The 72,089-nt window shown below is 44.2% G+C and overlaps 2 protein-coding genes across 2 annotated transcripts; both read left to right on the top strand.

Moving 5' to 3' along the window:
- Window positions 1–6,165: 6,165 nt before the first annotated feature.
- ppm1h (protein phosphatase, Mg2+/Mn2+ dependent, 1H) lies at window positions 6,166–57,389 on the top strand. The gene is made up of 11 exons (XM_080760893.1): window positions 6,166–6,789; window positions 29,282–29,453; window positions 30,627–30,743; window positions 31,613–31,879; window positions 37,951–38,063; window positions 38,204–38,288; window positions 38,720–38,838; window positions 44,419–44,482; window positions 46,478–46,585; window positions 55,286–55,437; window positions 57,110–57,389. The coding sequence occupies exons 1-11, from the start codon at window positions 6,539–6,541 to the stop codon at window positions 57,294–57,296; spliced, it is 1,635 nt and encodes a 544-aa protein (XP_080617019.1). The 5' UTR covers window positions 6,166–6,538; the 3' UTR covers window positions 57,297–57,389.
- Window positions 15,409–17,511, top strand: LOC308313845 (solute carrier family 15 member 2-like; the record flags this gene model as incomplete). The annotated part of the gene is made up of 1 exon (XM_080761173.1): window positions 15,409–17,511. The coding sequence occupies one exon, from the start codon at window positions 15,409–15,411 to the stop codon at window positions 17,509–17,511; it is 2,103 nt and encodes a 700-aa protein (XP_080617299.1).
- Window positions 57,390–72,089: the final 14,700 nt, after the last annotated feature.

Consider the following 72,089-nt stretch of genomic DNA (forward strand, 5'->3'; position numbering starts at 1 on the left):
ACTAAATGAAGTTTTATTCCAAAGACTATGACTAAACTAAAATAGAATGGAATTTTTGATGGCAAAAACATGGTGTCAGCCTAGCCCCGCAAGCAGAACCCGAATGTAGTAAAGTTTCTGATATTTTGTTTACTTTACTGCATTGGGTCCTGCTTCAAGTGGGGCTGTCGCCAGTTACGCACAAACAAATACAATGTAAACACGGCATGAGACGGACTTCTGCGCGCTTTTACCATGGTTATTCATGTATTGACTTACGAATGTGCGAACTATAAGTACCTTACATACCATACCGACACATCTCCTGTGTCGCGGAAGCCGTTAAGTATTTTTAATCCATGATTGATTAAAAATGTCGCTTCTTCCTACCTTGTTTATTGACACCTCATTGTACCGCCTATCTGGCTAGCTAGTGGTGCTATAGCTATGACGGAGCAGATCAAAGGCAGGGACGTAGCCGCAAAGCCAACCGCACATCGGGAGGCGGTACAATAAACGGTAAATAAACAAGAAGAAATCAAAGCGACATTTTTAATCAAACATGGATTAAAAATACTTAACGGCTTCCGCGACACAGGAGATTTTATCAGAGGTATGTAAGGTACTTATAGTTCGCACATCCGTAATCAAACACAATACAAAGCGCGGTAATAGCGAGCAGATCGAAGAAAGGTTGAGTTTTTTATATCCGCGTTCCAACAATCGCATTGGAAAATCTTAGCATGACCAGGGACCCTACGGGTCAGCCCGGTTCGGTTCGGATTGGGCTGACCCAGGGGGTTCCGAGAGGGGCTAGTGTCAGCCTACCCCCAATTGTCTGCACAGAGAAGGGAGTGAGTGGGGAGAGGGGAGGTGTGGTGTGTGGACTAGAGCGGCATCTAGTGCCTGAATGTTGTCTATATAGTTAGTTCTGAATTGTAGGCTACGCACTCTTAAGTTTATGCATCATTTGCCATGCATGCCTATTGGTATTATGTTTGCTTGATTAAAATATGTTTGCACTGGTCAGACAGAGGCCAACAAACCTCTAGCTTCAACTTGAAAGAAAAGTAAAACTGTTTACAAAACCACAACAGTGAGAACAACAACAACCACACATGCACACACACACACACACACACACACACAGCAAAAGATTTCATCGCAAAATAAATAATGCTCAGTGGTTACTATAGCCATATTGTGATGTGACAACAATGCAGCAACAGCGAGAACACAATCAGAAAGCAGCAACAGACGCAAAGAAAAACAGATAGCACAGCAAACATGCAATAGAAGCAAAAAAACTGATATATGTTGACCATAATCCATACCATGAGATGTCTTCTACTTCTTCAGTCGTGTAAATGATGGCCAGTGAGTGTCAAACGTTGGATCCCACGGGATTTAACTCCTTCTAGAGAACCATTTCTCTTGGTCGGGGCCGGGGGTTCCAAAAGTGTTCAGGCCGTGTGTGCCTCCCCAAAATAGCCTAATCACATTTGCAAAATAAATCTACCTTGTGCAGGGGGGAGGGTGCACATCCTTTAGATTGTATCGCGCATATATTGTGGAAGTTAAGGAAATTAGACGAACAAACGGAGTGGGGATCGAAGCTTCTGATCTTTTACTTCCAAACATTTGCATCAAGAAACAAACAAACACAGGTGCAGTAATCTCCATTCTGAGGTGAGACCATGGTGAGACACCGCCATCTAGTGGCCACAGCCGCCACACCACCACACAGGTGTACCTATTACATTTTACGCTTTTATTGGACAGTAATAATAATACCAAGATTGAGCATGTAACTTTGTTCAAGTGAGAAGGTGTAAATGTGAAACTAGGCTAAATATTATAGGCTAGTAAATGTGATTATCGCTATATTGTTTTATTTAACAATGTGTCCCTTCTTTTAAACATCCTCACACTTGTGTACACCAGAAATCTACAGTAGGTATTAGGTATACTGTAAGATGGCAATAAATAGGTTAGGGGGGGGGGAAGCTTCAATAGGGTTTATACCATATTAGACTGTAAAAAAAAAATAGGGTTTGTACTAGGTGGTAAATTGGTCTGTCGATAAACTGTACCGATCAGTTTCCACTAGGTGGCAGAAGAGTCTTTTTTATGACAGGTTGTATGCATACAGTATAGAAACTAGTAAGTCCTTGACGGTGTTCTAGGGTCAGGGGACCCCCAGGGGTCCCTGACAGTGTTCTAGGGTCAGGGGACCCCCAGGGGTCCTTGACAGTGTTCCGGAGGGTCTCCAGCAAATAAATGGGGATCAATTTAACCACATTATACTTCAAAGACATTATAACATTGCCAGCTCGTATTAATGTGACATGCTACGAGTTTGTAGATCAGCTATTTTTGAAACATTTGTACATTTAAAATCATGACAACTTCTATATGTATATATATATATATATATATATATATACACACACACACACACACACACCCAGTGACCTCTCTCCCCCTCTCCCCTAGCCATATGCCAGGCTATACTGCAAACAATACCGTTCCACAGATTAGGCTTTGCATTCTCTCTCTCTCTCACACACACACACACACACACACGCACGTGCACACACCACACACACACACACACACACACACACACACACACACACACACACACACACACACACACACCTCCATGGGATTATCCCTTTGTAGCAATTAAGCGTGGCACTGAGATGTGTTGGTGGCAGTCTGCTTATATGTTGATCTCTGAGTCAGACTTCAGATGACTTAGCAGTGGACCTTCCTTGGACTGTACCCATTCTGCAATCTGTTAATGACATGTTCAATCAATCAATCAATCAATCAATCAATCAATCAATCCATCCACCGAGTAGAGAGATCGGTCATCAACCAATCCTGGCCATGCAACACCAACTTTAGTTTAGTTAACTTTAGTGTATTTGAAACAATTTGAGGGTATCATGAAGTTCAGGACTTATTTTCACAATGGAAAATATATTGTTTATTCATTGTACATGGCTTATGTTATGTATCCTACTTGTTATTATGTGTAAAAGGACTTTTATACAGTAGGATAGATAACATAAGCCATGTACAATGAATAAACAATATATTATTTTACACATAACAAGTAGGATAGATAACATAAGCCATGTACAATGAATAAACAATATATTATTTTACACATAACAAGTAGGATAGATAAACATAAGCCGTGTACAATGAATAAACAATATATTACACTCCTGAATGAATTTGATGGGAATGCAGTGATCAGTGAACTAAAGGAACCTACAGCACTGAAGAATCCTGAGTGTGTACAAGTGGGGGCCAAACAAACAGTCCATTTGTATTTGTTTCCATCTCACGGTGTAGCAACGAGAGGCGGAAAGATAAAAACAGAAAATAACACGCTGGCAGGGTAAACCACAACAGATAGATCCCTACAGCGCTGATGGACCAAAGCTAAGAATCAAATTTGCTATATTGTTGCATTCAACACATCAATCAATTCTCGTTAGTGTTACAGTATGTCAGCAGTAATTATGTGTTCATGAACAGGACAATTATTAAAAGTACAGTAAGTGATATTTGCTTTGTAAATAAATCACACCCGTGTGAACTGAGGGGCGCTCTTATCATTATATATCATCATACATCATCATGAACAACTGAATTTATGTGATTGGTTAGCCGATTTTCTCGTCTACATATGACGTACATTTTCCCTTCATTGCCAATGGAATTTAATGTTTATGTTGTCAAAACATTACGTCATATTTGACGTACATTTGATCTAATTTCTCCTTTTGTTGTCAATGGGAAATATTGAGACGCGTGGGGACAAAAGCTGTATATAGGAGGGGATAGGGCCCCTCAAAAACAAATGACAGTGACCTACGCCTGTCTGTACGTACGTGAGTATGTCTGTAATCCACGTAACTCGGGAACCGTTCGCCCCACCGACTTCAAATTCGACACACGCGTTCCACACCCCCGCAGGGAGTGCAGTGCCGGTGTCGAGTCGGTCGGACCCACGGTTGTCCAGAACCGCCACAAAAGGCCTCTGCCCTCTGGACAGGGCCTGACACAGAACTCCATATTTAGGAATAAAGGGACACACAGAGAAACAGATCCAGAAATCTCCATATATGGACATAAAATGGACACAGACAGATGGGTGGAGCAGGTACTCCGACACGGGTACAATGGGTATTGCATAGCCGGGTGGAGCATGGATTTCCAACTTCGTTACAGACTCGGTACTCTACAGCCGGGCACTGGTCTAGTTTTGAATAATTCAGCGATAAGGTTTCTAATTTCACTTTTAGTTAATAGGCCTAACTATAATAATGAGCATAATTAGCATAATTTACCTAGTCCATAACTTAGTGGGTATTATGCTTTGGGTATTGAGTTTCTCCAAAGGTGGTGTTAGGTCATTCAATACCTATTCAGTATACAGTACTCATATTTCCAGCATGACCAGCTGTTTTGCTGACCTTTTGTTGTTCAGGATAACCCTGTAACACCCAACGTTGCAATAATACAACATATTATTTGAATTAAGCAATTAATTAATTATTTGTTTTCCTGTTCTTTTTTCACCTAAACGTCATCATTGACGTTCATTGCAATGCCATTGGGCATGATATTTGCATATAAATACCCCCCACAGAGGCTGAAATTCACACAAAATAAAAATCTCAATTTTCTGAATTATCCTTGAGGGGGCAGCACTTTCCATGTAAGAAGAGAAGCTCACCACCATTACTGACTGGTCTGTAATTAGGACAATGGAGCTGCACTTTGATTAATTATTGATCGAACATAGATGCCAATTTGGCATCTGCCCTGTGTTTGGAGTTGGGCTTTAATGCTGTGGCTGCATGTTTGAAATGGAGACACTGTTGTTTATAATGGCTTTCCACGGAGCATGTCTGACTCAAGGCCTATTCATCCAGTTTCAGGTGATGAGGTGAGTACAGGTCAAAGTACAGGTAAAAAATATCTCTCTATCTCTGTTTAAAAGTACAGGTAAAAATCTAATGTTACCTCAACAACACAACGGTTTTACAGGGCAACTTGTCTGGACATTTTGGGGCGACTTCGCCGGGCTTTGGGGCGACCGCCTTTTCTAAAGTATTATTATTTTATTTTATTTTGGAATGTGTTTTTCTATCTCTGAAGTTGAAGGCAATAGTTCCCAAACTTCCCATGCATTCATTCAATAATCCATTGATCCATAATACAGCCATTCATCTTCTCGGGTGCCCTGCACTCTGTTTTGCTGCCCAGTATTAGAAGGTGCCCACTCTGTTTGTTTTGCTGCCCAGTATTAGAAGGTGCCCACTCAGTTTTGCTGCCCAGTATTAGAAGGTGTCCACTCTTCCGAGGTCGCTGGAGTTTTGAGGTGCCCAATGCTTTGGTTCCATTTATACAGCCGACTAACCAAAACAATAGGCCCTGCGGGGGATAGAGTATGATTTGCACTCTGTCCGTCTGTCCGTCCTTCTGCGTATAGGCTACCAGGCAGCTAATCTCTTGATCTGTGTACACAACTTTGTAGGCGCACTTCCTAGTTGGTAATATATGCAGTGCAAGATAAGCTCTCTGCAAAGTAAACTGACCGCGTGTTTGTGGTAGGCCTGTACGGTCCGTGCACTTTGCCCAAGATACAGCGTGTAGGCTCGACTCATCTTTCCCTGCAGGATCATCAACGCACTTTGATCCGAAAGTCAGTCAGCACCTCACATCAGCAGCAGCAGCAGTGTGTGTGTGTGTGTGTGTGTGTGTGTGTGTGTGTGAGACGTGTGTGTGTGTGTGTGTGTGTGTGTGTGTGTGTGTGTGTGTGTGCGTGTGCGTGTTCACTATAGGCTACTATAGTATAGTTAGTAGTGAATGCATGAATGAGTCAATGAGTCATTCACTTAGTCAAGATCGGCTTTCGGCGCAACACGTACCGTCCTACGACGAAGCAGGGCATAGCCATAAATAAGCTGCTCTCACACGCACACACACGCACGCACGCACGCACCCCCCCCCTGCCCCCCTCCCCACACGCACACACACACACACACACACACACACACACACACGGACCAACCAACCGGTTCAGTCGTCACATGACTCAGCTCCGTGTTGACATTTGTTTCCGCATTTCTGCCTCCAGTTCCATCCATAGCTGGTTCTATGAATGTCTCCCCAGGACTGGAGGAACTATAACTGAATGAATTACGGCCGCGACAGTGTTGTTGTTGTCTTTCGTCAAGCAGGACAAGAAGAAGAATTGGAAGACGATCGCAGCAGCAGCAGACGCCGCGGCTCTCCTCCTCCTCCTCGTCCTCCTCCTCCGCACGGCAAAACGACGATCATCACCATCACGGTTCACGGAGGAGCACCTTCTCCTTCATCGGGAGAAGGAGGAGGAGGAGAAGGAGGAGGCTGACGGAGAAGAAGAGGAGGTGGTGGAGGACGGGGACTCTCACTCACGCTGCGGCAGGGAGGACGGACCACCACCAGCAGCAGCAGCAGCACCAGAACTTGGACCTGGACCACCACCCACATGCTGACGCGGGTGAAATCGGCCGTGGCCAGCTTCATGGGCGGCATGATGACCGGGGGCGGCGGCCCCGGGGGCCCCGGCGGAGGGGACGGACACATCGGCTCGGACCTGCCGCTCAAGTTCCCCTACACCCGGCCGGACTTCCTGGGTCTGTCGCCGGACGAGATCGAGTGCTCCGCGGACCACGTCGCGCGACCCATCCTCATCCTGAAGGAGACCCGGAGGCTGCCGTGGAGCACCGGCTACGCAGAGTGAGTTTTTTTTGTCATGTTTATTATGATCGATCATCCATCCATGATCCATGATCCACCCAAACAACCATCCACGTCTGTCTGTCACTCTGGACCACTCCATCATCATTATGCATTATTTGTGCGCCTACTTGATTGATATAAAGGATGTCAAACAGGTTGAAATATATGGTCTTCATACACGTAAATGGTACACTAACACTACCTGCTTATTACGGTAATATTACCTGATTATTATTATTATTGATGACGATGTTAATGATGTTAATCATCATCATCATCATCATCAACCTTTTTAATTTCAAGGACCTAGGCGTATAGGGTGACCAGATCCCAAACACAAACATTATTTGGTATACACAAACATCCCTTTCATTTGAGGGACAGAAGAAGAGTGTTATAGGCTATCTATGATCTATCGCTGGTGTGGGACAGGAAGGATGGGGTTAACATCATTAGTCATCCTGAATGATGTCATATTCCGCCATATAGGCCATGCCTGATATTGCCTATATCATTCTTCGAGGGGCGGCTGTGGCTCAGGAGGTAGAGCAGGGCGTCCAATGATCCGTGGGTCGGCGGTTTGAATCCCGGCTCCTCCTCCTGTCTACATGTCGAAGTGTCCTTGAGCAAGACACTGAACCCCTAATTGCTCCCGATGTGCTGGTTGGTGCCTTGCATGGTTTCTTCTGCAATGTGTGTGTGAATGAATGGGTGAATGTGATGCACAATCTATGTAAAGCGCCTTGGATAAAGGCGATATATAAATAATATTCTGGCGCCTCACTTTTTGTTTTAAAATGCTAATTTTGGTCATGGGTGGTACAGTATGTATGACCGACTTGGAACTGTAGCATAGGGGATATTTATCATGTTATTTTACTACTACTAGAAAGCCAACTATTAGGGACTATTAGGCATCGTATGATGAATTCCCGTTCTGTTCTTTGGCTATTATAGAAGTGTCTTGAGTTGTGCTTGAATTGTACTGTAATTCTGCAAACTGTTAATACATATTTCAATCAATAAATCAATCAATGCCAGTCACAATGACAGGGTCTCAATTTGTGGGACGCCTGAAAGTCTTGGAAACGAGGGACTGTCCCACGCAAAGGGGGACATAGATCTGGTCTCCCTCAGGGACCACCCAATTTGATATGCCTTATAGGTTTTGATTGATTGATTGATTACGAAATAATCAATTGAATACTTTTAACAGGTTGTGAAATAGCACATCCTACAGTGATTATACAATGACGCTACCAATGTTAAAAGGATAACACAAAAAATATTAATCGAGTATCCATGCAATTCCAAGTACACAGTACCCATTACATATTATTAATAGCCTAGTTTGTTTTTGTTATTCAAAATAACAAACATTTGGCATATTAGTTAAGACACCAGATTCTCAGCGTTATGGGTCCATCGACCACCAACCAAGCCGGGGTCCATTTGGTTTCCAAGAGTTGAATTAAGGCTGATGATTCTATACAGTGTCTACAATGGGTACACTAGGCTATTCATGATATGTAATAGCAGGTTAAAGGACAAATCCAGACTAAATAACATATGGGCTCATTTTCCTACTTATATTATTATAGACCCAAATGAGGTCTGTTTTGCAGAACTGTCCCGGGCCTGTCCTGTTGTCTAGTTTCCCTGGCAGTCCAAATGACTGGCCATGAGGTCTGTTCTGCAGAACTGTCCCGGGCCTGTCGTCTAGTTTCCAAATGACTGGCCATGAGGTCTGTTCTGCAGAACTGTCCCAGGCCTGTCGTCTAGTTTCCAAATGACTGGCCATGAGGTCTGTTCTGCAGAACTGTCCCAGGCCTGTCGTCTAGTTTCCAAATGACTGGCCATGAGGTCTGTTCTGCAGAACTGTCCCGGGCCGGGCCTGTCGTCTATAGTTTCCCTGGCAGTCCTGATAGCACATAGTGTACTGTATTCCATAAAGCATATTGCTTCCACACTATTTGTTGCGGTCAAAAGTGCGTGATCTTTTCCCCATGAATGTGTTATTAGTTGTCATTACATTACAACACGTTGTGAGCTTGTAGATCTGTTATTTTCAGCATCCAACCAAGTGTAAAATCAGGCATTACGATGCTATCAAGGCCCAAAAAAAACAACCAAAAAACAACAACAATGTAGACAAAATTAACTGTAGATTTAGTTGACTAAATCCTATATGATATTTAGTCACACAGGATTACGTCCTATTCCTATTCGTCATAGGAAGTCAGTCTAAACATATGACTAAAACTAAATTAAATCTTATTCAAAAGACTATGACTGAAACTAAATCAATTTCTTGTCTAAATCAACACCTGGTGTGAGCACACTGCAGTGGTTATTATTACTTGCTGGTTGTTCTGTAGTCCTATAATCTAATCCTTCTTCATGGTGTCGTTATCACAGCGTGGGGTTGTTGTGTTCACAGCTGTGGCGGTCCCATCCTCGTCTAATATAAGCTTAGTGCGTTGTTACGTAACGTAATGAAACGCATGCATGGAACGGAGAGCAACAGCAGCGGGAAAAGAACGGCTTGATTTTATTTGCTCGTTCAATATTTGACTTGCAAGAGAGGAAGAAAATATGCCATATATTTTATGGCATAAAAATATAGCCATGTTTAGTGATGGTGTGACAAAATGTATGTTTAGTGTTCTAGGGGGTTAACCCATTTAGGCCTGACGTCGATATTAAAAAAAACGTTCGCTCTGAAAGAATATATATTCAAAGATGTGTGCCGCATTTTCACGATTTTTCAAAAATAGCAGACCTACAGTACAAGCTCGTAGCTTGAAGATCTGTTATTTTTCAATAGCTAAAGTATAACATGCTTAGTTAAAACACCAAAAGGGGTTGCCGCCCAGAATGGGTTAATTTCCATACGAATACATATTTATTTAAAAGCGACTGATATCATTGTCTACTATATGAACTGTAGTATATCTGAAGTTGTCCCTTTATATAGTTATTTGGTGCCCTATACCTTCTAAATGGCCATATTGTGTGAAGCAGCATTCTTATAAAAAGCTAACTTGTTCATGTTGTTTCCATGAAGCAACAGCGCAGCGCCCAAAACGAGGCAAAACATTGAAAAAAAAAGAAAGAAAGAAATGCAGCCCCTAGTCAAATATTGTGTAGTGCCTTGAGAGATTAGTATCCTGGGGTTCACAGGTTAAATTCACAGGGAGTTCCTGACAATTTGATGAGTTTGTTTCTGTATACTATTCAATTTCACATGAAGGCCCTTGTCTTGCCAGGTCATCTGATACGTCATGGATTTTACTGCAATTCCTCCAGCCTTGGCTCTGATTGTTTAATCGATGCTCCAACATGGCTTTTTATTTACCCAGCTGTCCCCGAGGTCTCATACGCTGTTCTTATCATAGATGAAGTGAGACCTTAAGTGCAAGAGCAGTGTGCGTGCGTGCGTCATGCATGCGTGTGGCGCAGCGCAATCCTTTTTTGCATCTAATGTTACAACTTCAGGTCAAATACCTCTCGTCTGAAGTCCAGGCCTTGTACTGATGCAGGGTGGTGTGTTGTGTCAACACAATGTCCAGCTTTTAGTGGTTCCCTGTAAATGTAGATTTAGTATATCTTAATCAATACGTAGACTCTGTGCGGCATAGGGCTGTGCACGATTCTTGCTCAAACTGTGAATCTTGATTATTTTTTTCCTCCACACGAATTGCGATCACGATTCTCGCGTAATTCTAATTTTGAAAACATGAATTGCCAAGTGAAAACATTTATTGTCTTTAGTTGCTGAACATTACTAGATTCAAAATAATGGCACCTGGAGCCTACTACTGTGGCTTTAAACATAGACCTTTCTGAAAGTCTCTCTCTTGTAGCAAAAACATAAGAAGGAATGAATGTACATGTACATGTTAGACAGGCATTTGGGACAGTTATAAATACAGGCTTTTAATCCAATAAAAGGCTAGAGGAGTATATAGTGCAAATTTTGACAGGGTTATTTGTACTGACGATGATGCTATTCACAGACTCATCCAAGCGACACATGAATCTATAAGAGTAACTAAAACGAATAGGACAGCCAACTGCTGCTGCACCATTCTGCCTCAAGTTAAGAAATTAGATTGCATACGTAGGTGTGTCTGAATCTAGATCTCAATCTTTTTTTTTTTTGATTAATTGTGCAGCACTACCGTGCTGGTTGTTCCTTATTGAAGTGTGTACCTATTCTACCTAAATAGGTGACAGGTGGTCTGTGTGGTTGAATATGAAAGTGAATGAACAGGTGACTACCTGAGGGAATTCTGTGTGAGCCTCCCTTCAATTTGTTCTTGATCGGATTTTTGATCTCATTGTTTTTAATCTAGTAAGTTTAATATTGTGTTCTTTTTTCTGTTGTTGATCTCTTTTGTAAGTAAGTAGCCTTGCCGAGCCATGAGGCCCATAGGGGCGGGGGCCTATCTCCTGTTTATGTAGCGTGAGGCAGCTTGATGTACAAGTACACCCCCTGGACATGACGCTAGTATGTCACAGGGACTCACCCCCCCAATCCACCCCTTGATGCTGAGTGTCAAGCAGGGAGGCACTGGGTCCATTGTTTAGAGTCTTTGGTATGACCCGGCCAGGGATTGAACCCCGACCTCCTAGTCTCATGGTGGACACTCTAACCACAAGGCCACTGAGCTGGTTCATCTCTTATACTTACACTTTTTGCACTTTGTGCTGCATCTGATGTCATGAAAGCTGCTATTGCTATTAAAAAAAAAACGTTCTGGGGAAGACATCTCTTATCTCCATATTGTAACTGTAATTCCCTACTTCCTCATACTACAACCGTACAGACAGCGTCACACAGAAGCATCAAACGTACAGTAGCAGATCTACCAGCTCAAAACGAGCATGTCTCTTACAGTAAGTTGTCGATCCGCTATACTTTTGAATTTGAATCCTGAAATGTAACAGCTTTCGGACATGAGGTTTCCCACCTGACTGAGAGGACATGCTTTAATGGTTGTGTGGGTGTTTGTACACAAAGAAAAGAGAAAGAAAAAAAAGAACACGTGGGCCCCGGTTCACTAAGCTGCCATGAAGGATTTAAATAAAATGATGCTTATAATAACCCATTCTGACCTGAGATCAGATTCACACAAGGTTTCCACTGGACACACACTGGTCTGATGAACCCATTCTGACCTGAGATCAGATTCTAAAAATGTCAGTCGTTTCTTCGATTTTTCAAAAATAGCAGACCTACAAGCTCATAGCGCGCCACTCGGTGGCGCGCTATGAGCTTGTAGATCTGCTATTTTTCAATAGCTAAAGCATAACATGATGCTAACACCAAAATGGGTGCCCGGTCAGAATGGGATAAATACACCCACGACACGTACTCTAGACAAGACAAGAACACAAGCCTCCGGGAAGCCAGTGAGTGACTGAGGGTGGCAGCCAGGCTGACTGTGTTTTCCCTTTTTAAATAAATTGTGTTATAAACGGTCTGGTTGGCATTTTATCAGCCAGCAGCGAGCATGCAGTGCACGCCACCTCGCCCGCCCGCCCGGGGGATGTGTCAACAGCTGCTGGACCAGCAGGCATTGCTGTTGTGAAATCACACTTCCAGAGGAGGAGGGAGGGAGAGAGGGAGAGAGGCTCTTACTGAGATGATGTGCTTGTGCACAACATCCACTTTACCATGGAAAAATGAGCTCCGATGCCAGTGAGTGAGTCAGCATTTGAGTTGTGTTGGGTGGTTGCCCACAGAACATCCGGCTCACTGGTTCTCGATGTGCTGAGGGGCCTCTGAGGGACTCTGAGGGGCTCTGAGGGGCTCTGAGGGACCACATCCAAATGGACACTTAACGGGTCTGTAGCTCTCGGAATTAGAGCTGCACCTGTTGTGGGCGCTGGGGGGGGGGGGGGAGAAGGCGTGTTCTCTCCTCCGCGTCATCAGTGCCCGTGGTGGGGTTGGGTAAACGGGCCTTTCTGTGTGGAGTTTGCATGTTCTCCCCCCGTGCCCCTATAGACCGATTCACAGAGGGTTGCCTGGGTGCGGCCATTACTGAGGTGTACCATTAAGCGCAACAGCACTGATTAGCTACACCTGGCCTACGGAGCACCTGCTCCATGGATTACACCTCAGTAATGGCCGCGCCCAGGGCACCCCTCTGTGAATCGCAAAAATAAATGCTGTAATCCTGGTCTCTAAAGTGCTTCTCTCTCTGGCCTGATGGAGGGGAAAGGAACTGGTTGAGAATAACGTGTTCCTTCCACACGCTACAGTACGTCCAACCGGGGAAACTCCCCCGCCCTGTCAGGTGAAAAGAAGCGGCTTGGACTCCTCATGCATTGAAGGAAGCATGAGGTCAGTTCGTGGAGGGAGTGTAAGCGCCCAGGATTACAATAGACAATTGACACTGCGTGAAAAAAATGGGTTACAACAATAATCGTGGAATTAAAATGTAGATTAAAAAAAAAAGAGTTAGAGTTGCGTGACTTTCCTCCTCTACCCCGGATTTGAAGTCTGTTTCCTGCGTGTCCCCTAGGGTAGGTACCCTCACAAAAACATGCAGTAATCCTGGTCTCTAAACTGCCTCCCCCTGGCCAGCCGGGGCGCCTGATGGAGGGGAAAGGAACTGGTTGGAATAACGTGTTCCTTCCACGCGCTACGTCCAACCAGGGAAACTCCCCCCTGTCAGGTGTAAAGGAGCAACTTGGACACTCAGGCATGAAGGAAGCATGAGTTCAAGTCCGTTGCTCTCCCCAGGTTGGCGGAGGGTGTGTAGAGCCCAGGATCACAGTAGATGATTGACACAGGGGTGAAAAATGGGTTACAAAATCGTGGGATAAAAAATATAGAGTAAGTCTGTTTCCTGCGCAAGTGATGAAATCTTTACCGTCCAGCCACACTAATCAAGGCAGACATCCTATTCGGTGGAGGGTCTCACACCACACTAGTGCTCCATCTCACTCCACATTTTGAAGTTAGTGCACACACATACAGTATAGCTCAGCGCTCTGCCTATGACCTGAGCTGCTTTGCGCACCGTTTATATGTACTTGCACGATGTACAGTTTGCACGGAACTCTGTTACCACTCAGTGTCAACTCTTACAGTGTAGATGGGGGTCATCTTAGAGATATATAATTGTATCAAATGGGGTACAGTAAGTACGTCTCTCCTGGCCTAATGTTCACACCAGTCTCTCTTTCTATATGCCAGATATATTTCTGGCACATCACAATGTGCTGACTCTCTCTCCCTTTCTTACATTATGCATTTTGGTTGAAGGCGGAGACGGCCTTGATAAATGATGATAAAGCTATGATAAAGCTATGTATAGTATATGATGATAAAGCTATGTATAGTATAATATAGTATAGTATGTATAGTTTATATGTATAGTTTAATTATATAGATACTCCACTGTTACGTTCTTAGCTTACGCATGTTTCATGATAACTACTTTTTATGTATGTGTGATGTATTGCCATGCCATTTTTGTTATTGCTTAATGTAAATCGCTCTGGATTAAGAGCGTCTGATAAATGCCTAAATTATCCCACGTCCGTCCGTCTAATTCAATTAAATTCAGGTGGCTTTTATGGGAAATGTAGTACATGCAAAAGCAGCTGTCAAAGAAAACTCTCTCTCTCTTCCTCTCTCCCCATCTATCTCTCTCTCTCTGGGTGGGTGTGCTGTCAGATCCTTTGTAGATGGGGGGGGGAGGGGGAGATGTCAAAGAATATAGCTCATTCACTCGTCCGCCCTTTCATCCTCCTTCACTCTTTATAACACACGCGCACACACACACACACACACACACACACACACACACACACACACACACACACACACACACACACACACACACACACCATATATACAGTTAATATGTGTGTGTATTAGGCTGCACAACAGTGACACTTGGTGAAACCATAACCAAAGGCTATTTTCGTGCTTGAACACAGCCAGGGACACACAAAGCTCCGTATAGGAGTGGTTGCACCACTCAAAAATCACACCCGTGCGAACTGAGCGGTGAAACTATGCTTTTATTGTTTGTGTCGTGTCGTGTCGTGCACCAATCAACCCCAATGAGTTGACTGCTCAGTGTGCAGGGGTCAATGGGTCCTACTCAGACAGACATACACACAATGGCACTTAATGGAGGTGGTCGGCACCGCTCAAAAAATCAGCGGTGCCGAGTCTGGCCCGTCTCCCAGAGAGGGTTGCTAGTGTAGCAATTTTCTAGGGACATTTTCACTTCTGTTTTTCTTGTCATAATATATGAAAGCAGTGAATCATATAGCTACAAATTGACATACTGGTTGTGCAGTTTGACCCAGTAGTTTTGGACTTACAGACTATAGAGTGATGTCTTTGCACAGATGAACAAACAGCTCTCATAAGTAGGAGAATTCTGGGTAGGCCTACTTGCATTCAGGGGTGTCTAAATAAACCCCCTATACCGTAACTAACATTATTTACGTCGTAGTAAATGTCGTAATACTGTCATCATAGACGCACCAGGCTGGTTCATAAATATACCGTACACGTCCTTCCTTCCGAGACTTGGATGTTTTAATTGAGTCTTATCGATGCGAGAAACCCCAAAAACTGCAGTCATGACGTCGAGGAAAATCCCCGGGACCAACTACCCGCTGAGCATCTTGTTCATCGTGGTGAACGAGTTCTGCGAACGCTTCTCCTACTACGGCATGAAGGCCGTGCTGATGCTCTACTTTGTGAGCTACCTGCGCTGGGACAAGAACCTGTCCACGGCCGTCTACCATGGCTTCTCCAGCCTCTGCTACTTTACACCCATCCTGGGGGCCATCATCGCCGACTCCTGGATTGGCAAGTTCAAGACCATCGTCTACCTGTCCATCGTCTACGTCCTCGGCCACCTGTTCAAGTCCGTCGGGGCCATTCCGACGGTGGGAGACGGGACGACGCACGTGGCGCTGTCCATCCTGGGTCTGGTCCTCATCGCTTTCGGCACGGGAGGGATCAAGCCGTGCGTGGCGGCGTTCGGAGGAGACCAGTTCGACGAGGAACACGTGACGGAGAGGGCCAGGTTCTTCTCCATCTTCTACATGGCCATCAACGCCGGCAGTCTCCTGTCGACCGTCATCACGCCGTCGCTGCGGGGAGACGTGAAGTGCTTCGGAGGCGACTGCTACGCTCTGGCGTTCGGAGTTCCCGCGGCCCTGATGGTCGTGGCTTTGCTCGTGTTCGTCGGCGGCAGCGGGATGTACAGGAAGGGTCCTCCTCAGGGGAACGTCCTGCTGGACGTCTGGAAGTGCATCGGGTCCGCCGTGAGCAACCGCTGGAAGAGCGCAAAGAACGCCCCGCCGAGGGAACACTGGCTGGACTGGGCCGAGGAGACCTTCCCCAGCCGTCTGATCACGGAGATCAAGATGGTTCTGAAGGTTCTGGTCCTCTTCATCCCTCTCCCCATGTTCTGGGCTCTCTTTGATCAGCAAGGCTCGCGCTGGACACTCCAAGCCACCAGGATGAACATGGCTTTCGGAGACGGTTTCAACCTGAAGCCCGACCAAATGCAAATGATCAACCCTCTGCTCATCCTCCTGATGGTGCCCATGTTTGACTTCCTCATTTACCCCTTCATTGGCTTCTGCAAAGTCAACGTTACGCCGCTCAGGAAGATGGCCATGGGAATGATCTTTGCGGCGTTGGCCTTCGGAGTCGCCATGTTGGTGGAGGTGAACGTGATGAAGACGATGGTGGAGCCGGCACCTCCGGGGCAATGTCTCCTGCAGGTCTTCAACCTGGCAGGGAACGATGTCACCCTAAAGATCCCAGGACACGGTGACCTGTTTAAGCTGCCCATCGGATACCTTCAGGACCCTGCTGAATATGTAAGGCTTCCGTTAGGGGAAGCCGTGAAGGAACTGAATATGGAGGTCACTTTTAACGGCGAAACGTCCGAGTGCACTCAGACCTTCACGCCGCAGGAAGCCCACACTCTCATCTTGTATCGCGGAGCCACTGGAGTCTCGTGTGAACTCGTGAAAGACCGTACGGAGAAGAGTGCGAGCGGGGACCCCCTTCTGAGGTTCATCAACACCCAATCCGAGGCCGTGACCCTGACCGTTGGAGACGAGAAGATCACGGTGCCCGGCAACTATGACCCGTCTCCTTACATGACCGTGACCAGGAACCGCTATCCGGACGTTAAATGTCACATGGAGTCAAAGAGTTGCTCCTCTCTCGACCTGGGCCAGCTGGCCCACGGAGCCACCTACACCGTGCTCCTGTTGGAGAAGTCGGGTGAGCTCGAGGCGCACAGGATGGAGGACGTGATGGCCAGCGGCGTTCACATCGCGTGGCAGGTGCCCATGTATGTCCTGATAACGGCCGGAGAGGTGATGTTCTCCATCACGGGCCTGGAGTTCTCCTACTCGCAGGCCCCGGCCAGCATGAAGTCGGTCCTGCAGGCCGGCTACCTGCTCACCATCGCCGTCGGGAACATCATCGTGCTGGTCGTGGCGGAAGGGGCGGGTCTGGAACAGTGGCTGGAGTTCCTGCTGTTCGCCGCTCTCTCGCTGGTCGTTTGCCTGATCTTCTCCGTCATGGCCCACTTCTACACCTACGTCCACCCCGACGAGGTCGTCAACGTGAAGGAGGAGGAGGCCGTGCCCAAGAAGAACCAAACGAAAGAGGTAGAAGATCTGAACAAAAGGGAGGGCAGCCTCGAAGTGTAACCATATCAAAACCGTGGTTTGGCTTCTACTCGTTGGTGTTTTGCCATTTTGCAAAGTGTCCGGGTAGCTCAGTCGGGACTCGGTAGAGCTTTCGCCTTTGGACCACAAGTTCATGGGTTCGATTCCCGGACACCGCCAACTCAGCGTATGAGTAGCACGGCTTGGGTGCCACAAGTCGTGCAGGGAAGTACTGGGAGCTGATGGTAGGTGTGGTTCCACCTCAGCGATCCATCTCCCAGGGGTCTAGTGCATTGTAACGGGGACAGACTCCCCACGTGTTACCGGCTGAAACCGACAATAAGCCACTCACGACCTACTTCTGGAAATGAGTTTTAAAGAAGTGTCTGTTTTGTCTTGACTTAGTAGGAGCACAACCAGGGAATGAAGACAAACAAAGACGATGTCCAATAATTGTGTTGCCATTCGATTCAAGGACACCAGCCAGCCAGGAAACTATATAAAATTAAAAAATAATATAAAATATTAAAAAAAATAATATAACGTTTGGGGAGAAAAAGTTGGCAAGTCTGCTTATTATTAGTTGTTTACCCTCTAATTTGCTATCAATGCCAAGGAGTATAATGTGGGCAAAATACACAAAAACTATAAAAAGTTGGAGAAAGAGAGCTGCATGAAAGGAATGTAAAAGGCACTGTCTGTCCAATGGGGTTTATTTCACTGTAAGGCCCCGTGTCTGTCCAATGGGGTTTATTTCACTGTAAGGCCCCGTGTCTGTCCAATGGGCTTTATTTCACTGTAAGGCCCCGTGTCTGTCCAATGGGGTTTATTTCACTGTAAGGCCCCGTGTCTGTCCAATGGGCTTTATTTCTCGGCTGAAAGTGCCGAGACGGCTGAAAGCACTCGCAGGCGTCCAATATCCATGAGGCGCCTTGCTTGCACTTAGGCGTGCACACAAATTAAAAGCCCATCGCCAAGCTGTCTGGTGGACGTCTTGGTGGTGTACTGTACACAGGGCCCTAAGTGTAAGATAACCACGCTCATGCAATCCCAGATAAACATACAAGAAATATACTGTAGAAGGCTGACGATCTCAAAGAAATATACTGTAGAAGGCTGACGATCTCAAAGACAACACAGACTGATCACATCACAAACATCCATACGTTCTCTTCACCATCTCAGAACTTTGTATTGGATCTATTGGATTGTGCTAAAAGAACTCAAAAGAACCCAGACCGAATGCGCCGATTTTAATAAACCATGTCATTTCTCCAAGTAGTCTATGTTCAAAGATGTTGGAGGTGCCCAACAGGCCCCATGGTTGATGGAAGCACAGTTATTGTCTCTGTAACTATGCAGCTTTTTTTTTTCTTCTTTAAAAAAACAATCAGAGCAGTCTGAAGCGAGTGGTGCAACAGCACCTCCTATTGGTACTAGGACATATGGACATTCCTGATCCTTGGAGTGGTTGCACCACAAAAAAAAAGGTGTTTTGGGCTCGTTATAAAACCTGGTCGCTTGTTTCTCCCACAAAAGCTGGAAAGACAAGTTTCAGCCAGATCCAAGCCCAAATATGGAGACACAGCAGGCGCTGTATGTGATATTATGAATTCACTAAATGTGAAACATATTCAAATTAATATGGAAAAAATGGCAAGATTATCTCTGTAACTAAAGTAATTTTTTTTTCTTCAGTCTGAACTTGTTATGATAGACTTGGTCACTTTGTTTCTACTGGAAAAGCTGCCAACTGGCCCCAAATGTGACAAATATTCACATTAAACCATAACAGAGCAGCAACAAAAAAAGAGGAAAAAAACACCAAATGTAATTCCATTATAAAAAAATATTTTTAAAATTCAACTTAAAGGACAACCCATCTTCAAAGCAAGTAGGTGGGTCCAATGGTCCATACAAAAATCTGTCCAACCAGAAGAGGACCAGTTGGTGATGACTTTGGTTACCGTATGTTGATCAGCAACCAGAATGCTACCACCGAATGTTTTTTTTTAAACACTGAGGAAGGTACCGTGTATGAAACATATGTGTACAGTTGAGGGTTTACTGAACACATACTGTATAGTACAGCACTACATTGCTTCATGTGAGAAATGTTGGCGTTTTATATTTCAACCACTTTGAACGTGGCTTCCTAAGTTATTTTGGACATATTTTTTTTTCAATTAATCTATAATATATGAAACTCAATTAGTCTGAGTAACCACATAAGCCATTACCGGGTCCATTTGGTTCACTCTCAGAGTTGTACACTCTGAGTTAAATTAACATTGATTTTACAATATAAATTGGTGATCCGACGAGATAGAAATTACATTAAATGGGGTTCCGTATAGGGGTCCTTGAAATTAAACGGGTTGAGAATCACTGCTAGAGCCGTCAAAACCTTAATTATCTTATATGGAGGTCCCTGCATATCCTTTTCAAATAAAGCTAGCAAAACACTTGTTAACTAATAAAGAGCATGTTTGTCTCTTCTCAATGAGAATTCAATTGAAGTCAATTCAAAATAAATTCAATGATTTCACTGCACAGTACAGTATATAGTCTGAGACTCCCAGGTCTGCAGCAGAGCACTTAAGACCATTTACAACGTGGTATGTGCATTAGGCAGACGCTCTTATACCCAGAGTGACTTACAAGTGCAGGATCAGAGTGAATGTGATAAACCATAGTCCTCTAGTGACGGGGATAAATGGCCACTTAAAGAGAACACTGTAGTGCTTAACCCACAGGCCTGACATCGGAATTTAATCCTGACAGTTTTCTGAAATACCTGTTTCTATGTAAGTGGTGCTCAATATTTCATGTCAAGGACCCCACAGTTTTTTATGTAATTGGCCGCTGACTCCCCATCTGTCCGCAGACAAATACATGTTACAGCCTTGATATGATTGCTTTTTGAGAACCACAGTTTTTTTTTTACACAACAACAAGCAAGAACAGCCCCAAAGCCCCAAATGAGCAACTACACTTCAGTAGCGAGCAGTACGAGTAGAAGCAAGAAAAGAAGAAGAAAGAAAGAAAACGCATCTACCAAATTATTTACAAGCGACTTTATAAAAACAAGCCCAAAGCCGCTTTTAATAAGCAGACGCTGGACTGGTTCTCAACGCGACTCTCATGGTTAAATAAAGATCACGTAGTACAGTATGTTGAAGAACAAAGACGCCTGAGGTGCCGGACGGTGGTGATTGGAAGTGTGCTGGAGTCAATTATTGAGGAGAGTGCAGTGCCTCAGAGCACACACAGCTGTAACGACATGTCTTTGGGGATAACGAGTGACGGGCATTCCCATGTATGGGGATATTGAGTGACTGATGGGAAATGTTATGATTTCATAGTAAATGCGACCTGTGGTCGCAAAAACATTTTGCTCTTCAAAGAGCAACATTTTTCTGACAGTGAACATCAACCAGGACGACAGCACATCACCAACAAGCGTCTGTACGGGGCATTACCAAGTGTATCAGAGGAGATAGCAGTGAGGAGGTTGAGACTAGCTGACCACTGTACGGGGCATTACCAAGTGTATCAGAGGAGATAGCAGTGAGGAGGTTGAGACTAGCTGGCCACTGTACGGGGCATTACCAAGTGTATCAGAGGAGATAGCAGTGAGGAGGTTGAGACTATAGCTGGCCACTGTACGGGGCATTACCAAGTGTATCAGAGGAGATAGCAGTGAGGAGGTTGAGACTAGCTGGCCACTGTACGGGGCATTACCAAGTGTATCAGAGGAGATAGCAGTAAAGAGGATGAGACTAGCTGACCACTGTACGGGGCATTACCAAGTGTATCAGAGGAGATAGCAGTGAGGAGGTTGAGACTAGCTGGCCACTGTACGGGGCATTACCAAGTGTATCAGAGGAGATAGCAGTGAGGAGGATGAGACTAGATGGCCACTGTACGGGGCATTACCAAGTGTATCAGAGGAGATAGCAGTGAGGAGGATGAGACTAGCTGACCACTGTACGGGGCATTACCAAGTGTATCAGAGGAGATAGCAGTGAGGAGGTTGAGACTAGCTGGCCACTGTACGGGGCATTACCAAGTGTATCAGAGGAGATAGCAGTGAGGAGGATGAGACTAGATGGCCACTGTACGGGGCATTACCAAGTGTATCAGAGGAGATAGCAGTAAGGAGGATGAGACTAGATGGCCACTAGCTGCCTGCCACCTGACACCAAGAACTCCCGGCCAAAAAGCTTGTACTGTGGGAACCAACACACGGGCATCGATCGAGAGGACGTCCCACACCTTTACCTATGTGGACGTACAGTACAGTACCTATGTGGACGTACAGTACTAAAGAAAGATGCTGGTGCAGAAAGTACAACTGAGCTGGCCAGATCTATGGAGAACCGAGATGACTGGAGACGCCGATGGAGGGCTCATCTGAGGACGACGTAGAGGGAGTGGGTTGTTTTTCAAAGATACCCTTTTAGCTATAAAATAAAATAAAAACTACTTATTCTACAAGTTCTTCTAGTTTGGAATGTGTTTCCTCAGCACAAACACCTATTTTTAAACCCCCTTAGAAGCATTATGAGCTCAATAAAACAGTGACACACACACACACACACACACACACACACACACACACACACACACAGTGTGTGGTTGGTATAGCAGTGAGCGAGCGCTATACGGTTGGCCTAGTTATTAGTGTTACAGTTGCTCCACAAACCAGTCGGTTCTCGATCCCGAGAGCTTCTTTAGCACTGTGCTTTCTGCCACTTCAGCAACATTATGCATTTCAACTACAGACAGTCAGTCAGTGCTATACAGAGGAAAAGTTGGCCGAGAGCAGAAATAGGCCACGCAGCATAGACCACAGTGTAGTGTGTGTAGACGGTGTAATTAAGGTCATCACCAGAGGCCTTCCATCCACCGCGTCAAAGTTAGGGGCAGAATGTGAAAGTGGGGTAAGTGGAAATGACAGCCCATGTTGCATGTTGTCTATAGTGGTGGAAAGTAACGAAGTACATTTATTTACTAAAGGACTTTTCTTAACCCATTCTGACCTGAGATCAGATTCACACGAGGTTTCCACTGGACACACACTGTGTCTGATTAACCCATTCTGACCTGAGATCAGATTCTAAAAGTGTCAGTCGTTATTCGATTTTTTCAAAAATAGCAGACCTACAAGCTCGTAGCGCGCCACTCGGTGGCGCGCTATATGTAGATCTGCTATTTTTCAATAGCTAAAGCATAACATGATGCTAACACCAAAAGGGGTTCCCGGTCAGAATGGCTTAAAAGGTAGGGATTGTGAAAAGATATTGTCAGATGGGGGTCCGCAGACAAATACATGATACATCCTTGATATGATTTTTTTTTAACCACAAGCAAGAACAGCCCCAAATGAGCAACTACACTTTAGTAGCGAGTATTACGAGTAGAAGCAAGAAAGAAAACGTATCTAACAATACTTTATAAAAACAAGCCCAAAGCCTTTTAATAAGCAGACGCTGGTCAGTGAAGTAAACAGGTTTTAATAAGCAGACGCTGGTCAGTGACGTAAACAGGTTTTAATAAGCAGACGCTGGTCAGTGACGTAAACAGGTTTTAATAAGCAGACGCTGGTCAGTGACGTAAACAGGTTTTAATAAGCAGACGCTGGTCAGTGACGTAAACAGGTTTTAATAAGCAGACGCTGGTCAGTGACGTAAACAGGTTTTAATAAGCAGACGCTGGTCAGTGACGTAAACAGGTTTTAATAAGCAGACGCTGGTCAGTGACGTAAACAGGTTTTAATAAGCAGACGCTGGTCAGTGACGTAAACAGGTTTTAATAAGCAGACGCTGGTCAGTGACGTAAACAGGTTTTAATAAGCAGACGCTGGTCAGTGACGTAAACAGGTTTTAATAAGCAGACGCTGGTCAGTGACGTAAACAGGTTTTAATAAGCAGACGCTGGTCAGTGACGTAAACAGGTTTTAATAAGCAGACGCTGGTCAGTGACGTAAACAGGTTTTAATAAGCAGACGCTGGTCAGTGACGTAAACAGGTTTTAATAAGCAGACGCTGGTCAGTGACGTAAACAGGTTTTAATAAGCAGACGCTGGTCAGTGACGTAAACAGGTTTTAATAAGCAGACGCTGGTCAGTGACGTAAACAGGTTTTAATAAGCAGACGCTGGTCAGTGACGTAAACAGGTTTTAATAAGCAGACGCTGGTCAGTGACGTAAACAGGTTTTCAATATAACGAGTCCCGGGATGCAGGGATGGTCTTTTAGATTAAACGGTTTTTTTCTTTTGTTATTTTTGTTACGATTTCATCGTCAATTTGAGTTACTAACATGTAAATTACCTGCCACTTTAATGAACAACTTGAGACCGATTTTGTACATACGACTATTTGAAAATAGCAGATCTAACACTCTCACAACTTGGCGTGATGAGACTTGAAGATCTGGACCACCAGTGGTGCAGAGCCATATATGGCTCTGCATCAATGTAAAAAACATAATGCGCTGTGAGCCAACGTGAGCCATGATGTCATAAGTTTTGCGGATTCACCGTTTTGCCTGTTTTTACACAGAGAAGGGATAAAACGGCGTTCTCAAAGATTTCCACTCTGGGAGGTGGTTTCACTTTGTTGCGTTTTCACCTCCTGAAAACACCGTTCTCATCTAAAAAGGGACACCAGCAAACGATACTTTATTCAGCCGTTTTCTATGAACACCGTTCTCGTGTAAAGACCACCTCAATGTCTTCAAATGGTGGTCTGTGGCTCAAATGCAGACAACATAACGGGCCTCGATGTGAAAAGGGTTGGAAACCACTGCTGTATTGCTACTTAACCCATTCTGAACGGGAACCCATGTTGGTGTTAGCATCATGTTATGCTTTAGCTATTGAAAAATAGCAGATCTACAAGCTCATAGCGCGCCACCGAGTGGCGCGCTACGAGCTTGTAGGTCTGCTATTTTTGAAAAATCGAAGAACGACTGACATTTTTAGAATCTGATCTCAGGTCAGAATGGGTTGATCAGACCCAGTGTGTGTCCAGTGGAAACCTCGTGTGAATGTGATCTCAGGTCAGAATGGGTTAAGTTACAGTGTAAAGTACAAAAGAACTCTGGAGCACTTCCAGCCACAGTGCAGACAGTGTAATTAAGGTCATATAATCCATATCCAGGCCCCCAAGGTGAACTGGAGTCTGGGGACGACGTGAAGATGAGTTTAGTGAAATATGACAGCCCGTGTCTCTCGCACGCACGCACGCACGCACGCACACACTCAATCTCTCTCCTCTCTGGTCACAGATGAAAGGCTTGACTGCTTTCTATTGTCTTTTTTTCTCCCCCCAATTGAGTCATTATGCCAGTTAGTTCCTCCCCACCACACACATTTCTCTGCTGTTGTTTCCTCCTGACTCACCTGTCAGCGAGGGGCCCCCATTAGTAGGACGCCATTTTATATAATTATTATATTTTATTATTTATTGATAAGCAGTGGTTTTAAATTTTTTAATCTGAGAATCTTAATTTCCCTCAATAATGTCAAACATAAAAATCGACATTTTTTGCTGATAGACAGAAATAATACAAAAATGCATATTATATTCCTTATATTAATCAAATATTTATTTGACCATTTGAGATACCAGGCATCTTTGTGTGAGGAATATGAATATGAAAAGTGCACTGTCTTGTCTGTCACATGCAAAAGCAGAGACGTTTCTGTGGCTACCAAGGTGGGTGCCGGAGGGGGGGGGGACCTTTTAAAAAAAAACTGGCCCACATGTGCGTTCCTCGGTTAATTGAATAATTTCTACAGGTACAGGTCTCAGGGGAGTCCAGGTCTCAGGTCACACAGCTGCCGACAGGAGAGACTCACACAGCTCAGTGGAGAGAAGAGATCAAATACTTTATTGTTTTTCCTTTAGCCAATTATAATCTGACAGTCAGGGAAGAACAATTCAGTCTATTTAAAAGAAGTCTTCTGTGGTTTCTTCTACAAACAGGGCATGTGTACAGTATGTGCTATTATTGGTGTAATAGTGTAGAATAGGGAACAGGGAAATTGTCCAAGGGGCCAATTTGGGGAAATCCTACTGTGTGAAACGTCAAGACGTTCTCTTATATCAGGAAGAACGCCGTTCCTGTTCTTCCTGTTGTCACTCACTGTGACAACAGGTTCCTGCTCCGCCGGCCTTGATCGTCCCCACCTGTCAGTGTTGTTTTTGTCAACATAAAAAGTACACTAAAACGTTAGGGAGCGACTAGTGGAGAAGAGATCCAGTAGAACTAAAATTCAAATCATTTTATGCGTGGTTGCATGCTGACAATAGCAGATCTACAAGCTCACAACGCGTTGCAGAGCCTGCTTTCAATGCTCTATAATGCATCCAACCCTTCCGCGTTCAGTTTGGGCCGCCGCTGCACTTCCGGTCGCTGCACTTCCGGTCGCTGCACTCTGCCATTTTTGATACAACAGTATATGTAATGTGGCCCTCTGGAGTGAGTGTGGAACTATAGTGGCCCTCTGGAGTGAGTGTGGAACTATAGTGGCCCTCTGGAGTGAGTGTGGAACTATAGTGGCCCTCTGGAGTGAGTGTGGAACTATAGTGGTCTTCTGGAGTGAGTGTGTAACTATAGTGGTCCTCTGGAGTGAGTGTGGAACTATAGTGGTCTTCTGGAGTGAGTGTGGAACTATAGTGGTCCTCTGGAGTGAGTGTGGAACTATAGTGGTCCTCTGGAGTGAGTGTGGAACTATAGTGGTCCTCTGGAGTGAGTGTGGAACTATAGTGGTCCTCTGGAGTGAGTGTGGAACTATAGTGGCCCTCTGGAGTGAGTGTGGAACTATAGTGGTCCTCTGGACTGGAGTGAGTGTGGAACTATAGTGGTCCTCTGGAGTGAGTGTGGAACTATAGTGGTCTTCTGGAGTGAGTGTGGAACTATAGTGGCCCTCTGGAGTGAGTGTGGAACTATAGTGGCCCTCTGGAGTGAGTGTGGAACTATAGTGGTCCTCTGGAGTGAGTGTGGAACTATAGTGGCCCTCTGGAAAAAATAGCAGATGTACAAGCTCAAAAAGCGGTGAAAATCTGCTATTTTTTGATGACACTGTAGTATGATGTATGTATGGCATACATTTACGAGAAAAAACCCCACAAAAAGTTAAATATAGAGATCAGAGGTAGCAACTATTTCCCTTTTTTATGCACTAAACTAAAATGCTTATGGCCAGCCAAGGGCCAAGCCAGATCAGTGACTGCCTGCCTGGCTCTTTTACACGACCGCATGTGACTCCTGTGAGAGAGACTACGCAAACTATGTGGTAATTATGTACAGTACAGTGTCCACGATTCAGAGAGGGAGAGAGAGGTGGGTCAAAGGATTCAGAGAGGGAGAGAGAGGTGGGTCAAAGGATTCAGAGAGGGAGAGAGAGGTGGGTCAAAGGATTCAGAGAGGGAGAGAGAGGTGGGTCAAAGGATTCAGAGAGGGAGAGAGAGGTGGGTCAAAGGCTCAAAACGGAGGGTGTTGTTGGTAAATGCGTGCATGTTCATACGTACAGTACATCACATTAGCCTCATAGCATAATTGCCCAAGTCATGTTTTTGAGGTTTTCAGAAGGAAAAAAAAAACACTTTTTTTTCATTGGGTCCCAAAATGACAGTAATAGTACACACTAGTATGCACACACACAGCAAACAACACAAGCAGGCAGCAGCAAAGAAGCAAGAAAAAACTTACCGTCTTCTACTTGACTTCATCAGGTGTGCTATAGTGATGTCATCATGTCAGGGTCAGACTTTGGAAACCATGGATAGAGAGTGGTGTCTCCGGTCATCTCCATCCTCCAGACATCTGGCTAACTGACCGGTGCTTTCCTCCCAGCATCAATGACACCGACCAGCCTCCTTCTCCATGGCTGCCATCTTCTCACTCAGCTTTGGGATGTTTAGTAGATTCACTACATTCATGGCTCTGTTGAGGAACCTGCACATTCAAATTAGTTGTTCGTAGTAGTTTGTATAGTAGGCCGTAGTTCTGTAAGGTACACATCACACTGGCATGACTGCCTCGCCTATAGAGTAGCAACCTGTGGGGCTGGGTAAATGTACAGTTTTTTTTAATTTATTTGTATTCTCGTACAATATATGTGATGTACTGTCTTACCTTGTGGGCCACGAGCCTGTAATAGAGTTTATATATTGTACACAGCATTCTGGTGTAGTGGTAGTGGTCAGGGTTTTATAGGGCAGGCTCTGGTTCACAGCATGTCACTGGAGAATGGACTCGGGGCCGAGAAGAAGCTGAGCTTGGGGGGTCTGGGGTCATCAGGCTCGTGTGCCTGTGGAGCAGGTTGAGAGAGAAGAAGCTGAGCTTGGGGGTCTGGGGTCATCAGGCTTGTGTGCCTGTGGAGCAGGTTGAGAGAGAAGAAGCTGAGCTTGGGGGGTGTGGGGTCATCAGGCTCGTGTGCCTGTGGAGCAGGTTGAGAGAGAAGAAGCTGAGCTTGGGGGTCTGGGGTCATCAGTCTTGTGTGCCTGTGGAGCAGGTTGAGAGAGAAGAAGCTGAGTTTGGGGGTCTGGGGTCATCAGTCTTGTGTGCCTGTGGAGCAGGTTGAGAGAGAAGAAGCTGAGCTTGGGGGTCTGGGGTCATCAGTCTTGTGTGCCTGTGGAGCAGGTTGAGAGAGAAGAAGCTGAGCTTGGGGGTCTGGGGTCATCAGTCTTGTGTGCCTGTGGAGCAGGTTGAGAGAGAAGAAGCTGAGCTTGGGGGTCTGGGGTCATCAGTCTTGTGTGCCTGTGGAGCAGGTTGAGAGAGAAGAAGCTGAGCTTGGGGGTCTGGGGTCATCAGTCTTGTGTGCCTGTGGAGCAGGTTGAGAGAGAAGAAGCTGAGCTTGGGGGTCTGGGGTCATCAGTCTTGTGTGCCTGTGGAGCAGGTTGAGAGAGAAGAAGCTGAGCTTGGGGGTCTGGGGTCTTCAGGCTTGTGTGCCTGTGGAGCAGGTTGAGAGAGAAGAAGCTGAGCTTGGGGGTCTGGGGTCTTCAGGCTTGTGTGCCTGTGGAGCAGGTTGAGAGAGAAGAAGCTGAGCTTGGGGGTCTGGGGTCATCAGGCTTGTGTGCCTGTGGAGCAGGTTGAGAGAGAAGAAGCTGAGCTTGGGGGTCTGGGGTCATCAGGCTTGTGTGCCTGTGGAGCAGGTTGAGAGAGACACACCATAAGCTTTGAGTATACAGTAGGTAGGAAAGAAAGAAAGAAAGATTTTTTTCCTCATAGAAGAACATTTTCATCATAGTTTTAGTCGACAGAATCAACACTAGTTGAAGACCCCTATATATAATATAGTCTAAGACAGGAGGGTTCCCCAATACATTTTCCTCAAGGGCCATATTTTGACTATAGGGTACCAGGCTGGGGGCCGAGTCCGCACGCACGCACGAGTTCGAGGTCTTGCCCTGAAAATTCATTTTCAGGACAAGACCCCATTTGAAAAGGATGCCCAATTTGACATGCTTTTTTTTCCTTCGCGGGCCGCCTATTGGGGAACCCTGGTTTAACCCATTCTGACCTGAGATCAGATTCATACGAGGTTTTCCACTGGACACACACTGGTCTGATCAACTCATTCTGACCCGAGATCAGATTCTAAAAATGTCAGTCGTGGTCAGTCGATTTTTCAAAAATAGCAGACCTACAAGCTCATATCGCGCCACTCGGTGGCGCGCTATGAGCTTGTAGATCTGCTATTTTTCAATAGCTAAAGCATAACATGATGCTAACACCAAAATGGGTTCCCGTTCAGAATGGGTTAAGATCTCCTTCCGTTTGTCCTCCTCCTCTCAGGGTGATCAACGCGGGGAAGAGCACTCTGAACGAGGACCAGGCGTGCTGTGAAGTCATGATGGTCCACCGGAGGCCCGGGGGAGGGTCCTCCACGCCCAGCCGGACCCTCGCGGGGTGCCGACGGAGGTCCTCGCTGCCCAACGGTGAGGGTCTGGGGCTCCGGGACGGACCGGTGAGTCTGGCTTCTACTGTCATGAACCCATTAAATATGTAGTTCCAGGGACCCCGCCAGAAGCAAAGATTTGAGTTAAAAACGTTTGCTCTCAAAGATTCACCTTTTAAGCGTCGTACAAAGCCAACTGGAGTTGTGACGAATCATGGCAACAAACAACATTTCGGGCCAAACAAATAATTAGAAAGAAGAAAACATCAGGTTACAGTAAAACACTTTTTTTCTTGTTTTTCATCTTTGTAATTATTTGTTTGGTCCAAAATATTGCTATTTTCACTACTTTTGTTTTGCGACAGCCTTGTTGTCATAAGACAAAGTAGGATATTCGTTTTCAATAAAACGAAGGAAAACAAAAACCTCCTTGAATGTCCCAAGGGGCCGGGCTGCAGGGTGAGGCTCTCACTCTGTCCCGTCAGCACAAATACATGGCCTTCTCACTACACACTTCATCAGCCATGCTAGACACACACACACACACACACACACACACACACACACACACACACACCATCCTTCAAGTGTCCTCAAAATAAGAATAGAGTACATGCACACGCACATTCGCATGTGTACACACACACACACACACACACACACACACACACACACACACACACACACACACACACACACACACACACACACACACACACACAATGAGCAGACGGGGATCAGTTCAGGGCTCTCCCCAGAGTGAGAGTAATGCCCATCATTACAGCTTAGGCAATTGGCACCAGGTGAAAATAGGTTACAGAATCGTGGGATTAAAAAAAAAAAAACCCACAATAATCGATGTTATGAACTCGATACCGCGCCCGCGGTATGCCTGGCTTACACAAGCGGTATTGCAGTTTGTTGCACTGCAGCCCTAATTTTATGACATACGTTTTTCAGAAAACCAGGCAAGACAATGTTTTTTTTTAACAACTTCAGGTGAAGATGGCATGTGTATGGAATGATATGACGCACGCTCATCTCTCGCCGTTTTTTTGTGCGTGTGCGTGTGTGTGTGTGTGTGTGTGTGTGTGTGTGTGTGTGTGTGTGTGGATGTGTGTCTCCTTGGTGTGTGTGTGTGTGTGTGTGTGTGTGTGTGTGTGTGTGTGTGTGTGTGCGTGTGTGTGTGTGTGTGTGTGTGTGGATGTGTGTCTCCTTTGATGTGTGTGTGTGTGGATGCAGGACAACGTTGAGGGTCTCACCTTCCAGTACTGGGGTCTCTTCGACGGCCACGCGGGCTCCGGGGCCGCGGTGGTGGCGTCTCGTCTCCTGCAGCACCACATCGTCCTGCACCTCCAGGTAGGTCTGCTCACACGGCTGTGAAACAAGGCCAACTCATTATAATAAGCAGACATGGCAACACTGCTGCTTGACTAATGGAGGAATGAAGGGAAAACAGCGCCCCCTAAAGTCACAGATCACTGCTGAAATATTATCAGAAGGGCCAAATTCTGTACTTTGGGGTTTCCAGTTGAACAAGTTTCAAATGGTCATATCTTCTTAATTTCCCCCCCCAATGTCAATGAGCAATACATCATATGAAAGGTTACAGTGTGCAGTTTCATAATATGTAAAGAACTGAAAAATGACCATGGCCCCCCCGGTCACATATATATATATATATGTTTTTGAGGGGCCCTATGCCCAGCTTTCCGTGTTCGTGTGAACACAAACATTGAATGCAAAAAGAGAAGACGGAAAAGTGAGGACGCAAAATTGTGATTGGCCCAGAATGAGATGATGTATGAATTTTGGGTTGAACTTAAAGAGCCCTAACTAAGCCAGCTGTGTTTCTTAACCTTTCTTGACCCTTTTGTTTTGTGAGATATTTACCCCCTGTTGTCTTTTGTTTATTGTCCTTTTGCCTCCTGTGAGGGGCTGGGGGCTTATGTCTGTATATCTCTAGACTGTTGCCCTCTCCTCTGGGCGACACAACATGGCTCTGGGTTTTCCCAAATGCCACTTCAACTGTGGATACGTTTAACTGTAAATGTCTCCACACACAGAGCGCGAATTCGGATTTCAGCCGGTGTGCAACCACCTTAAGTCTGTGTTCTCCTGTTGATGGTACCTCAATAAGATTGCATGGACAACAAGACCCGCCCCTCACTTCACATGGGTGTGATATATATATAATTATATATATATATATTTTTTTTTGTTTTCAGGAGGTGGTGGAGATCCTACGCGTGCCGTTCCTGGTGCCGCCCACCTGCCTGGGGGAGGAGCCTGTGATCCACATGATCCACATCCACACCCCCAGCGGCGGCGGCTCCTCCTCCCACCGCGGGACCCTCACCCGGGCCGCGTCGCTGAGGGGGGCGGCGGGCGCCCCCGCACCGCCCAGCACCCCGCCCATGCGCTTCTTCACCGAGAAGAAGGTCTCGCAGGAGAGCCTGGTGATGGGCGCCATCGAGAACGCCTTCAAGGACATGGTAAGAGAGCCTGGTGGATAGCTTTAGCTATTGGAAAATAGCAGACCTACAAGCTCGTAGCGTGCCACCGAGTGGCGCGCTACGAGCTTGTAGAACGCTTGTAGAACGAGCTTGTAAAATCGAAGAACGACTGACATAGAAACATGGCTTTTTCAGAAAACTCTCAGGATGTAGACGACATTTTTAGAATCTGATCTCAGGTCAGAATGGGTTAAAGATATGGTAAGAGAGCCTGGTGGTGGTGGGAGGAGCCATAGAGAACGCCTTCAGAGATATGGTAAAGCAGTGTCGATTTCGTCGACTATTACCATGAAATACCACGAAAAATGTTTTTTCGTCGACTACCTTTTTTCACTGGCGAAAACAAAATGAAAACTAAGACTGAATATACTGACAATTTTGTCAACAAATAAAAACTAGACTAAAATGTTAGGAAGGAACTAGTGGACAAGAGATCCAGTATAAGTACTTTTACACTTTCTTCACTAGCTCCACTGCTACAGAGCTGACAATGAGGTTATAATATCTTCCCTTCTTCTCTGGAGTCCTGCCTCAAAGCAGACCAGAGGTAGAAAACTGTCGTTCCCTGATGTCATTGCTAAGGACCCTTAGCGATGGTGGGCATCAGTAAGCAGGAACTGGGGATGGCAATGAAGGACCGGAAAGTCTGGCGTGGCGTTGTGAAATCCTTGATCTCGACCGCGGTTGAAAAATGATGATGCTGATAAACGCAGACCATCGCAGACAGCACAGTGAACAGGCTGAGATCAATATAGTATTTAAAAAGACAATTACTTCAGCACTTTTACAGAAGACATTGCTAACAAGGTAATGGATATACCGTTTACACCCTAAACATTCATTAAGCTGAAATTATTTACTAAATCAATTGTCATTGCTCCCCTACATACAGTATGCCCTGCTTCATGAACCAGTCTTTATTTACTGTTGTACTGTTGTACTGAGAGCTGACCAGTACAACCACAGTCTGATACTGTTGTACTGGGAGCTGACCAGTACAACCACAGTCTGGTACTGTTGTACTGGGAGCTGACCAGTACAACCACAGTCTGATACTGTTGTACTGAGAGCTGACCAGTACAACCACAGTCTGATACTGTTGTACTGGGAGCTGACCAGTACAACCACAGTCTGGTACTGTTGTACTGGGAGCTGACCAGTACAACCACAGTCTGATACTGTTGTACTGAGAGCTGACCAGTACAACCACAGTCTGACAGTCTGGTACTGTTGTACTGGGAGCTGACCAGTACAACCACAGTCTGATACTGTTGTACTGAGAGCTGACCAGTACAACCACAGTCTGATACTGTTGTACTGGCAGCTGACCAGTACAACCACAGTCTGGTACTGTTGTACTGGGAGCTGACCAGTACAACCACAGTCTGATACTGTTGTACTGAGAGCTGACCAGTACAACCACAGTCTGATACTGTTGTACTGGGAGCTGACCAGTACAACCACAGTCTGGTACTGTTGTACTGGGAGCTGACCAGTACAACCACAGTCTGATACTGTTGTACTGAGAGCTGACCAGTACAACCACAGTCTGATACTGTTGTACTGGGAGCTGACCAGTACAACCACAGTCTGATACTGTTGTACTGGGAGCTGAGCAGTACAACCACAGTCTGATACTGTTGTACTGAGAGCTGACCAGTACAACCACAGTCTGGTACTGTTGTACTGGGAGCTGACCAGTACAACCACAGTCTGGTACTGTTGTACTGGGAGCTGACCAGTACAACCACAGTCTGGTACTGTTTTACTGGGAGCTGACCAGTACAACCACAGTCTGGTACTGTTGTACTGGGAGCTGACCAGTACAACCACAGTCTGATACTGTTGTACTGGGAGCTGACCAGTACAACCACAGTCTGATACTGTTGTACTGGGAGCTGACCAGTACAACCACAGTCGGGTACTGTTGTACTGGGAGCTGACCAGTACAACCACAGTCTGATACTGTTGTACTGGGAGAAGCTCAGACTGGAGCAGTTGGGGGTTCTGTGTTTGGAGAAAAGTACTATTATAAATGCACCACACACCATTTTACCATTCATGTTTTTAGCTCCTGAAAGGGCAACTTACACACTACAATCCCCATGATGCTTTGGTGCACTGCTCCTCCTTGTGGAGAGGGGTAGGGGCTGTCTTAAGCCGTAGCCATGAGCGCCAGTGTCTTTTCCAGGTTTTTAGACAGATTTTCCATCCACCAGCTGTCTAAAAACCCGGAAAAGACGATGGCCGCGGCTGTCGGCTCAGGACTGGAAACACTGTTACTGAGTAGTAGGAAGGAAGTGAGACCAGTGTCCATGACATCACTGGCACTTCGAAATACTAAACGTTTCTTGTCTCCCAAACATCATTAACATAAGATCTGGTTGCAAAAGGGGTGAAGTGGCCCTTTAATTAACTAGGCAGAAGTGACCTTGTCTGCATTCTATAGCAGCTCTAGGAGAAGCAGGCACCTGACACACACGCACGCACGCACACACACACACACACACACACACACACACACACACACACACACACACACACACACACACACACACACACACACACACACACACACACACACACACACACACACACACACACACACACACACACACACACACACACACACACACACACACACACACACACACACACACACACACACACACACACACACACACACCTGTCTCCAATGCATTATGTATTAGTAACTCCCTCACGTCAGTAGCAAATCATCAGTCACTGTCAGGGTGGACAACAACCTCCAGAAATAAATACACATACACAAAAATAACAACAGAATCGCATTGCGACATGTTATGTTGTGAGCTTGTAGATCGGCTATTTTTACAACATTTGTATGATTAATTAAGGCATCAAAAATACACAAAAAAAATGAATTACGAGTTGGTTTCTGATTGTACAACAGAATAGTTGTCTGTCTGGCTACACAAGACTAGTTTATGCCTGGCAACAACAATAGTCAGCCAGCCAGCCAGCCAGCCAGCCAGCCAGCCAGGCAGGCAGTCAGCCAGTCAGGCAGTCAGCCAGTCAGGCAGTCAGTCAGTCAGCCAGCCAGACAGTCAGCCAGCCAGCCAGCCAGGCAGCCAGTCAGGCAGTCAGGCAGTACCCGGTCTCACCCAAACAAGGTGAAATATCCCGGAATTGCAATTCCGTGCATTACATACAAGCAGTGTTGTTTTTGGCAGCAAATTTCTATTTTAGTTTAGTCATAGTCTTTGGACTGAAACTACATTTAGTTTTAGTCATATTCTCGTCATCTGGAATGTCTTGGCGTTTAGTCTAGTTTTAGTCGACTAAGTGTCAGCAGCAGACTGCACTGCAGGCCGCAGATAAGACTCTGTGCTGTGAGTCAGTATTTAGGCCCATGCAGAGGCTAAACACTGGGCCTGTTGTGGCTCCACTGGACGTCAAAGGGTTCGCCTTGGAGTGGACGCCAGACTGCAGTGGTTTCCAACCCTTTTCATATCAAGGCCCATCATTTATTCAGCATTTAAGTAAGAAAAACGAGAGAATATTTTGTTGTCGTTGGGTACGATTTTGTCCACAATTCCATGCTGTTTTGGTGCGTCATTATAGGCGAGATAACAGGGTAACGTTGATCAAAATAATTATTATTTTTACACGCTCTAATTGTGTAGTCTTCTTGTATAGCCTAATGCAATAATTTAACTCTTGAGAGCATTAAATAATAATAATAATAATATTGAATTGCATTTTATAGCGCTTTTCCAAGTGCTCAATCATTCATACATTGGGAGGTGAAGGCGTGAAGCGGCGAACAGTCGACGCCAGCGTTCCTCACTTCCCACATTCACACACAATGATCTCATCATGTGTAGCTACCGTTCTGACCACTAGGTGGTAGCATGCAATCAGTCATACTTTGCCGTGACAATGACATTGAACCAATGTATTGTCTTGTGGTTGTTGTATGTGTTGTATGTGGCTTTATTCATGTTAGGGTGTGCTTTATTCATGTTAGGGTGTGCAACACATGCAGAGAGCTAGAGGCTCTGCTGTCTGTCTGATAAACCCCAGGATGGATGTGTGTTACAGTGTTGTGTTTTTGGCAGAACATTTTGATTTTAGTTTTAGTCATAGTCACATTTTAGTCACCTGGAATGTTTTAGTGTTAAGTCGTCTAGTTGTAGTCGACTAAATATCATAAGATTTTAGTCGACTTAAATCTACAGTTGATTTAGTCGACTAAAATTTATTTTGGCGGGCCTTGATGCCTGTTTATGTGTGTGTGTGTGTGTGTGTGTGTGTGTGTGTGTGTATTTGCAGCAGGATCAGTTTGCACCACAGTGATATGTTTCCATTGGCTACCATGTATCAGAGTTGACCGATAGGGTCGGGGAGGACCGGATAGCATAATCAAACACATCATTGCAAAGTCGCTGCAGACCTACTGTCGATTTCTAATTTTCTATATCTATAACTATGACGAGAAAGTGTCATCGACTACCTGTTTTTAACTGAGGAAAACTAAATAAAAACTAAGCTACGGTGACTAAAACTAAGACTAAATATACTAACAATTTTGTACAACAAATACAAACTAGACAAAAATGTTAGGGAGGGACTAGTGGAGAAGAGATCCAGTAGAACTAAAAGACAAGGCATTGTATGCTCGGTTGCACGGTGAAAATACCTCACGCCGTTGATGACCAGATCTTATGCATGCCATACTGCCATAGAGCACCGAAGTCCTGACGTAACTCGCTCATCCCTTCCATTCCCCTGGTTTGCGGAAGTGATTTCTCTATGGAGAATAACATGGGGTGATCTTAATATCGTCTACTATAAGCGTTGTGGTCCAAAAATAAACAAGCCGTCTCGGCGTTATTCTCTCAGTCAGCTGATTCTTCATATCCATATGAGTGAAGCGGCCGGGGTGACATGTTTATTTTTCAAACACAGTTCTTATATGAGGCGATCTAAAATCCCCCCTATGGGGATTTCAATGCAACTAAACAAATCCATGAACCTGGGGACTGACGCCCTCTCCTGAAAGTGACGTCAGACTTCGATGCTCCATCACAGGCTGACCAGGCCAATCGCAGCCCGTGCTACAACGTGTCTTTGGCTCCCAGTATGTTTTATGATCCATTTTAAGATTTTAAAGTTTGTCTTTTAAATCTTTAAACGATTCTAATGTTTTTAGAATCGTCCGCCAGGTCGAAATGGGTTAAGAGCTGCTCAGATTACAGTACAAACTAGCAATGCCACAATGTACAAAATGCTCTGTTACAGTCAGAGTTTAAAAGTCCTGCATTCAAAATGTTACTTTGACAGTTTACCGTTACAGTTCCAAAGTAAAAGTAGTCATTTAGAACCTTCACCTTTTTTTCTTCTTGAAAATTAGCTCAAGGGTTACAGAGAGTATGAGCAGCAGCCTGTTTCAAATTCACGTTAGCATTTTAGATTAATCCGGCGACAGCTTAATTACTCATCTGATTGATGACGTTATTTTTTGTCTTTTTTTGTTTAATTAGTCTCAATTCAATCTGGCTAATCGGACTAATTAACTAGCGTAGTAATTAGCACCTCTTCATCATCATCATCATCATCCATCCCAACCCTTAAAACTTTATTCTCCATACTGTTTAATCGCTCTTTGACTCATAGTGCTATTACTAAGTGTGCGTGCGTGCGTGCGTGGGTCTTAAGGATGCTATTATACAGCTTGGCTACAAATGTAAACTACTTGTGTTCATATTTGGAAGCCTCTGTAATGTCCATAAATCAGTCGTGAGGGGCCTGCAGATTGCAGGCATGCCCAAGCCGAGAGCTATATGGCCTATAAGGAAAATTCTGTTCAGTGTCTGCAATAATTGGCAGTCGCCATATATGGAGAGGGCGATGCTTTCTGTACCCGTGATCTGTATCTGTATCCTGAAGCACTTGTTGTAGAGTTCTCCAAGTTTGCGCATCCACTATTGTTTGTGTTCAAGACTTTCTTGTTAAATGTGAATGCAAATAAAGATGTTAAATGTGTGTGTATGTGTGTGTACATACAGGACGTCCAGCTAGAGAAGGAGAAGGCTGTGTACAATATCTCGGGGGGATGCACTGCTATGGTGGTGCTCCACCTACTGGGGAAGCTGTATGTGGGCAACGCCGGGGACAGCAGGTAAAACAGCACTGGCTTTTGTAACCTGTTGAAAAATGAACTAGCCTGATATTAAAGCCGTTTTAGCTTGAGTCGCACTCATTTTAGCCTCCACCCATGCACCCACCCTCTCTCTCTCTCTGTATCGCCCTGTCTCTCAGAGCTATCATCATCCGGGCGGGGGAAGTCGTCCCCATGTCGACAGAGTTCACACCGGAGTCAGAGAGACAGCGGTTGCAGTTCCTGGTGAGACTTTCTTTTTAAATAAAACATGAAAACTATAGGCCTGCAACAGTTAATCGAAGTGATCTACAGTATTTAACCCATTTAGGACTGAAACCAGTCGACGAACATTCATTCATAGTCTGGATATTCGGTGGTGAGGTGACCACCGCCCCGGTGGTGAGGTGACCACCGCTCCGGTGGTGAGCTGACCACCGGAGCTGAAATAACGTTGAGCGGTGGTGAGTAAAAACAGAGAGAAGGGCTGGGGCGGTGGCGGTGGTTTGCTCTTCACCGCGGCTCAGTGACGTCATGTTGTAGTTCGGTGGTCACCTCAGTGACGTCATGTTGTAGTTCGGTGGTCACCCCACCACGGAAAACCCAGACTATGAATGAGCCTTAATATAAGTATTAGTCGACTAAATCAACACTGGTCCCTGTGGTGTGTTTCTCAGGCCTACATGCAGCCCCACCTGCTGGGTAACGAGTTCACCCACCTGGAGTTCCCCAGGAGGGTTCAGCGGAAGGAGGTGGGCAAGAGGATGCTCTACCGAGACTTCACCATGTCGGGATGGTGGGTTCAGTCATTACATTAATACAGACTTCACCATGTCAGGATGGTGGGTTCAGTCATTACATTATAACAGACTTCACCATGTCAGGATGGTGGGTTCAGTCATTACATTATAACAGACTTCACCATGTCAGGATGGTGGGTTCAGTCATTACATTATAATATACAGACTTCACCATGTCAGGATGGTGGGTTCAGTCATTACATTATAACAGACTTCACCATGTCAGGATGGTGGGTTCAGTCATTACATTAATACAGACTTCACCATGTCAGGATGGTGGGTTCAGTCATTACATTAATACAGACTTCACCATGTCAGGATGGTGGGTTCAGTCATTACATTATAACAGACTTCACCATGTCAGGATGGTGGGTTCAGTCATTACATTATAACAGACTTCACCATGTCAGGATGGTGGGTTCAGTCATTACATTATAACAGACTTCACCATGTCGGGATGGTGGGTTCAGTCATTACATTATAACAGACTTCACCATGTCAGGATGGTGGGTTCAGTCATTACATTATAACAGACTTCACCATGTCGGGATGGTGGGTTCAGTCATTACATTATAACAGACTTCACCATGTCAGGATGGTGGGTTCAGTCATTACATTAATACAGACTTCACCATGTCAGGATGGTGGGTTCAGTCATTACATTATAACAGACTTCACCATGTCGGGATGGTGGGTTCAGTCATTACATTATAACAGACTTCACCATGTCAGGATGGTGGGTTCAGTCATTACATTATAACAGACTTCACCATGTCAGGATGGTGGGTTCAGTCATTACATTAATACAGACTTCACCATGTCAGGATGGTGGGTTCAGTCATTACATTATAACAGACTTCACCATGTCAGGATGGTGGGTTCAGTCATTACATTATAACAGACTTCACCATGTCAGGATGGTGGGTTCAGTCATTACATTAATACAGACTTCACCATGTCGGGATGGTGGGTTCAGTCATTACATTATAACAGACTTCACCATGTCAGGATGGTGGGTTCAGTCATTACATTATAACAGACTTCACCATGTCAGGATGGTGGGTTCAGTCATTACATTATAACAGACTTCACCATGTCAGGATGGTGGGTTCAGTCATTACATTATAACAGACTTCACCATGTCAGGATGGTGGGTTCAGTCATTACATTAATACAGACTTCACCATGTCGGGATGGTGGGTTCAGTCATTACATTATAACAGACTTCACCATGTCAGGATGGTGGGTTCAGTCATTACATTAATACAGACTTCACCATGTCGGGATGGTGGGTTCAGTCATTACATTATAACAGACTTCACCATGTCAGGATGGTGGGTTCAGTCATTACATTATAACAGACTTCATCATGTCAGGATGGTGGGTTCAGTCATTACATTATACAGACTTCACCATGTCGGGATGGTGGGTTCAGTCATTACATTATAATATACAGACTTCACCATGTCAGGATGGTGGGTTCAGTCATTACATTAATACAGACTTCACCATGTCAGGATGGTGGGTTCAGTCATTACATTATAACAGACTTCACCATGTCAGGATGGTGGGTTCAGTCATTACATTAATACAGACTTCACCATGTCAGGATGGTGGGTTCAGTCATTACATTATAACAGACTTCACCATGTCAGGATGGTGGGTTCAGTCATTACATTAATACAGACTTCACCATGTCAGGATGGTGGGTTCAGTCATTACATTATAACAGACTTCACCATGTCAGGATGGTGGGTTCAGTCATTACATTAATACAGACTTCACCATGTCGGGATGGTGGGTTCAGTCATTACATTATAACAGACTTCACCATGTCAGGATGGTGGGTTCAGTCATTACATTATAACAGACTTCACCATGTCAGGATGGTGGGTTCAGTCATTACATTATACAGACTTCACCATGTCAGGATGGTGGGTTCAGTCATTACATTATACAGACTTCACCATGTCAGGATGGTGGGTACATTATAACAGACTTCACCATGTCGGGATGGTGGGTTCAGTCATTACATTATAACAGACTTCACCATGTCAGGATGGTGGGTTCAGTCATTACATTATAACAGACTTCACCATGTCAGGATGGTGGGTTCAGTCATTACATTATAACAGACTTCACCATGTCAGGATGGTGGGTTCAGTCATTACATTATAACAGACTTCACCATGTCAGGATGGTGGGTTCAGTCATTACATTATAACAGACTTCACCATGTCAGGATGGTGGGTTCAGTCATTACATTATAACAGACTTCACCATGTCAGGATGGTGGGTTCAGTCATTACATTAATACAGACTTCACCATGTCAGGATGGTGGGTTCAGTCCTTACATTAATACAGACTTCACCATGTCAGGATGGTGGGTTCAGTCATTACATTATAACAGACTTCACCATGTCAGGATGGTGGGTTCAGTCATTACATTAATACAGACTTCACCATGTCAGGATGGTGGGTTCAGTCCTTACATTAATACAGACTTCACCATGTCAGGATGGTGGGTTCAGTCATTACATTATAACAGACTTCACCATGTCAGGATGGTGGGTTCAGTCATTACATTAATACAGACTTCACCATGTCAGGATGGTGGGTTCAGTCATTACATTAATACAGACTTCACCATGTCAGGATGGTGGGTTCAGTCATTACATTAATACAGACTTCACCATGTCAGGATGGTGGGTTCAGTCATTACATTAATACAGACTTCACCATGTCAGGATGGTGGGTTCAGTCATTACATTATAATATACAGGGTTCAATCATTTATATACATTTTATATAGCGCATTGATCACGGCCAAAGCCCAAAACACACCAAAGGGTCGAGACGCGATGAGACGGTTTTAAGGTTTCAACCACTTTCCTATGATGTTTTTGGCAATGATAGTCAACAGCCCAGCGCATTCACGTCTGGCCCATAAGCAATCCCAGAATGCACTGTTTCCAACCCGCAAGAATGCCTCGTGCGCTGCAGGCTGAGCAACTCAATGCAAGTCTATCTATCTATACTCCAAGGCTCAATCATTTAGTGATTCTGTGACTGACTGACTGAATTAATTAGTATAACAACACTGCTGTATCTCCACAACACTAGTATAGGTCACCTGACTTCACAGTATTCTAGACGTGCCACTTGGCTGACTGGCATACCTGTAACTAGAGCACGCAATAATACCTTTTTTATGCCTTTATTGATAGCATGATCAAGAGGGGGGGGGGGGGGGGGCGTTAATTTAGGAAAACAACACGAAACAAATAAGGATCAATTCTTGATTTAAAAAAAAAGCTTCCAATATGTTATTTAGGCCCCAAAAGAACCCAGACCTCTCCACTCTCAGGGCAGACACTAGTGGGATGACGATACTGGACAGAAACCGCCTTGCAAGCAAACGCTATTCCTGTAGCATCAAGCCCTGGGTTCCAGTTCCCAGTCTTCCCACACGCTGTGAGGCAGCCAGATCTCTGCCTGCATTGTGCTGCTTGGCTGGCTGCAAGCAGCGTTGCCACATTTGGAGGCGGATACAAGCCAACCTGCTGCGTTGTTTATTTTTATTTTTAACTTAGGCCTGTTTTTTTTTACTGCATTCTATTTTTCCACAGATGTAATGCATTTTTTTATATGTTCATCATGCTTATTTTTATTGATAATCTGTAGCCTATGCATGTATTGCAATGGACAAAATTAATGAAGTTTCTATATCTATCTATCTACCCGGACTACAATCCCAAAAGACGCAACTATAGGTCACATGAGCACTTTCAAACTAGTACAGCCTATTATACATCAGCTATTTGAAGTCTGATTGTGATGCAACACAATGTGAGGTTGTAGATCTGCTATTTTCATAATCTTTTTTTTTTTTTAATGAATATTTTTTGAAACAACACAAATCTGGTACGGGAATACGATATTTTCAGATGGGGTTCTTCACATGAAAATGTTTGAGAACCACTGGTTTATTATAAAAACATAATGGAAGCAAGTCCCAAATAAGATACTGTGCACTTTAGAAAACAAGCGCCGCCAACAAACCCACATGCAACCACCAAAATGTACAAGCCAAAATTTACAGAAGAACAAAAGCCCCCCTAAAAGTCGCTTAGAATGAGCAGACGTGGCAACCCTGTCTGCAGTGCAGTGCACAGCGATAGTCTTCTCTCTGCACGCCGTTAAAAAAGTGCTGAGCGCGGCAGAACCGCGCCTTGGGCCCGCGGTGGAGACATATGGTCTCTCTGAGTGGGACCAGAACCGTTCCGGTCCCTCCTAATCGGCTTTAGTTTATGCCATCATCGTCGGACACTGTGTACTACTACTGTACTACACTGTGTACTAAGTAAACGCCAGACCTCAAGTTTAATAAGCAGGGGAAATAATTAACCCATTTTGGGGGCGGGAACCCCTTTTGGTGTTATACTTTAGCATATTGAAAAATAGCAGATCTACAAGGTCATAGCGCGGCACCGAGTGCTGCGCTATGAACTTGTAGGTCTGCTATCTTTGAAAAATCGTGAAAATGTGGCGCAAATCTTTGGATATATATTATTACAGACGGAGCATTTTAACTCAAATCTTTGCTTCTGGGGAGGTCACTGGAACAACATATTTTCACATGGTGGTCGGTGGCATATTACATATCATTTTTGGGGTCCTTGACATGAAATATATTGAGCACCACTGATATAGAAACATGAGGTATTTCAGAAAACTGTCCTGAGGACAATTCTTTAAAAAATGTCTTCTAAATCCTAAACGTTTTCTGAAAAACCCTATGTTTCTATGTCAGTGCAGGTACTAAAACCTTTTTCATGTCAACGACCCCCAGAATGATCTGTAATTGGCCGCCGACCCCCATCTGAAAATATGTTGTTCCAGGGACCCTCCCCATGCGGAAGCAAAGATTTGAGTTAAACACGTTCACTGATAGAATATATAATTCAAAGATTCGCGTCACATTTTAACGATTTTTCAAAAATAGCAGACCTACATTGTCTCTCTCTCTCCGTCTCTAGGGCATATAAAACCATTGTCTCTCTCTCTCTGTGTCTATATAAAACTATTGTCTCTCTCTCTGTCTCTAGGGCATATAAAACCATTGTCTCTCTCTCTCTCTGTGTCTATATAAAACTATTGTCTCTCTCTCTGTCTCTAGGGCATATAAAACCATTGTCTCTCTCTCTCTGTCTCTATAGGGCATATAAAACCATTGTCTCTCTCTCTCTGTCCATCTCTAGGGCGTATAAAACCATTGTCTCTCTCTCTCTGTCTCTATAGGGCATATAAAACCATTGTCTCTCTCTCTGTCTCTATAGGGCATATAAAACCATTGTCTCTCTCTCTCTCTGTCTCTATAGGGCATATAAAACCATTGTCTGTCTCTCTCTCTCTGTCTCTAGGGCATATAAAACCATTGTCTCTCTCTCTTTCTCTAGGGCGTATAAAACCATTGTCTCTCTCTCTCTCTGTCTCTAGGGCATATAAAACCATTCTCTCTCTCTCCCTCTGTCTCTAGGGCATATAAAACCATTGTCTCTCTCTCTTTCTCTAGGGCGTATAAAACCATCGAGGACGATGACCTGAAGTTCCCTCTGATCTACGGCGAAGGGAAGAAGGTAAAGTACCAGATCATCAAGACGTTTTTATTTTTAAATATACTCGAAAAGTAACAGTTTTGGACATTTTTCCACCCGACAGAGACGCTTATTATTAATCAGCCACATTATGAAAGCAAAAAGGTCACGCGTGCTCAGGGCAACGGTTTTGGTGACATTTAGCGTCTCGTCCCAATGACACTATTTAAAAAGGTCACAGAGGAGGTTTACTACCCCCTCTAGACCGCAGACGGTGTCCAAAAACGGATACTTTTCAGGAAATGGAGGGGGGACGGGGGGGACGGGGACACGACACATTCAAAGTTTGACATGCAGAAACACGTGTAGGACGTTTATTTACAAAAAAAAAAGGAAAAGAAAGAAACACAAAGTTAAAATATGGAGAGGTTTCTGCCTGACAGCAACGAACAAAGCGTGTCTTTTCACTGATAACTAGAGCAGACGTGGAGCCATGCAGTGTTGTTTTCGTCGACTAAAACTCCCATGCAGTGTTGTTTTCATCGACTAAAACTAAGACGAAATATGTTCGTCGACTAGCTTTTCCACTGAAGAAAACTAAATTAAAACTATGCTATGGTGACTAAAACTAAGACTAAATATACTGACAATTTCGTCAACAAATAAAAACTAGACTAAAATGTTAGGAAGGGACTATAGTGGACAACAGATCCAGTATAAGTCATTTTACACTTGGTTGCATGCTGAAAATAGCCGATCTACAAGCTCACAACGCGTCGCGGCGAGTGGCGCGCTACGAGCTTGTAGGTCTGCTATTTTTGAAAAATCGAAGAGCGACTGACATGATATGACATGACAACTGTCAGGGTGTAGAAGGCATTTTTAGAATCTGATCTCAGGTCAGAATGGGTTAAGCATTGACCCCCGCCTCCCTCTGGTTTAGATGCAAAACCACGGTGATAAGCTATCGCGTCATACTGGAGTTATGAATGCAGCTTCAGTCTGCTCTGCTCCACTGGGTTTTAGTTCATTAAAAAACAAACACTGGCATTTCACAGATTCACAGTAAGTCTGTGAAATGCTACTGTATGTATGTGCGCAATTAACCTACCCGTTTTAAATGTGTACAATTGGCCTCGAGGTCTTGATAATGTGTTAAAAAGGCAGACAGAATCAGAAGCAAACTAATTCGGCGTGCAAATGAACCAGACTGTGTCTGAGCGTGAGACCTGCTATTTTCAGCATGCAACCAAGTGTAAAATGACTTATACTGGATCTCTTGTCCACTAGACCCCTTATTCCTAACATCTAGTTTTTATCTGTTGACGAAATTGTCAATACATTTAGTCTTAGTCACCACCATAGCTTAGTTTTCATTTAGTTCCCATTTAGTTTTCGTCAGTGGAAAAAAAGGTAGTCGACTATTAAACATTTTTCATCGTAGTTTTAGTCGGCAAAAACAACACACATCTTTGTTGGGAGATGTTGCGTAACGGCTTGGTTTCACAGTGTCGTGAGCAATATCTTTCTCTTCCGTTAAATACTGGCCCCATTTTGAGCTCGTGTTTCTTCATGTGCCTGAAATGCTGCGTATATATCCTCTCCTCTGCTCTGCTCTGAGCCGTATCGTATCCTGGTGGGTCTTCGGGAATAATAATAATGTCAAACCAGAGAGAATTTCCTCATGAATAATAATGCTCATTGGGTTATTATTTATATCCCTGATTTTCGGTACATTTAATAAGTCGTCGCTGTCGAGTGGAAACCTCATAAAATGATGGTACTAAAAAAACTGTTACCGTTCATGATTCAAAAATAGCAAAAGTAGCAGATCTACAAGCTCAAAATGCATCACTTCAGGTCACGTTGAGAGAGAGAGAGAGAGAGAGAGAGATGTGTGTGTGACAGGCTGGTTAATATGAACTGTCTCACCTGTGCTGCTCTGTGACAGGCTGGTTAATATGAACTGTCTCACCTGTGCTGCTCTGTGATAGGCTGGTTAATATGAACTGTCTCACCTGTGCTGCTCTGTGATAGGCTCGTGTGCTGGCCACCATTGGAGTCACCAGAGGATTGGGAGACCAGGAGCTCAAAGTGCACGACTCCAACATCTACATCAAGCCTTTCCTCTCCTGCTGTCCTGAGGTACGCTATGGTCACTGTGCGGTGGTTGTTTCCTCTCCTGCTGTCCTGAGGTACGCTATGGTCACTGTGCGCAGTGTGCGGTGGTTGCTACATCAAGCCTTTCCTCTCCTGCTGTCCTGAGGTACGCTATGTTCACTGTGCGGTGGTTGCAGCCCATCCGTCTGACTTCAAATTGACATATTGGTTGTTCAGTTTAACCCACCAGTTTTGGAGATATGGCTTATAGAGTAATAGAGTTTACATAGAGTAATGTAAAGTTGAGAAAACAGGCTTGAAAGGTTAACTTCTGTGGTCTCTAACATTACACCTAGCTAGCTATGTTTAAGTCATTAGTGTGGTTGCCCTAACAGTAACTAGTAACTAAAGTTTTCAAATAATTGTAGTGAAGTAAAAGTACAAATGTTGGCTCTGAGATGTAGTGGAGTAGATGTAAATGTATTGGAAATTTGAATAAAGTCAAGTAAAGTACAAATACCTCAAAAAATGTACTTAAGTACAGTATTTGAGTAAATGTACTTATTTACTCTCCACCACTGTGTTAACGGCAGGAGGATGAGTTAACAAAACGTCAACAAAGAGAGAAGTATATGACCAAGCTGTCCGTCTGATGACACAAAAGATTACAAAAGAAAGGAGAGAGAAGTATGACTAAGACACAGAAGTGGTCAATGTTATCCTCAACTTCATATTGACATCTGTTGTCCAGATCATATCTCACAGCAGGGCTGAGTCATTCAGGCCGCGGTAGTCAAGTCATACACCCAGCCAGGCCGCCCTATCCCTATTCCCACACACACTAGTACGTTTGGATTACAACAGAGCCATAGAGTATAGGCAGAGTTGCGACATTGAGGGGGCAGAAAACAGCCCGGTCACGTGGTCATGTACTCACGCGAGCCCTATCGACTACAATACATTCCGTAAACTTCCGTATTTCAAATCTCTGTATTTATGCCAAATATTGCGATATCGATACGATATACGATATTACCGTTAAAATGTCATATTCTACATTTTAAGTGTTGCAACACTTATACATACACGCACGCACACGTGTGGGGATTGAAAAACCATAAAACCTGGGTGATCTATTCTACTGTATGCTATCAAATTGTATGTTTATTCATGCAGCATAGTACTGTAGTATATTGGTGTTATTTAAGATGTATGTTATACTTTAGCTATTGAAAAATAGCAGATCTACAAGCTCATAACGAGGCACCGAGTGCCACGCTACGAGCTTGTAGATCTGCTATTTTTGAAAAATCGTGAAAAGGTGGTGCAAATCTTTGAATATATATATTCTGTCAGAGCGATCGTTTTTAACTCAATCTTTGCTTCATGGGGGGTCCCATTTTGGGGGGGTCCCATTTTTTTGGGGTCCTTGACATGAAAAACTTTAAGAATGACTGACATAGAAACATAGGCTTTTCAGAAAACTGACATTTGCAGAAATGTCTTCAGGTCTAAATGGGACCGGACCGCATCTCCATGCATGATATGATCTACTGCACCACGGATATGTCAACATGAAGTCCAAATGAGTCATAATTCTCTCTTTTTGTATCTTTTTGTTCCTCCTTTAAGTGAAAGAAAAGTAGTGTCAAAATATCTTTTGTATATTCGGCTTTAAAACAGGCCGTATAGTATAGCTTTTCGTGCTGGGGCCCTTTACCGTTTGTCGCAAAAACATGAATTTTGGGGGTTAAATCCCCTCCGAATTACTTACACATGATCCAACGTGTGACTTGAAATTGTAATTGGCTGGCAATATTAGTGGGAGGGGCATATGTAAGACACTGCGGCAACCACACTCTGCAAAAAAATTTAAGTGCGAATTTTCTAGTTTCATTATTATGTGCATGTCAATTTCAGCTCTGACATTTATTTGAGACATGCTCTAGTATGTGAAGAGTCTGCCTGTGCTATTAACTCATTTTGGATAATTCATTCAGTCAAATCTGGTCACATAGTCTATTAACAGTGAAATATGTACAGTGGCCGCCTCAACCCCAAGTTGTTGCTGGGAGAAGCACGGCTACAGAACATTAACATTCTGCACCAGAAGCATCCTCTACAACGCAGATCTCTTTCCCCCCTGCCTGCCGTCTAGCACTTATAATGCATTATTCCCTTGATCTTTAGTTCATCTGGAGTCCGAGTTCACTCACGGTTTAACTTTACTTATACTTTGAGGTTTCTCGCAACTTGTACCCCCGGCTTGGCTTCTTCGATCACAGAGATGTTGCCAGTTTGCCAGGACAGATGCTATGAGAACACCACAAGATATAATTTACATTTAGGAAATCTAAGCTCCTGTCCTCCTTCTCCAGGTCAAAGTGTTTTAGTAATGGTTGTCTTCCTGTCCTCCTCCAGGTCAAAGTGTTTTAGTAATGGTTGTCCTCCTGTCCTCCTCCAGGTCAAAGTGTTTTAGTAATGGTTGTCCTGTCCTCCAGGTCAAAGTGTTTTAGTAATGGTTGTCCTCCTGTCCTCTTCCTCCAGGTCAAAGTGTTTTAGTAATGGTCGTCCTCCTGTCCTCCTCCTCCAGGTCAAAGTGTTTTAGTAATGGTTGTCCTCCTGTCCTCCTCCAGGTCAAAGTGTTTTAGTAATGGTCGTCCTCCTGTCCTCCTCCTCCCTGTCAAAGTGTTTTAGTAATGGTCGTCCTCCTGTCCTCCTCCTCCAGGTCAAAGTGTTTTAGTAATGGTTGTCCTCCTGTCCTCCTCCAGGTCAAAGTGTTTTAGTAATGGTTGTCCTCCTGTCCTCTCCAGGTCAAAGTGTTTTAGTAATGGTTGTCCTCCTGTCCTCCTCCTCCAGGTCAAAGTGTTTTAGTAATGGTTGTCCTCCTGTCCTCCTCCAGGTCAAAGTGTTTTAGTAATGGTTGTCCTCCTGTCCTTCTCCAGGTCAAAGTGTTTTAGTAATGGTTGTCCTCCTGTCCTTCTCCAGGTCAAAGTGTTTTAGTAATGGTTGTCATCCTGTCCTCCAGGTCAAAGTGTTTTAGTAATGGTCGTCCTCCTGTCCTCCAGGTCAAAGTGTTTTAGTAATGGTCGTCCTCCTGTCCTCCTCCTCCAGGTCAAAGTGTTTTAGTAATGGTTGTCCTCCTGTCCTCCTCCTCCAGGTCAAAGTGTTTTAGTAATGGTTGTCCTCCTGTCCTCCAGGTCAAAGTGTTTTAGTAATGGTCGTCCTCCTGTCCTCCTCCTCCAGGTCAAAGTGTTTTAGTAATAGTTGTCCTCCTGTCCTCCTCCAGGTCAAAGTGTTTTAGTAATGGTTGTCCTCCTGTCCTCCTCCAGGTCAAAGTGTTTTAGTAATGGTTGTCCTCCTGTCCTCTTCCTCCAGGTCAAAGTGTTTTAGTAATGTTCGTCCTCCTGTCCTCCTCCTCCAGGTCAAAGTGTTTTAGTAATGGTTGTCCTCCTGTCCTCCTCCAGGTCAAAGTGTTTTAGTAATGGTTGTCCTCCTCCTGTCCTCCTCCAGGTCAAAGTGTTTTAGTAATGGTTGTCCTCCTGTCCTCCTCCTCCAGGTCAAAGTGTTTTAGTAATGGTTGTCCTCCTGTCCTCCTCCAGGTCAAAGTGTTTTAGTAATGGTTGTCCTCCTGTCCTTCTCCAGGTCAAAGTGTTTTAGTAATGGTTGTCCTCCTGTCCTTCTCCAGGTCAAAGTGTTTTAGTAATGGTCGTCCTCCTGTCCTCCTCCTCCAGGTCAAAGTGTTTTAGTAATGGTTGTCCTCCTGTCCTCCTCCTCCAGGTCAAAGTGTTTTAGTAATGGTTGTCCTCCTGTCCTCTCCAGGTCAAAGTGTTTTAGTAATGGTTGTCCTCCTGTCCTCCTCCTCCAGGTCAAAGTGTTTTAGTAATGGTTGTCCTCCTGTCCTCCTCCAGGTCAAAGTGTTTTAGTAATGGTTGTCCTCCTGTCCTTCTCCAGGTCAAAGTGTTTTAGTAATGGTTGTCCTCCTGTCCTTCTCCAGGTCAAAGTGTTTTAGTAATGGTTGTCATCCTGTCCTCCAGGTCAAAGTGTTTTAGTAATGGTCGTCCTCCTGTCCTCCAGGTCAAAGTGTTTTAGTAATGGTCGTCCTCCTGTCCTCCTCCTCCAGGTCAAAGTGTTTTAGTAATGGTTGTCCTCCTGTCCTCCTCCTCCAGGTCAAAGTGTTTTAGTAATGGTTGTCCTCCTGTCCTCCAGGTCAAAGTGTTTTAGTAATGGTCGTCCTCCTGTCCTCCTCCTCCAGGTCAAAGTGTTTTAGTAATAGTTGTCCTCCTGTCCTCCTCCAGGTCAAAGTGTTTTAGTAATGGTTGTCCTCCTGTCCTCCTCCAGGTCAAAGTGTTTTAGTAATGGTTGTCCTCCTGTCCTCTTCCTCCAGGTCAAAGTGTTTTAGTAATGTTCGTCCTCCTGTCCTCCTCCTCCAGGTCAAAGTGTTTTAGTAATGGTTGTCCTCCTGTCCTCCTCCAGGTCAAAGTGTTTTAGTAATGGTTGTCCTCCTCCTGTCCTCCTCCAGGTCAAAGTGTTTTAGTAATGGTTGTCCTCCTGTCCTCCTCCTCCAGGTCAAAGTGTTTTAGTAATGGTTGTCCTCCTGTCCTCCTCCAGGTCAAAGTGTTTTAGTAATGGTTGTCCTCCTGTCCTTCTCCAGGTCAAAGTGTTTTAGTAATGGTTGTCCTCCTGTCCTTCTCCAGGTCAAAGTGTTTTAGTAATGGTTGTCATCCTGTCCTCCAGGTCAAAGTGTTTTAGTAATGGTCGTCCTCCTGTCCTCCAGGTCAAAGTGTTTTAGTAATGGTCGTCCTCCTGTCCTCCTCCTCCAGGTCAAAGTGTTTTAGTAATGGTTGTCCTCCTGTCCTCCTCCAGGTCAAAGTGTTTTAGTAATGGTTGTCCTCCTGTCCTCCAGGTCAAAGTGTTTTAGTAATGGTCGTCCTCCTGTCCTCCTCCTCCAGGTCAAAGTGTTTTAGTAATGGTTGTCCTCCTGTCCTCCAGGTCAAAGTGTTTTAGTAATGGTTGTCCTCCTGTCCTCCTCCAGGTCAAAGTGTTTTAGTAATGGTTGTCCTCCTGTCCTTCTCCAGGTCAAAGTGTTTTAGTAATGGTTGTCCTCCTGTCCTCCTCCAGGTCAAAGTGTTTTAGTAATGGTTGTCCTGTCCTCCTCCTCCAGGTCAAAGTGTTTTAGTAATGGTTGTCCTCCTCCTGTCCTCCTCCAGGTCAAAGTGTTTTAGTAATGGTTGTCCTCCTGTCCTCCTCCAGGTCAAAGTGTTTTAGTAATGGTTGTCCTCCTCCTGTCCTCCTCCAGGTCAAAGTGTTTTAGTAATGGTTGTCCTGTCCTCCTCCTCCAGGTCGAAGTGTTTTAGTAATGGTTGTCCTCCTGTCCTCCTCCAGGTCGAAGTGTTTTAGTAATGGTTGTCCTCCTGTCCTTCTCCAGGTCAAAGTGTTTTAGTAATGGTTGTCATCCTGTCCTCCAGGTCAAAGTGTTTTAGTAATGGTCGTCCTCCTGTCCTCCAGGTCAAAGTGTTTTAGTAATGGTCGTCCTCCTGTCCTCCTCCTCCAGGTCAAAGTGTTTTAGTAATGGTCATCCTCCTGTCCTCCTCCTCCAGGTCAAAGTGTTTTAGTAATGGTTGTCCTCCTGTCCTCCTCCAGGTCAAAGTGTTTTAGTAATGGTTGTCCTCCTGTCCTCCTCCTCCAGGTCAAAGTGTTTTAGTAATGGTTGTCCTCCTGTCCTCCAGGTCAAAGTGTTTTAGTAATGGTTGTCCTCCTGTCCTCCTCCTCCAGGTCAAAGTGTTTTAGTAATGGTTGTCCTCCTGTCCTCCAGGTCAAAGTGTTTTAGTAATGGTTGTCCTCCTGTCCTCCTCCAGGTCAAAGTGTTTTAGTAATGGTCCTCCTGTCCTCCTCCAGGTCAAAGTGTTTTAGTAATGGTTGTCCTCCTGTCCTCCAGGTCAAAGTGTTTTAGTAATGGTTGTCCTCCTGTCCTCCTCCAGGTCAAAGTGTTTTAGTAATGGTTGTCCTCCTGTCCTCCTCCTCCAGGTCAAAGTGTTTTAGTAATGGTTGTCCTGTCCTCCTCCAGGTCAAAGTGTTTTAGTAATGGTTGTCCTCCTGTCCTCCTCCAGGTCAAAGTGTTTTAGTAATGGTTGTCCTCCTGTCCTCCTCCAGGTCAAAGTGTTTTAGTAATGGTTGTCCTCCTCCTCCAGGTCAAAGTGTTTTAGTAATGGTTGTCCTCCTGTCCTCCTCCAGGTCAAAGTGTTTTAGTAATGGTTGTCCTCCTCCTCCAGGTCAAAGTGTTTTAGTAATGGTTGTCCTCCTCCTCCAGGTCAAAGTGTTTTAGTAATGGTCGTCCTCCTGTCCTCCTCCTCCAGGTCAAAGTGTTTTAGTAATGGTTGTCCTCCTGTCCTCCTCCAGGTCAAAGTGTTTTAGTAATGGTTGTCCTCCTGTCCTCCTCCAGGTCAAAGTGTTTTAGTAATGGTCGTCCCCTCCTCCTGTCCTCCTCCAGGTCAAAGTGTTTTAGTAATGGTTGTCCTCCTGTCCTCCTCTAGGTCAAAGTGTTTTAGTAATGGTTGTCCTCCTGTCCTCCTCCTCCAGGTCAAAGTGTTTTAGTAATGGTTGTCCTCCTGTCCTCCTCCAGGTCAAAGTGTTTTAGTAATGGTCGTCCTCCTGTCCTCCTCCAGGTCAAAGTGTTTTAGTAATGGTCGTCCTCCTCCTGTCCTCCTCCAGGTCAAAGTGTTTTAGTAATGGTCGTCCTCCTCCTGTCCTCCTCCAGGTCAAAGTGTTTTAGTAATGGTCGTCCTCCTGTCCTCCAGGTCAAAGTGTTTTAGTAATGGTTGTCCTCCTCCTCCAGGTCAAAGTGTTTTAGTAATGGTTGTCCTCCTCCTCCAGGTCAAAGTGTTTTAGTAATGGTTGTCCTCCTGTCCTCCTCCAGGTCAAAGTGTTTTAGTAATGGTTGTCCTCCTGTCCTCCTCCTCCAGGTCAGAGTGTTTTAGTAATGGTTGTCCTCCTGTCCTCCTCCAGGTCAAAGTGTTTTAGTAATGGTCGTCCTGTCCTCCTCTTCCAGGTCAAAGTGTTTTAGTAATGGTTGTCCTCCTGTCCTCCTCCTCCAGGTCAAAGTGTTTTAGTAATGGTTGTCCTCCTGTCCTCCTCCTCCAGGTCAAAGTGTTTTAGTAATGGTTGTCCTCCTCCTCCAGGTCAAAGTGTTTTAGTAATGGTTGTCCTCCTGTCCTGTCCTCCTCCAGGTCAAAGTGTTTTAGTAATGGTTGTCCTCCTCCTCCAGGTCAAAGTGTTTTAGTAATGGTTGTCCTCCTCCTCCAGGTCAAAGTGTTTTAGTAATGGTTGTCCTCCTCCTCCAGGTCAAAGTGTTTTAGTAATGGTTGTCCTCCTGTCCTCCTCCTCCAGGTCAGAGTGTTTTAGTAATGGTTGTCCTCCTGTCCTCCTCCACCAGGTCAAAGTGTTTTAGTAATGGTTGTCCTCCTGTCCTCCTCCAGGTCAAAGTGTTTTAGTAATGGTTGTCCTCCTGTCCTCCTCCAGGTCAAAGTGTTTTAGTAATGGTCGTCCTCCTGTCCTCCTCCAGGTCAAAGTGTTTTAGTAATGGTCGTCCTCCTGTCCTCCAGGTCAAAGTGTTTTAGTAATGGTTGTCCTCCTCCTGTCCTCCTCCAGGTCAAAGTGTTTTAGTAATGGTTGTCCTCCTGTCCTCCTCCAGGTCAAAGTGTTTTAGTAATGGTTGTCCTCCTGTCCTCCTCCAGGTCAAAGTGTTTTAGTAATGGTTGTCCTCCTGTCCTCCTCCAGGTCAAAGTGTTTTAGTAATGGTTGTCCTCCTGTCCTCCAGGTCAAAGTGTTTTAGTAATGGTTGTCCTCCTGTCCTCCAGGTCAAAGTGTTTTAGTAATGGTTGTCCTCCTCCTGTCCTCCTCCTCCAGGTCAAAGTGTTTTAGTAATGGTTGTCCTCCTCCTGTCCTCCTCCAGGTCAAAGTGTTTTAGTAATGGTTGTCCTCCTGTCCTCCAGGTCAAAGTGTTTTAGTAATGGTTGTCCTCCTGTCCTCCTCCTCCAGGTCAAAGTGTTTTAGTAATGGTTGTCCTCCTCCTGTCCTCCTCCAGGTCAAAGTGTTTTAGTAATGGTTGTCCTCCTGTCCTCCAGGTCAAAGTGTTTTAGTAATGGTTGTCCTCCTCCTGTCCTCCTCCTCCAGGTCAGTGTTTTAGTAATGGTCGTCCTCCTGTCCTCCTCCAGGTCAAAGTGTTTTAGTAATGGTTGTCCTCCTCCAGGTTAAAGTGTTTTAGTAATGGTTGTCCTCCTGTCCTCCTCCAGGTCAAAGTGTTTTAGTAATGGTTGTCCTCCTGTCCTCCTCCAGGTCAAAGTGTTTTAGTAATGGTTGTCCTCCTGTCCTCCTCCAGGTCAAAGTGTTTTAGTAATGGTTGTCCTCCTGTCCTCCTCCAGGTCAAAGTGTTTTAGTAATGGTTGTCCTCCTGTCCTCCTCCTCCAGGTCAAAGTGTTTTAGTAATGGTTGTCCTCCTGTCCTCCTCCAGGTCAAAGTGTTTTAGTAATGGTTGTCCTCCTGTCCTCCTCCAGGTCAAAGTGTTTTAGTAATGGTCGTCCTCCTCCTGTCCTCCTCCAGGTCAAAGTGTTTTAGTAATGGTCGTCCTCCTCCTGTCCTCTTCCAGGTCAAAGTGTTTTAGTAATGGTCGTCCTGTCCTCCAGGTCAAAGTGTTTTAGTAATGGTCGTCCCCTCCTCCTCCTGTCCTCCTCCTGTCCTCCTCTCCAGGTCAAAGTGTACTCGCTGTCGCAGTGCGAGCACGGGCCCGACGACGTCCTGGTGCTGGGGACAGACGGCCTGTGGGACGTCCTCTCCAACCAGGAAGTGTCGGAAGCCGTCACGTGTTTCCTGGGCAACTGTGACCCCGACGACCAGCACAGGCATGTTGGACGGACCGCAACGTTATATCTGCTAATTTTTCTTTTTTTTTAATCCTGAGAATCAAATCAAACTTTATTCATATAGAGCACATTTACAAAAGACCAGAAGGTCACGATCACAAAACAAGCATACAATCAACACAAATAGCATAGTAAAAACAACATCGAAGCAACACAAGTATTTAGACAGGTTAATTAGGTCAAACAACATTGAAAGCCAGGGAGAAGAGATGTGTCTTAAGCAAAGACTTAAAAGCCTCTAAAGAGCGGGCAGACTTAATATTTAGGGGAAGACAGTTCCAGAGTTTGGGGCCGGCCACTGAAAAAGCACGGCCACCTCTGGACTTGTAATTAGAATTGGGCAACTGTGAGAAGTCACAGTTTGGGCCAAATTAAGTTTACTTTCCAGCCGACAGAGACGATATATAATTATAGGGAGGAGAGATAGTTTCAAAAGGATTATTGGTGTGTGTGTAGCTGTAGAACTTATGTACAGTACAGTACAGTACAGTACAGTACCAGCTGGCTTTAGCCATTCACAATAGTCTCTTCATCTCTGTTAATAAAAATCACACCAGGGGGCGCTTACTGTATATATTAATGTCTAACTCATGTTGATTAGGTGATGTAAAACAAACGGTGTCAAAACAAACATTAAATTCTCTTTATTGTTAATGGCATTTAATGTTTGTGTGTTAGGGACAAGATGGCGTCAAATTTCCCTTCATTGTCAATGGCGTTTTTAAAACAAACATTGAACTAAAAACAAACATTAAACCTGTATATAAGAGGGGCTCGCGCCCCCCCCCCAAAAAAATTGTGATGCGGTCTCCGACATCCACTGAAGTTAGAACGATTTTTTTTAAATGATAGAATTCATATGCGTGCCAAAAATAGCCGAACCAAAAGTTGACAACATCGCTAAATTAGGCTTAACTCAGCCAGCCAGACGAGTTGAACTTTTATTCACCCTATCCTGTCTCACATTGTGGAGAGGATAAAGTGCTGCTATCTTGCGGCAATTATGATAATTTCTATGTCAATGTGCCAGGGACGATAACGGCCAGCTCTGGGGGCTTAGATTTGTGTCCTCAAAAAAACTTTCTCCGAAGGTTTTAGCACCAAACTCTAATGAGTGTGTACTGTGTAGACTGCTTTACGATTATTCAAATACTATGGATGCTTTCAACATTTAAAAGTTGTTGTTGTCGATTAATTCATGGGGGTCATCATAATCCTTAGTCCTTGATGTCAAAGACTTTGGGAACCACTGCTATAATATGGTACTAATATCCATAATTATTAGTCTGGGGCGTCCGGCTGTGGCTCAGGAGGTTAGAGCAGGTCGTCCAATGGTCCGTGGGTCGGAGGTTTGAATCCCGGCTCCTCCTCCTGTCTTAAGTGTCCTTGGGCAATAAGACACTGAACCCCACACTGCCTCCGATGAGTCGGTCGGTGTGTGAGCTCCCCACCGTTGGTGTGTGTGTGTGGGAAGTGAGGACGCTGGCGTCGACTGTTCGCCTTCGCTTCACCTCCCAATGTATGAATGAATGAATGAACCTTCACCTCCCAATGAATGAATGAACCATTGTGAAGCGCTTCCTTCAAGCATAAAAATGCAATTCATTATTAATCCCTCCTCTCTTGTTTTGTTGTGACCTCCTAATAAAAGGTACACCATGGCGGCCCAGGAGCTGGTGATGAGAGCGCGGGGCGTCCTGAAGGACCGAGGCTGGAGGATCTCCGACGACAGGCTGGGCTCCGGAGACGACATATCCGTCTACGTCATCCCCCTGAAGTATGGGAACACACAGAGGACCGTCCAGGACCTAGACCCGACGGTGTTCGGGACCGGCTAGACCAACCCCAGTCCCCCTGAAGTATGGGAACACACAGAAGACCCAAGACCACCCATCCGCCATTACACCGTCACCCACCCCCCCGCCCTCCTAAAAAAAGAAACCCAAACTGAGGACCACTACTGTCTCTCTATACAGTGCGTCAGCAAAAAGCCCCCGCAAAATAAATTGGACCCTTAACCCATTCTGACCTGAGATCAGATTCTAACGCACAGAAGAATGGTGGTTCTTTAACCCATTCTGACCTGAGATCAGATTCTAACGCACAGAAGAACGGTGGTTCTTTAATAACGGAAGTCTGTAACCCAGAGAGTGTACAAATGGAACAATGACAACCATTTGGTTCCATGTGTACCACTCTCTGTAGTTAAATGAACTACTCTGAGGGATTCTATACGGTTTAAGATTCAGGGGGCACCGCGGGGGGAATCGCATATTAAACCTGGTTGTTAGTGGAATAATATAAAAAATAGAGTTAAGTCACTGTACGTACCTCTGTACGTAACCCAAGTCATCCCATGTGCTCCTAAAAGACTATAGACTCTTTTCACGCTAAGAGAGTCGACTCTCACAGCCTCTCCCGCCTCCATCGTCCCACCAGATCCTCTCCGGTTGCTCCATAATATTCAACCTCAACTCTCCCGATTCTATTTTAAAAACGGAATAATTCAATTCAATTAAAGTAAAAACAAAAATGAAACTGGATCCCTGAAACCCGCTATAAGAGCTGAACTGCACTGCGTGGCCGAATACAACCTTTTAACACTAATTATGCTAATGATGTGTATACTATACACATCTTTTCTAATCAAACCGTGGACGTGTATACATGTCTTTAGGTCCTTTTAAACGAGATCGCCGCCATTATTTTTTTGGCCTTTCCTTCTTTCTGCCGTTCCCGACTAAAGTGTCTCTTTACTCTAAAATCTACGGCGCTATATACTGTATGGGTTTTGATCAAACCGGGAAAATGTTCCGTCTTCATTTCTGACTCAACCTAGCATCTCGTTTGGAATACAAACGCTTCCAGAGAGACTTTAGATGTGACAGCACGCGAGGCAGTAAACGGAAGATTATGCCTCCCCGGGTTTTGGAAGGGGTGATGAAAGGCCGGGGTTTTTCAGAGTAAAATCTTGCCTCATCTGCTTGGCACTCTAGCGCCTTTATTGTGAAAAAGAATCCCCAGGCAAAAGAAGTGTTAAGAGAAAAGGTTGCATTTATATAGCGCCTGTATCCAAAGCGCTTCACAAGGTGCATTATTATTACAGTACGTTCTCACACGGACGGCGGAGGAGGAGGAAACCGCCGCTGCGGAGTTGAGGGGCTCAGTCAGTGTCTTGCTCAAGGACACGTACGTCCAACACTAACCTAGGGGGTGGGGAAGCCAGCTGCAGGGGCATCGAACCGGGAACCTTTCCGTTTACCCCAAAAGCAAGCGGCCATTCTTTTGTTCCTCCACGTCCACCGGTATATATAGGCTCAGGAGCCAACCTGGAGCGGTGTGGTTTGTGGGACCGACGACCAAGCATGTTGTTGCAGGGGAGGGATCATGGGACTGACGACCAATCACGTTGTTGCAGGGGAGGGATCATGGGACCGACGACCAATCACGTTGTTGCAGGGGAGGGACCATGGGACCGACGACCAATCACGTTGTTGCAGGGAGAACTCACACTGAGATGTTGGGAATGTCTCAGTTTATTCCCTAGACTGTCAATAACGTTATGTCTCTTATTGCTGTACCATTTATTGACTCAATGTGAAAATGTAAAATACGGTACTCCGTCCTGAGACGTCAAGATGTTTGGTGGGTGCATTTTGTACAGTGTACAAAGCAAACCCAGATAGAGATGTGTATAATACTGTGTATACTGTATGTGGAGTCATGCCTCCTCTCTTTTGTTTTTAATGTGTTTTTCTTTTTTTGTTACCCCCCTGGTCAAGAGGATCAGCCATCCATTGGCATCCATTATTCATTTGCAGAAGAAAAGGAAGAAAGAAATAATTTAAAAATCATGCAATTTAGTTCCAGACCAGTGTTTCCCAAACTTGTTTGTGTCTCCACTAGAATTCATCATTCTATTTTCGGAAGGCATTATGACGACGCAATGCTGAAAATAAATCTATTTTAACCCGGCTAAATCCGTCGTAGATTTAGTCCACCGAAATCAAATGATAAATCAAATGGTATTTCCTGCGGAGACATTTACAGTAATGTTGAGGGAAAACAGAAAATAGACTACTAGTACAGTGCCCTGAGGGACTTTAATGGGGAATACCACTCATTTTCAACATTTTACCGTCATTATACCTTAAAGTTGTTGAAGCGAGATCAGTAAGATTATGAAGTACATCTTTGTGATGTCACTGAGACGTGATGTTTACCGATCACGTTTCAGACCTCCAGTTCTATAGGCAACACAGAATGGGGGGACTTTTCTATTATTTCCACACAACAACTCTAAGGTATGTTAATGACATAGTAAAGTTGAAAATGAGTGGTATGCCCCTTTAAGTGGTTAATGTAACACTAGTAATGTGAAAATCCCACTTGTGTTGTCAGGTGAATGTATATAAATGTATTATTTTTTATCTTTCAGTACAATGAAAGTAGCCTAAAGTAAAAGTACACAAATTGAGTTTGCTGATGTCAGATAATCCTTTGTTTCAACACATACTTGGAAAGTTCCACATTATATAATAATGATGCATTCTAATTAACTAATAAGGGCTGTCAAAGAATCAATGTCAATCATATCAATAACATATTAATAATGAATCGTGACAAATCACCATTTCGTAACTGCGCCCCAAATATGCCAATTTTCTCTGTATATTGTTATTGGGAATGGAAAGATAAATGACTCTCGGTCTGTCATTTGAGCAGCTGTGTGATGTATGGGCATGGGTTAGTTCGTTGGGCAGGCATTTTTATATATTAATTCCATAAATTAACTACCTTTGACAGCCCTGATCCTGATGTAATGATGTGCATTGTGCATAAATTATTTTGCGTTGGTCAAGTTCATCTACCTCTTGACTTTGTATTCCTTTCCAACTCTTTCTTCTCCTCCTCTGTCCGGTTTGGGTGCAACCATGCTGGCCGCCAAAACATTACAGTTAGATGGCGACGGTTTCATTTGGCTATTTTAATAATTTAGGTTAAAATCCTCTCCTCTTGTTCTCCTCATTGATTCTCTTCTGAATGAAAAACGTTATGCTAGTAATGCACTTCCCTCACCACCTCAAAACGACAACATTAAACAAAAGACAATAAACTCAGGAATCTGTGTTAGGCATTTCCATGTGGTTCAGTCTTTGTTTTACATTCTGTAACTCAATCCATTAAAAGCCGGAAAGCGTCGGTTGTCGTCTTAGATTTTTTTGTGTAGGCTATGAAACAAAATTGCAGATATAAAAGCTCACAGTGCGGTGCGCCACTTCGTGCCTATTTTTCTTTTTTGAAAAATCATGAAAATGTGTGCAAATCTTGTGAATAAGTATATTATCGTAAAGTGAACATTTTTAAATCAAATCTTTGCTTCTGGGGGTTCCTGGAACAAAAGTATTTTCAGATGGGAGTCTGCAACCAAGAAGCCCTGCATATACATAACGGTACGAGCACCGCTGATATAGCAACATACGTTTTTATTTGATTTATTTCGTTAAGATTTAGAAAACATCAGGGTGGTTTAAAAGTAGTATCACACGGCTAATGTTCTCAATTTGAAACGTTTCCTGACCTGTATAGTTTACTATACTATATATGTGTGAGAGAGCTATAATTGGCCATATCACTTCTATTATAGAACAGGTAGTTCCGACCAAGCTATCTAATTGGTTGAAATCGCATGACAGCACACCTATAGCCGTTCTCAAATTAAACCAATCAAAATATTAAAATCAGCTGTGCTGATCAGACAAGAGTCTATAGGCTAGAAGTTTGTGTGGGAAGTTTGCAGACGTAGTAGCTGATAAGCTGAATTTGCCATTATTATTTTTTTTACTTTTTTTTTTTCAATCGAATCTTTTAATTACAGTGAGATTGTGCTAACGGTTACGTTTTGTTTCTCTGTGTGTTTGTTTGGTTTGGGAGAAGTTGTCTAGCTGGACTGGCTGAGTAAACAGGGACTCTGCCTCTGTCAGGATAACAGAGATAACACTCGCAGAAAGCTTGTAGAGAAATGCCCCACAATATGAATATAGTTGTAGTTTACGTTACGTTTTTTTACATTGCTGTTGTAGAATTGTGATATTTCACTCGAAGGTGGCTTTACCGTGATTATCGGCACTTCAGTGATGCTTGTGGAACTGTGCTCTGCCTCGTTCCTGACCGCGTCACTGGCGTGCCATTATAATCACGAGAACGCATCACCCTCTCGTGTCATATCGATATGTCATGATTATTACAAATATTTGCCTCAATAAAATTACGATTTTATTTTTTTGTTGTTTTGAAAATAGCCGATGTCTCACAATGCGACGCGTGAGCTTCATAACTGTCAGTGAAGTGACACGGTTTTGTTGTCAGAAAATGGAAAAAATAAGAAAATAAAATAAGTTCCAATAAGATCCAATGTAGTTATTGAGTCACTCTAGACATGAAGTATTAAGAGCTTTCTAATACTTTCCATTCGTTTATCGTTCATAAAACCCACGGAAACACTTAACCACTTTCATTATTCCACAAATAACAAAACTAGCAGATCTGCAAATGTTTCACGAATGCCAAAAGAAAAATGGCCATATCTACAGTATGACGCACCAAGTTGTGAGCGTGTATAGATGGGCTATGTTTGCTTCACTGTTGTATAACAAAGTGCATTCATTTAAGAAGGAAAACAGACAAGACAAACTTGAAATATTGAGATGCAATAAGGTCTCTGCCCTAATATGACTAATATGAATTCATCTTAATAACCTTTGAGCCTTATCATCCCTATTCTGGCCTGGTCTGGTCTGGTCAGAATAGAGCATAGCACAACACGGACGCCATTTTGTTTACCACCACACTTACAAGAAATATGTGGAGCCAGAGCTGGTAAATAGAATGCCACCGCTACGCTCTTGTGAGCTTGTAGATCAGGGGTGGGCAACTGGCGGCCCGGGGGCCAAATGTGGCCCCCTGCACATTCACTTAATGCGGCCCAAATATTATTTATTTCAGCCATTTATTTCAGCTGCAAACATGACCCGCTTTAATTACTTCAGTCTACAGATTATAGTAGCTCATAAAGTCAACATAACTGTAACTAAATACATTTATATAAAAAAGTTACTTTTCAGGATTTTAATTCAAATCTAGCAAAAAATAGCTGATCTACAAGCTCGAAATGCGTCGCAGTGCTACCCGTTTTTAGCTTGTAGATCAGCTATTTTTGCTACGACAGTATGCACTGTGGCCCTCTGGAGTGAGTGTGGAAATATAGTGGCCCTCTCCATCGTCAAAGTTGCACCACCCCTGATGTAGATCATCCTTTTTCACTATTTTGCAGAAAAGAAGGAGAACTCATGGTTCAGACGAGTCACGGTCATTGTCATGGAGGATGATTGATTGACTGAGTGAGTGAGTAAAGGGCATTTGTTTCTCTTTGTTGTTTCCCTTTAATGTCGCTGATAAGGATGTTATTAAAAGAACAACTGTCAAATGTGGACTGGATTCAAGTCTCCTCTTCTCTACTGTACTGTAATACTAATAATGTATACATTTATGTCATATCTTCTCTGTCGGATGGAAACCGTATTATGTCCAAAACTGTTACGTTTCAGGAGTACATTTTCAAAAGTATCAAAAGTAGCAGATCTACAAGCTCCAAACGCGGCGGGTTTCTGCCAGACAGCAATGATAGTTATGTACATATTATGTGTAGGCTACATATGTTTAACCCATTCCGACCTGAGATCAGATTCATACGAGGTTTCCACTGGACACACACTGGTCTGATAAACCCATTCTGACCCGAGATCAGATTCTAAAAATGTCAGTCGTTCTTCGATTTTTCAAAAATACCAGACCTACAAGCTCGTAGCGCGCCACTTGGTGGCGCGCTACGAGCTTGTAGATCTGCTATTTTTTCAATAGCTAAAGCATAACATGATGCCAACACCAAAACGGGTTCCCGTTCAGAATGGGTTAAAGAAGTAGGTCGGGAGTGTCTTATTGTCGGTATCAGCTGGTAACACGCATCCCCGTTTGTCCCCGTTACAAAGCGCCATAGACCCCTGGGAGATGGAGTCGGTCCCCGTTACAATGCCCCATAGACCCCTGGGAGATGGAGTCTGTCCCCGTTACAATGCACCATAGACCCCTGGGAGATGGAGTCGGTCCCCGTTACAATGCGTTGTATAGACACAACATACAAACTGTAGATTCACATCAGCATTAAATTCCTGAGCCACAAACAGTCACTGCACATTTCCAGTTTGCCACCCAGTCATTGGGTCCCAAAATGACAGTACTAATAGTTATAGTACACCAGCTTGACTATAGTATAAGTTACACACAGCAACACAAGCAGCAGAAGCAAAAAAACAACTAAGTTTGTACCTTGAGCCGTCTTCTGCTTGACTTCATCAGTTGTAGAAGTGATGCCAGGCCAGGGTCAGACTTTGGTTCTCTCTCTAGTTCATGATGAGCACTCCGGTGGCGTCTCAAGTCATCTCCATTCACCATAACAACTGATCTGGCTATCAATGGCACCGACCAGCCTCATTCTCCATGGCTGCCATCTTCTCACTCAGCCTTGGGATGTTTAGTATTGCACACAGCATTCTGGTGTAGTGCAGTGGTCAGGGCTTTAGGGCAGGCTCTGGTTCACAGCATGTCACAGGAGAATGGAAATCAAAAATGGAGTTAGGTGCTTTCCTCCTGACAGCAACAATATGTTATAATGTTCTATGTTTTATATCGGATAAATAATAGGCTACATTTTAGGAAAGAAGCTGTGGGGATTTTGGACATGCCTGGACTAGAAATACAATGAGAGATAGAAATCTAGATGTGCAATTCAGGTTGTAACACTTGGTTCAATAATTCAATTAAACCATCATTGTTAAACAGCTGATAAGAATTAAGGAAGGATTTGGTGCTGTCTGTGACTGTGACACCCCAAACAAAACATTGTGTCTGGATATTTATTCAATGCACAGACAGCACTTCAAACACCTCGTTTGTTAATTTCACCCATCCTCTCACTCAACAACAACAACACGCAAGCCACCAATTAACTCACCTGCAGAATAAAAAAACAATTGCTTGTTTGTTGTTATGAAGATTATCTTTCAAACTGCACGTCAGATGTTCACTTCCTATATTACTCCACTCAGCCTCCATGAGGGGTAAAGTTACATTATAATAAGTTGTTTAAATTATTTCACTCTTTTTAAACTAAACATAATAAGGAGCCGACAAGCCGTCTGTCTGTTTGTTTGCTGTGTGGGGAGTGGGGGAGGGGGCGTGGCTACCGGATTTTAAAAAGCGTGCTTCAAACCTGCTCATCAGTGCTCAGGGAGTGTCTACCAATTACTGAATCCTGCTCAGGCCTCAGGGAGTGTCTACCAATTACTGAATCCTGCTCAGGCCTCAGGGAGTGTGTCTCTAAACTATCTAGGGCAGAGGTTATCAACCCTTTTCATGTCAGGTTTCATTCTTTATGCTGCATTTAACCCACAGCCCACCATTTGATGACTTTTAGCCTCCCAGACCCAAAACCTGTCTTGTATAATACCAAGGCGTGACTCAGGATTTTTTTTTTTTTTTTTAAGTAGCAGATCTACTAGACCTAGAATGCCTGTGATCATTTAATTATACTTCGTAAATTTTCATGTATCATAAGGCATAGATAGCTTCCATCGTTTCTTGTAGATATGAAAATGTGCGCCATAAATGTGATAAATGCTCCGTTTGTACTCACCCATTAAATAATTCCAAAGACGTGGAGTGAAATATGGTCGCAAACGGAGCATTTATCACATTTATGGCGCACAGTTTGAACCCGAACAAGAAATTAACCTGGCCGTTCTATGGCTCTGTATGTGAAATACTGTGCATACTGTATGTAACAACAAGAGCCGTTCTAGGGCTACAGATCTACAAGCTCAAAACGTGTCGAAACTGTGTTTGGAGCTTGTGTGGATCTGTTGCTTTTGATGCTTTAGTGTGACACTGACTGTATGTACAGTAGGTATATGTGATCATATGAAGGTATAGAATAATATGTTCCTTTTCCCTCGACATGACAATATATGGATGGAAATCTTGGAGGATTCCATTGTTGAGGTTTTTGATCTATTACATTTTTTTTTAGGATAAATCAGTGCTATTGAACACAGGTGTGTTGGTTAAAAAAAAATATCGAAACAATGAAAAGTACCGGTAGTAAAAAAAACGCTTTGGACAAAACCTTTTAACTCCATTGGACCCTCAAACTGTTTTTTTCTTCATTTCCTGGAAATTTTATATTATTCAATTTTCTGAAGAAATTGACATTTTGGAGTTAGTTGGTTTCCTCCCCGACAGCATGCAGAGATATATGAAATATAATGAACATCTCCTACAGCCCTGAGGTCCTTTAAGTTCACCTTATATGACCTCTGCAGGTGGCAATGGGATGCCAAGACACACACACACACACACACACACAGGGCGTGGTATAGGAGTCTCACACTTGCAGGTCCGTATACCTGGTGGGGGGGGTGAGGAGAGGGCCATCTGGTCCCCACTGAGCACTCTGAACCGCCATGCGTCGTCCAGCACTGTCTGTTCCCTGGCACCGCACTCCCACTGTGTGTGTGTGTGTGTGTGTGTGTGTGTGTGTGTGTGTGTGTGTGTGTGTGTGTGTGTGTGTGTGTGTGTGTGCGTGCGTGCGTGCGGTCCAGATTGGATGACGGTGGGGGTGGCTTCATTTTTTTTTTTTACTATTATATTTTCTCTCCAAGGTCACAGCATTCCCAGCCTGTGTATATTATATTATATTATATTTTGCGTGTCTTATAAGTACCAGGTCTTATTACTTAACTTAAGACCTGGAGGCATATGGTCAATGCTGTTTGGCCACTCAGAATAGGCCAAAGGCTACGATTCTCTCTCTTGATTGGACACGATTCGTTGTGGTCGTCGTCGTCGTCCCCTCGATCCCGTCATTGTGAATAAATAACTTTAATTTGCTGTCTGTGTTTTTTGGCTCTGCTTTTGGGTTCAACTTTTCTGCAAACCGTGACAGGATCTACAATATCAACAGCACGTCACGTTTATTGCAACCCGTTGTGAACTCATTTCAGCAAAGTTGTCTTTTTTGTTTTGTTTAAACGTTAATGTTTAAATATTAAACTGAAAAAAAGAGGGGTCCTGAGATCCACTGTTTGGGAAAGGGTGCATTAGACATACAGTACCACCCCCCCCCCCCCCCACTCTTCCATACCGTGCAAGAAAGTCCCAAGAATGTCTTATGTTACCGTTGCCGGGCGCTGTGTGTGTGAAGTGTAGGCATGTGGGGAATGTGGTGTATTATAATATACACATGTATATTAAGCGTGCGTGCGTGCGTGTGCATCCTCCTCCACACACACTCCACAGTGCAGCTGTGGGAATCATTTAGTAGAATCAGTTGTAATGCATGGCTGTGGGATTCAGCAGGATCAGGTGATTTATCTGTGGCGTGTGGCCCCCGTACCGTACCGTACCGTACCGTACCGTCCTAATAGGAAGGTATTATCTTAAACTACACCCTGTACGTCCTACTGACTGCAGGCCTTCTCAAACCTCTCCATGTCCACCACCACGTCCAAATGAAGCCCCATCTGAAACGGGACCCGCCATACAAGATGTCCACACACACACACACACACACACACACACACACACACACACGCATGTACGCACACAACGCACACACTCAAGTGTGAACGCATCAATATTTCATTTGTCTTCATACAGGAAGGTCAAATACAATAGATTCAGTATCCAATCCACCAGCCGCAAGCATGACATCCCAGCAGGCCTGTAGTAGAATTTGAGAAATATACATTATGAGGACCATTTGAAATGGTTGTTTTAATATAATGGTTGTTTTATGTTTTAGCACGTTCAGAAATAGTGCACTGAGCACACTGTGCAATGCAAACACAGCAGGGGTTTTCAATTGGTGGTGAAAGTATTGCATGTGTTCCCCGACCATGTTGCATTTAGTAATGTAGGGTTTGTCTTTTTCATTTTCTTTCCACATTCCACTAGTTGAGAAACAGTGAACTGAATGACCTGGTGGCCTATGCTGACCGTCCATGCAATAATTTACTGACAAGTTGGAGGCCAAGAATTTCAACAGAAAAAGGGATGGAGTTAGAATCTCAAGAGGGGGGAAGTGCACCAGATTGTCTGGTTGAGTCATTATTAGGAGTCATATGGGCCTTTGGTTGAGAAACAGTTACAAAAGCACTACTCTTACCCCAATTGAATCCTCACTGACCCAACACAACAGTGGTCCCCAGGTTGATTCAGGGTATAGCTAGTGGTCCCTGGCCCATATCCCCACCCAACACAACAGTGGTCCCCAGGTTGATTCTAAGTCAGGGTAGCTAGTGGTCCCTCGTTCACAATCAGTTGTAAACTCCTGTACTACAATCAGTTGTAAACTCCTGTACTACAGTCAGTTGTAAACTCCTGTACTGTAACTACAGTCAGTGTCACAACATGGTTTGGAGCTTGTAGAATCCTGTGTTTTGGGCATTATGAGGTTTCGACCCGACAGAGACCTCAGGTTTAGGGATTAATTTACAGGTTAAATCAGCTCTGGTCCATAGCCCTAATGCTAGACTATAATGCAGGGCAGACTCATAGAAGCATTAGGGCTATGGACCAGAGGAGCTACAAGTAAATCTGACTGGATCACTGGATCATATACTTGTGAGTTGTGACTCATGCACGGAAAATCAACGATCTACAAGCCCACAGTGTGTCGCAGCAGATACGCGTGAGCTTGTGTAGATCGGATCGGATATTGTGTGTGGCTAAAATGTTGATGTCCTCACAAGTACAGTAATGCAAACTTGCGTATGCGTGCGTGCACGGTGTGCGTGTGCACGCTGTGCGTGTGCACAGTTTCATCGATCTGTGCCGTGCAGACTGCAGCCAATCGAAACTCATTATCCATTCCGCAGTGGTGTAAAAGTAACTAAGTACATTTACTCAAGGACTGTATAGGCTACTTCAGGCCTGACGTCGAAATTTAAATCCTGACAGTTTTCTGAAATACCTCATGTTTTTATGTCAGTGGAGCTCAATATTTCATGTCAAGGAGCCCAAAAATGATATGTAATTGGCTCAGTCACACCACATGCGCTGTAAAGGTTATCTGTAAACTATATGAGTCATTGTGAGACTCAGAACCACATGCTGGTTCATCGGGTTCACATGGGAACTATAAGAAGCCTCCCTACACATTCCTCACTCTATTCCACCAGAATAATTAAGAAGGCAAACAAAATCATTGCAGACAACTCCCATCCTGCACATCACCTCTTCAATCTCCTCCCATCAGGCAGGAGATATACAGTAGAAGTATCCAGAGCTCAACATGTCGCTTCAGAGATAGCACTTACCCTGTAGCCATTAGACATCTGAACTTGTAGCAATATGCATATAGCACTTTAAAAAACTGAATGTAATCTCCTATGCTGCTGGTTTTTGTATTGTGTCCTTCTTGTTTGTGTATCTATGGTTGTCTGTATATATGAGGAAGGAACCAAGACAAATTCCTATCAACTTGTTGACATGGTAAATACATTATTGAATTGAATTGAATTGAAGCTGCTATCCAAAACCACTGGTGGAATTAAGTAACTAAAGTACATTTTTACTTAGCCCATATGGGCGGGAACCCCTTTTGGTGCTTCAAGCATTATGTTATACTTTAGCTATTGAAAAATAGCAGATCTTATGAATATATAATATATTCTTTCACAGCGAACGTTTTAACTATATATACCTTTGCTTCTGGGGGGAGGGTCCCTGGAACAACATGTTTCCAGATGGGGTTCGGTGGCCAAATATATATAATTCTGGGGGTCCTTGACATGAAAAAGGTTGAGAACTATACTGACATAGAAACATACATTTTTCAGAAAACTGTCATGATTTATAAAGGCATTTATGTGGACTCGTCCTCAGGTCAAAATGGGTTAAGTAGGCTACGTAATACCTTTGTACTTTACACTCAAGTACATTTTGAAAACCGAACTTTAACTTGTAAGGAAGTAGTTCTAAATTGCAATATTGATACTTTTACTTAAGTAAAACAATAATACAACATGGCGTAACGATATCATCCTGATGACTACAAAACAATGACTACAACATGACGTAACGATATCATCCTGGTGACAAGGTGGGGTCCGGGGACCCCCAGGGGTCCTTGAGAGAGTTCCAGGGTCCCCTGCATGCAGCTATAAAGGATAGGAAACAAATGAACCCTTACTTACTATATGTGTCTGTAACTCAGAGAGTGTACCAATGGAACCAGTTATAGTTACTGCAGAGTGAGGTCTATATCCAACACCAACTCCAAACAGACCCTATACGGGTGCATTTTTGTTCCATTTGTACACACTCTGAGTTAAATCGATTGATCATCGATTTTACAATATAAATTGGGGTCCCAAAGATTAAAAAAAACAAACAAAATACCATTAAATGGGGGTCCGTAATGTATAAATGCATGTCAAACTACATGGCCCCGGGGGTCCTTCAAATTAAAATGTTTGAGAATCAGTGATTCTCAACGTATTGATGCTCTTGCAGTGATTCTGAATCAATGCTATAAAAACATCCGTAAAAATCTTCTCTTATGGGGTGTGTCCCTCCCTGCCTGGCACATATTTTCAAAAGGGGGTCCGCGGGCTAGTAGCCTAATAAGTGTCAATTTAGGGGTCCTTTACTGACATGAACAAGTTAAGAGAACCTACTGGCCTCTCTGTCTAGAGTCTAGACTGGCTGATCCTCATTTATAGAGCAATCCTAAGTTTCCCATGCAGCTGACCAAGCGGAAATAAATCATGTCTGGAGGAGGAACAGGAGATGACTAGTACAGACACACTCACTGCACTCTCAGCTTGCCTTGGCCCCATTTTGACCGTTTTTTTAAAAATTATTTTTAAGCTTTCAGAAGGTTCCCCTCCCATGACCATCATCCTCCATCACCATTCCATCATCTCAGAAATGTTTGACATCTGAAACATTTTCTAAATATGCATTTATAAGCACATGTGCTAATTCTGTCTGATTTTACTTCAGACATACACTGACTAGATGCCAGCCCAGCAGTAACACTCTGGGAGTATAGGAGGCTAACTCAGAGTGTACACGTGTAACCAAATGGACCCGTGCTAAGAAGGAAGGGTGCATGCATTTGTGTTGGTTACATTTGTACACCGAGACAGTGACTGCATGGGGCCGGGGGAGTGACTGTCTGGGGCCGGGGAGGGAGTGACTGTCTGGCTGGGGGTTTTACTGTCGCGGTATTCTGCAGCAACAAAGAAGAAAGGACATCGATTTGAGCACAGATGGCTATAATAGCTATTAAAATAGCCCTGAATCATCATAGCCAACTATTATTAGTCCCTCCTCCCTCCCTAAAGGTAATAGGTTACAACGGACCGGTCAACGGACGGTCGGTGTCGCTGGCCGAAAAGGGACACGGTTTAGTTGTAGACAGGCTATCGTCCGTACGTCGTACGATGCGGTTATGTGTTGAACATGCACGGTGCATGCATGCATCGCATGATGCCTGGCTGGCTGCACAACGTGCACATCAGGCCAGACTGAACCCGGTAGATAGATAGTAGCTCGGTGGACAGCGTGGAATTTGGATTAAAGCCACGTCACGTAGAGGCTATATACTCTTCTCTTCATAAACAGACAGTCTTACACGCTTTCATTGTCTAATTGTCTATAGCCTACTCAAACTCAAACCATAATGATTATTATGGGAACATATAATATGGCTTTTAGTTTTTTATTATAGGTCACATATTCACAATGAATAAACCCGATCAGATTCATCTCCACGGGCATTCCAAATGCGCAAAACCCCAAATGGCAGTGCATGGATGCATGCGGACACCACATTATCAGGATATTACTGTCTGTGTGCAATGAATTGATACAGCAATAATGGCCTTGATTAATATTAACACAAATAATAATATCCACAAATTAGAGAATCACAAATCAGGCATCTCCCAACAAACATAGGCTAATAGTCCGTCAAGCTTCATTGCAAATTAACACACGAGGCATAAACACAAACTGCACACACAAGAAAGTGCGATTCCTTCAGTTTGCTATTTTATTATATATTGGTTGGCAGAAACAGACAACCAGACAAAGTGCTCTTTATCCGTACGGAACGTTATTATAGCTGCAGATCATCCAAGACAAAAATGCAAACAAAGCGATCATGCTGCAGAGATTGTAAAAAAAATATATATATATATTTCAACGTGAATACGATAATAACAGCATGTTATGTTTTACATTATCATTATTTTTTTTGCATTTACCTGAATGAAACATGGTAAAAAAAATAAAAAAACGAAAAAACGAAAAAACCGTTGAGTGGTTTTGAGCGGTAGGATCAGATCGGATGCAGAAGAAGGAATGGACCAGCACTAGCAAGGCAGTAGCTTGCGCAGTCATCTCCAAATAGCGGGCTCAGTCTCAGCCCGGCCAAAACAGCACAAACTACTACCTCAGCCAGTGAGACCTGGTCGGCACATCGTGTCCACTCCCTGCCCTGTCCG

The sequence above is a fragment of the Protomyctophum bolini genome (genome assembly GCF_963924005.1).
Source record: "Protomyctophum bolini genome assembly, chromosome: 4".
Lineage (NCBI taxonomy): Eukaryota > Metazoa > Chordata > Actinopteri > Myctophiformes > Myctophidae > Protomyctophum > Protomyctophum bolini.

What these genes read in the sequence shown, in the direction of transcription:
- ppm1h (XM_080760893.1), top strand. Translation starts at nt 6,539, where the DNA reads ATGCTGACGCGGGTGAAATCGGCCGTGGCCAGCTTCATGGGCGGCATG. An exon ending in TGGGGCTCCGGGACGGACCG is followed by an intron (nt 29,454 to 30,626) that starts GTGAGTCTGGCT and finishes GTGTGGATGCAG; the next exon opens with GACAACGTTGAGGGTCTCAC. An exon ending in GACTTCACCATGTCGGGATG is followed by an intron (nt 38,839 to 44,418) that starts GTGGGTTCAGTC and finishes CTCTTTCTCTAG; the next exon opens with GGCGTATAAAACCATCGAGG.